Source organism: Coffea eugenioides, chromosome 9 (genome assembly GCF_003713205.1).
Source record: "Coffea eugenioides isolate CCC68of chromosome 9, Ceug_1.0, whole genome shotgun sequence".
Taxonomy (NCBI): Eukaryota; Viridiplantae; Streptophyta; class Magnoliopsida; order Gentianales; family Rubiaceae; genus Coffea; species Coffea eugenioides.
Genome location: NC_040043.1, coordinates 39,384,098 through 39,456,186, shown reverse-complemented (window position 1 = coordinate 39,456,186; position 72,089 = coordinate 39,384,098).

The following is a 72,089-nucleotide window of genomic DNA, read 5'->3' as shown; positions in this document are numbered from 1 at the left end:
ATACATGACGTTGGCAGAGTTTGCTTATAATAACAGTTATCAGGTTTCAATCCAAATGGCACCATATGAGGTGCTTTATGGTAGAAGGTGTCGATCCCCTATTCATTGGGATGAAGTAGGAGAGAAGAGGACTTTAGACCCGACAGCTATTCCATGGATCGAAAAAGCTTATGAGAAAGTTAAACTGGTTAAGGAGAGACGTCAAACTGCTCAAAGTGGGCAAAAGAGTTACGCAGATCACCGAAGAAAAGACTTAGAATTTGAAGTAGGAGACAAAATCTTTCTAAGAGTGAAACCTATGAAAGGAGGGGTAGTGTCCAAGAAGGGAAAGAAATTAAAGCCGAGGTACATTGGACCCTTTGAAGTTCTTAAACGAGTTGGAAAAGTGGCTTATCAGCTGGATTTACCTTCTAGCATGAGCAGGATTTATAATGTCTTCCACGTATCTATACTCAAGAAATATCATCCCGACCCAAGTCATGTGATTCAATTAGATGAAGTTGAAGTAGACGAGTCTTTGACCTATGAGGAGCGACCAGTTAAGATTTTGGACCGAGAATTTAAAGAATTGAGAAATAAGAAAATTGCCTTAGTCAAAGTTTTGTGGAGAAATCACGATGTCGAGGAGGCAACTTGGGAGGTAGCGAAGGACATGAAGGACCAATACCCAGAGTTATTCACTTGAACAGGTAAGAATTTTGAGGACAAAATTCTTTTAAGGGGGGAAAGATGTGAGGATCTCAAAATTTCATTAATTTTTGAAAATTAAAATCAAAATATTATTTAAATGTTGAAATTATTAAATAATATGTATTTATATTTAATAATGCGTATTTATATTAGTAATGATGTTTTCACTTATAAAAATGTTATATTTTAATTTACATGAATTTTTAAAAATTTATTTGACGGTTCGCGTTCGACTAAGCATTAGGGTAAATTTTTACGCACTGACGCGCAATGTAGCACTAAGTTGAAATGTAGGATATGTAGAGGTTATAAAAAAAATGTACAACTAAGTTGAGGATGTGTTAAATGGGTAATTCCTACCAGTAGATAAAATTCTCGCGCGTAAACGCGATTCAATTCAAAATTTTCCCACCGTTATTAGCATGCCCAAAAGTCAATTAGACTACTCCCTAGACTACCCCAATTTTCCTCCCATCTTGTCACCAGCTACCACCCTTTTCTTACCCCTCTAAACTTCCGCTCCTCTGCTGCAAGAAGAAGCAGAAACCGCTGCCTTCCAAGCTCCAACAGCCTCTCATCTTCAGCCACTCACACCCAGTCTTCAAGCTTCCATTTTTAGCTTCCACCTCCACTTCTTGCAGCTGTCCAGATCGAGCAAGAGGAAGGAGAGGATCGTTGTTGCTGCTGCTACTCTCGCTGCTCCTGCCGCTGCTACTACTGCTGGGTTGTTCGGACCAGGGTGAAGAAGAAAAACCAGCTTCCTATTTCTTCCTTCCACCAACCACAGAACCACCTCAAGCTCACCAAAAACCCCAGAACCCCAGCCCTCTTCATCTTCAGTCGCTGCTGTGCTGCTGCGGTGACTGGCCAGACCGAGAGGGAAACAGAGAGCAAGAGAGCCGGCTGATCCTCTATGGTTCTAGGAGCAACTTGAGGAACTAGACAATACATTTAGCTGGTAAACAACCCACTTGAAGGTAACAAACTCCAGCTTAGCACCTTAGCCAAAAATTTCAGATATTACAGCTTGTGGTTCATGAAATGTTAACTTGCGTTGGTGAAACTTGTTGGGTTGCTGAACCTCTAAGCTAATGATTGATGAAGCTAGAGGTGTTTTATGTGTTTATATGTGTGTTTTGTGGTGGGTAAATGTTTGGGAAATTTTAAGAATGAAAATGGAGAGCTGGCCGAAATGGGAAGGCAAAATTCCAGCTTGGTTACCGGTTGTTGTTTTGCAATTTTTACTTAGGTAATGAACTGGATTGCTTGTTGGGAGGTTAGACTAGTTAGTTGTGATTGTTATGGACTTAAAGCATGACTTATAAGTTGAAAATGGTTGAGCAAAAAGAGGAGAAAATTCTGCTCTGCTATAGCCGCACAAACAGGCTGACTTTCTTCCATTGTTACCCGAATTCTTGAGCTGGATTTTGTGAAGTTATTGGGCTATTTAAATCATGTATATGTTCACCTATATGTGTAGAGTAGTTTTGGTGAAAATGCAGCTTTGGTACAATGGGAAATTTCATTGAAAAATCAAAGAGAAAAATGCCCTTTGAGCTACCCGAAAATTCTGGAAATTTTCTAGATTTTGTCGAATTTTTGGGGGTTGATTTCGACAAATTTGTGAACTATTTGGGCTGTATACATGTTTACCAATATGTGTAGTATTGTTTGGGGGAAAATGTAGCTTTTGGATAGTTGAAAAGTTTTGGACAAATTGAAGAGGAAATGGACTGCTTGTATCGAATGCACTTGAAAATTTTCCCAGCTTTGCATGAGACATGTTGAATAATTTTCACGTTAACATGAACCCAATTTGACTTGTGTTTAGTTAAGGGGTGTGTATAGCTCCATTTGGGGACAAAATCTAGTAGAGTTTACGGTCAAAAGTGGGCCAAAATTTTATTCTTCACGAGGCTACCAAAACAGAAATTTTGTTTGAAATTAGAAATGATTTTGACGTTTGGATTTCATTTTGATTAAATGTGGACTAAATTGTCCCGAAAATGTTTTCTAGCATTAACCTTTGTTACTAGGTCCACTTCGAGTCAATAACCTTGAATTTTATTAGACCAAATGCCCTATTTTGAGAAATATGCCAAATCTGGAAATTTTCTTGAAAACTCAAGTTTTTGCCTTCATAAAAAAATCCTTGAACCAAGTTGGTCAATGGAATTTGGCAAACTTAAGGAGTTTCTATTTTATAGAAATTCCAACGACTAGTTTTAACTTGGTTATTGGAATATTTGACGAATTTAGCAAGTTTTTGGTTTTAAAGAAACCTCAAAATTTAATTTCACTCGAAATTTGTGGATTTCACTTTGAGAAAACGATTAATACTAGTTTGGGATTTTTGAGTGAAATTAAATGCTAGTTGACTCGAGTTAAATTCGCCAACTCAAAAGTGGAAATTTATGTGAATTATTTGTATGATTTTAGGAGTTGGTGAAGAGCACAATCTGGATCAAAGTTTGGAATTCTAGACTCTTCACTTGAGGTGAGTGTCTCTTGCATGAATCGTGTTTACCTGCTAGTTGAACTACTTGTTAAAAGTACTTGTTAGAGATATCATGAAATGTTATATGCTATGTGATTGTGTGAAATACCACAAGTACAAGTGTTGCAAGGTCGATTGGAGCGTGGTCTCGTTGACTAAATAAACCAAACGGATGCACGTACCACGCTCTATTAGAGTGGGAGGTACCTCTCTGCCGTCTTGGTAAAAGTGCTTGCAAAATTCGTGTTGGAGTCGGGCCCGAAAATAAGGGGGAAGTCGTTGCTAGGAGACAAGTAGAGTAGGAAATATTCTACATGGAGGTTAGGTAGTGAAAGTTGACGGAGTGTCAACGACTAAAAATTTCCTAATCAAGCGCGTGGACTTTGGCTCCTGAGAGCCCCGTATCCTTTTCTTGTCATGTTATTTCGATTTCCTAAATTGTTAATTGCTTAATTGTCCATTTGTACTTGTTAAATTGCTCTATGTGAATTGCATGTTTCGAGGCACCACTGAGCTATTGGCTCATCCATTCCAATTTGTTTTCCTTGACAGGTTCTAAATTGCATGAAGTCTTGGAGAACTAGAAAAGAAATGTTATATTTTGAATGCTCACTTTCGTATTTGTACTTTGGGAAAACTTTAGTATCTTTTGGATGACTTTTGTACTTTGGGAAAATGTGAATCCTGTGGTGCTTCTGTGCCCTGGATTAGGAATTTTAAATTGTAAATAAAGTTGAATTTAAGTATTTTAAGTTCGACATTTTCTTTGATACTTGAAATTGTACTTTTGGATAGAGTAAGTTGAATGGTACGGTTTGTTTAAGTACTTGGCTTATGCGAGAAGTAAAGTTTATTTACGAATTATATTTGATGATGTTAGATGATTGAGTGAGTGAGTCCCAGCGAGAGTTGGGCAGGCGACTCGCCGAACCCTCGGGTTTGCCTTAGGGGGAGGTGGGGCCGCCACAAACTTTATTAATAAACTAGTGAGAGTTTAGTACATTACATTCCATCTTTGATGTTATGTAGTAATAATTTTTTTTCTCTATTTTCGCAAATCCTATGCCAAGGGAAACATACTAGATTTTACCAGTATGACGCCCAGTTTTTGTTTTTCTGTATGTTTTTCTTTTCAATCCCATAGTGGTATAAAAATTACCACAAAACTTTTTAGTGATTAACTTTGATGTAATATTATGGATAATTTGTAGCTGTGACCATGGTACGTACCTGATTTAATTCCTGTAAAGTTGGAGACGAGACCTTAAAAAAGTGAACCCTTTTGCTGGGTTTTTGAAGGTTACAATTCTATTATCACTACACATATCTTCAAATATAAGAAATTTTTTTCTCTTAACATATTCACCTTATTTTTGTAGCAAAGCATGGCACTATATCAAGTTCGAGTTACTGCCTTCTTCTTGTCACACGAAGGCAATGTTGTAAGATCCAAGCATATGTTGAAATTTGCTTAGTTTCGGATAGGGATGGCAATGGGGGGCACCCGCCCCGCGGGGGGCTAATGGGGAGGGGGTTGGGGCGGGGACGGGGGGAATTTCTTTCCCCCCGCTTAGAAACGGGGCGGAGGGCGAGGGAGTGTACCCCCGTCCCACCATCCGCTTTAAAAAAATAAATATATAAAATATATATGTATATAATTATATATATAATATATAATTTAATTAGTTACAAACTTATGATAATGATATTATTAGTTATATGTATTATATAATGTCTATTAGTATATATAATATAGTTGATATTATTAATTATACTAATATTTAGATATGTGTACTAATTCAAATTATTAATTGGTTATACTAAATTTACTAATACATTTATATTAAATTCCTAATTACACTTAATACGATAACATTTTTTTCTTAAAAAAGCACAAGCACACTAATGAATTAGTGATTGTATTTGTGCCAAAAGTGAAAACTTAACTACTTTAGTTATATTTATTTCATCATGTTGGATTGTATTCAAATAATTTTTATTTGATTGTTTTTATAAGTTTCAATTGTAAAATTACAATGAATAATAATTTGATGATGTGTTGATATTTTAGTACTTGATTATTTGCTAAAATTTAATCATAATAAAATTATATAACAATTTGGGGCGGGGACGGGGCCGGGGGAGCGGGGGGAGTTTGTAGGCAGCGGGGCGGGGGATGGGGAGGGGTCCCCCGCCCCAACCCCGCCCCGTTGCCATCCCTAGTTTCGGGTAACTCCAAGATGTATTTAGTTAAACGTAGTATTGATATGAAATCTTATTATGATAGATGTAGTTATAAACTTATAATGCATAGTTAATACTAAATTTTGCTTTTGTCATGTTTTTTGGTATATTGCTATTTCTTACTCCTGTTAATTTCTATTTTAAGAATTCGAATGATGAACAACAAATACGATGTCATTTGGTCTCAATGATCTGGTACAAATTTGTATGCAACTTCTTTTCTTATACTTTGATCTTTTTTTTGTTGACGTTTGTACTGAGATAAGGCCCTAATTTTTTATGCTGATCAGGACTTCCAGAGGAAGATTTAAGGCTGCACAACTCGTAAGTTTGGAAAAAATAACAAGGTTCTGGATTATGGCAAGGATTGACCTAATACCCACGGTATTGTTCAAGTGCAGAAACTAACAACCTCATATTTTCCAAGTCTCTGTGTGCTTCGATACGATTGACAGATATAAAAGTACAGATGTGAACTCTATGCCCTCTATGCTCGAGGTCTGTTAACATTGTAATCCACCACGGTAAATCGTTTCTACCCAAAATCTTATTTGACTAGTCTCTAGAATGATACCTTTTTTGTTGATTCATTTGGAACTAATTCTTGGCTTTTTGATATTTATTGCATGCTGGTACGATTGTTACAAAAAAGAGATCAGCAGTGACTTGAAGGTTATTTGCGTTGTATTAACAGAGAGATATAACTAAAATTCAATATGTTTCTTTGGAAGCTCTGGGACGAACTCTATTTTGCATTCTTAAACTTGTATCATTTTCTCATTTTGCACTTTCAATATTACTTTTGGACACTTTGTATCTTAAAATTTTAATTTTAGACCTTTACACCTTAAATTCTCAAGTTTGTCTCATTTAAGCCTAATCAATAATTATGTTTGTAAAATTTTTGGGTTTGGTTATCTTGATTATTGATAGTAAATGTGCAGGAAATACTGCAAATTTTTGTTACTGATTGTAAATGTGTAGGAAATTTCTTATTGTAGGCTACGTATTCAATTCCCTACGAAGAAGGTGGTTCCAGTGACAAATACTTCATGTTTAGTTTCTATTTCTAGAATATGATTCTGACCCTCTCAAATTATTCCACAAAACAAGCAAAGTCGTTACATAATTTAACCTTTTACCAGTATATAAGCCTATCACGAGCAACATTCAACTCGAACCCGAAAAGCTTAGAGGATTTTGATATTGCAAGTCAAAAGGACCATCTCATTGTTCATTCGAGATGGTGAAGTCTTGCAATAAAATCCTTTTGCTTTGCATTGTCGCACTTTTGGTAAGTGCACCGTCTGCATATGCTGATAATTCAATCTCAAATGGTGCTATGAATGCAGATGGAACTCCGTGCAACGGACAGAACAAAGAAAATTGTAGACCAGGAAAACCAGTAAATGGCTACAATAGAGGCTGCAATCCCGGAGAGCATTGCCGAACTGGAAACCCATAAAATTGAAGGCTAAACTACGTTGGTTCCGGGAAGAATCATAGTCTTCCTATTATGGGAAGGATTGGGCTAATACCGTCTACAGTATTCAATGTTTAGTGATAAGTTAAAAGAGGCAGTCATAGTGGTAAATACACGTGGCTTTTTCCTCTTTACCAATTTTGTAATAAACAAGTGGTTATTTACTGTTGCAACTCGCATATTTCCAAGTTTCATCTTACACTTACGGATTATAGTTTCATCTTTGTTTTCCATGACTTGCAAGTTTTGATTCCTTCTTTATTGCATATGCGTGATAGGATTGAAAAATATGCATCTCCCCATTGCATGGAAACTTAGAAAATGAATTACTCGTGTTTAACATTGATGGAAAATCATCTTCTAAGTGTTAACATAACAAAAGATATTGGGTTGAGTGCTTTAAAATGGTCTTGTAATTATTTGGTTCTTACTTTTATGTTTAGCTCACTGCATTGTTGTTCAAATTATTTTGTCGACTCTTTCTTGTGAAACATGGCAAGTAGGGGTGTGAATCGAAATCGAAATCGGTAATACGGAAGTTTGAAATTGGAATTTTTCAAAATTTTGGTATCAGAATTTTTGACCGATTTCGATTTCGAATTCACCAATTCCGAATTCAATTCGAAATTCGGTAAATTCCGATTTCACCGAATTCATGAATATAAAAAATTATTATTATTATTATATAAATATTATATTACATATATATAAAAATATATTATATATATGTGTGAAAACGAAATTGAAATCGAAATAGGAATTTCGATTTCACCGAATTCATGAATATAAAAATTATTATTATAATATAAATGTTATATTATATATTATATATATATATATATATGAAAAACAGATTTGAAATCGAAATAGGAATTCCGAATTCCAATTTCGATTTCGATTTCGAATTGTGATTTCGAAATCGGAATTTCCGATTTGAAAAATCTCATTACCGAATTCGACCAATTCGAAATCGGATATTCCGATTTCCATTCCAAATTACTGAATTACCGATTTCAAAATTCCAAATTCAATTCGAATTCGGTCGGTAAATGATATTTTTTGACTTTGCACACCCCTAATGGCAAGCATGGGATAAGGCTTTCCAAGAGGCTTTATCACGAAATCTTTTTTCACTACAACTATCATTATAGGTTTTCAAACCAAATCTTTAATGGTATCTTATATTTCTTATTTATCTCCTTTTTTTGTTTCAATTCCTTCTTTTTTATGTTTGGGGGGAAAAAAGAAGTAATCAAAGGGTAAATTTGTTCATTTATTAGTTTAATTTTGACTTTTTCCTATTCACCATTAATTTTAACAAAAAAAACTCGTGGTGACACTTTAGCACAAATTATGAGAGGGTTGTATATAAGTTTTAAAATCATCGGAATTTAGGTGGTAAAATATCAAACTACAGGGGGTAAAAGTTATTTTACCCTGTGGACAGTGGTTGGCTTCAGTGTATTGTTTTAACTTTTATTAGCACAAAAAATTACGTGACGGAAGTAACGTTGGAATCTCACAAAACCAATCAATAAATCAAAGAAAGGACGAAGAACCTTTCGAGACAAAAAACGAAGGAGCAAACAGCCACAAACCTACCAGTCACAAGCAGAATTCTCAGAAACAATAAGTTGCAGAAGTGAAAATATAACAACAAAGTTTCGTGCCCTCAATTGTCTAATCACCCTTATGGATGGAGGATGGCAAAGTATTATGCTGGAGAGGAAATAATTTTATAACTCAAAAATCACAACTCTTTCAATAACAAAAGTCGGACTCAAGTCTTTAAATAGACACATAAAACCGTAACACCTATTCCAATACTAATTTTTAAACACAACCCAACTATATTTCCTAAACCAACTTTGACACAAATTCTAATCCAGTTACCAAATAACAAATCAACTTCTAAAACTATTAAAATCCTAAATAGCTTGGTTTAATTTTTTTGTCAACAACTTTCAGTGTCCATTTGTATCAGATTCTAGCAATTGCCAGTGATCGGTCATTAGGTGAGGCTGATAATGGAAATGAGCAATTCATTCAATAAGTGCGTAATAGTAAGCATAGAGTAATACATTTATGTGCACACATACCAATCTCGATGGTGATCAAGTGCAAAAATGAAATATAAAAGTGTGAATGTTAAATCAGTAAATATAAAGGAGGAGTGTGAAATATAAATATGAAGTTTAATTTATGTTGTATAGTGTATGCCATGATTGATTGTTTGACATTATTACTATACAAATTTTATTCTCCCATAATATTGCATGAGTTAAAATTGTGCTCAAGTAAGGTAGAGTATTTATAATGTTAGTTGTGATATGTGATATGTGATATGTGCTGTGATTAAATTATATGGCCTCCAATGACTTTTTAAATATATATCAAATACTCAATCAGTCGTATACATATGCACAGATTTCCTATTAACTGTGCATAAAGCTAATTTTAGATTGCCGAAATTGTAGTTGAGACATTCTTCACTCTATAGGTAGTCAGCCAACCTTTGCACTACTTAACTTTATTAATAAACTAGTGAGAGTTTAGTACATTACATTCCATCTTTGATGTTATGTAGTAATAATTTTTTTTCTCTATTTTCGCAAATCCTATGCCAAGGGAAACATACTAGATTTTACCAGTATGACGCCCAGTTTTTGTTTTTCTGTATGTTTTTCTTTTCAATCCCATAGTGGTATAAAAATTACCACAAAACTTTTTAGTGATTAACTTTGATGTAATATTATGGATAATTTGTAGCTGTGACCATGGTACGTACCTGATTTAATTCCTGTAAAGTTGGAGACGAGACCTTAAAAAAGTGAACCCTTTTGCTGGGTTTTTGAAGGTTACAATTCTATTATCACTACACATATCTTCAAATATAAGAAATTTTTTTCTCTTAACATATTCACCTTATTTTTGTAGCAAAGCATGGCACTATATCAAGTTCGAGTTACTGCCTTCTTCTTGTCACACGAAGGCAATGTTGTAAGATCCAAGCATATGTTGAAATTTGCTTAGTTTCGGATAGGGATGGCAATGGGGGGCACCCGCCCCGCGGGGGGCTAATGGGGAGGGGGTTGGGGCGGGGACGGGGGGAATTTCTTTCCCCCCGCTTAGAAACGGGGCGGAGGGCGAGGGAGTGTACCCCCGTCCCACCATCCGCTTTAAAAAAATAAATATATAAAATATATATGTATATAATTATATATATAATATATAATTTAATTAGTTACAAACTTATGATAATGATATTATTAGTTATATGTATTATATAATGTCTATTAGTATATATAATATAGTTGATATTATTAATTATACTAATATTTAGATATGTGTACTAATTCAAATTATTAATTGGTTATACTAAATTTACTAATACATTTATATTAAATTCCTAATTACACTTAATACGATAACATTTTTTTCTTAAAAAAGCACAAGCACACTAATGAATTAGTGATTGTATTTGTGCCAAAAGTGAAAACTTAACTACTTTAGTTATATTTATTTCATCATGTTGGATTGTATTCAAATAATTTTTATTTGATTGTTTTTATAAGTTTCAATTGTAAAATTACAATGAATAATAATTTGATGATGTGTTGATATTTTAGTACTTGATTATTTGCTAAAATTTAATCATAATAAAATTATATAACAATTTGGGGCGGGGACGGGGCCGGGGGAGCGGGGGGAGTTTGTAGGCAGCGGGGCGGGGGATGGGGAGGGGTCCCCCGCCCCAACCCCGCCCCGTTGCCATCCCTAGTTTCGGGTAACTCCAAGATGTATTTAGTTAAACGTAGTATTGATATGAAATCTTATTATGATAGATGTAGTTATAAACTTATAATGCATAGTTAATACTAAATTTTGCTTTTGTCATGTTTTTTGGTATATTGCTATTTCTTACTCCTGTTAATTTCTATTTTAAGAATTCGAATGATGAACAACAAATACGATGTCATTTGGTCTCAATGATCTGGTACAAATTTGTATGCAACTTCTTTTCTTATACTTTGATCTTTTTTTTGTTGACGTTTGTACTGAGATAAGGCCCTAATTTTTTATGCTGATCAGGACTTCCAGAGGAAGATTTAAGGCTGCACAACTCGTAAGTTTGGAAAAAATAACAAGGTTCTGGATTATGGCAAGGATTGACCTAATACCCACGGTATTGTTCAAGTGCAGAAACTAACAACCTCATATTTTCCAAGTCTCTGTGTGCTTCGATACGATTGACAGATATAAAAGTACAGATGTGAACTCTATGCCCTCTATGCTCGAGGTCTGTTAACATTGTAATCCACCACGGTAAATCGTTTCTACCCAAAATCTTATTTGACTAGTCTCTAGAATGATACCTTTTTTGTTGATTCATTTGGAACTAATTCTTGGCTTTTTGATATTTATTGCATGCTGGTACGATTGTTACAAAAAAGAGATCAGCAGTGACTTGAAGGTTATTTGCGTTGTATTAACAGAGAGATATAACTAAAATTCAATATGTTTCTTTGGAAGCTCTGGGACGAACTCTATTTTGCATTCTTAAACTTGTATCATTTTCTCATTTTGCACTTTCAATATTACTTTTGGACACTTTGTATCTTAAAATTTTAATTTTAGACCTTTACACCTTAAATTCTCAAGTTTGTCTCATTTAAGCCTAATCAATAATTATGTTTGTAAAATTTTTGGGTTTGGTTATCTTGATTATTGATAGTAAATGTGCAGGAAATACTGCAAATTTTTGTTACTGATTGTAAATGTGTAGGAAATTTCTTATTGTAGGCTACGTATTCAATTCCCTACGAAGAAGGTGGTTCCAGTGACAAATACTTCATGTTTAGTTTCTATTTCTAGAATATGATTCTGACCCTCTCAAATTATTCCACAAAACAAGCAAAGTCGTTACATAATTTAACCTTTTACCAGTATATAAGCCTATCACGAGCAACATTCAACTCGAACCCGAAAAGCTTAGAGGATTTTGATATTGCAAGTCAAAAGGACCATCTCATTGTTCATTCGAGATGGTGAAGTCTTGCAATAAAATCCTTTTGCTTTGCATTGTCGCACTTTTGGTAAGTGCACCGTCTGCATATGCTGATAATTCAATCTCAAATGGTGCTATGAATGCAGATGGAACTCCGTGCAACGGACAGAACAAAGAAAATTGTAGACCAGGAAAACCAGTAAATGGCTACAATAGAGGCTGCAATCCCGGAGAGCATTGCCGAACTGGAAACCCATAAAATTGAAGGCTAAACTACGTTGGTTCCGGGAAGAATCATAGTCTTCCTATTATGGGAAGGATTGGGCTAATACCGTCTACAGTATTCAATGTTTAGTGATAAGTTAAAAGAGGCAGTCATAGTGGTAAATACACGTGGCTTTTTCCTCTTTACCAATTTTGTAATAAACAAGTGGTTATTTACTGTTGCAACTCGCATATTTCCAAGTTTCATCTTACACTTACGGATTATAGTTTCATCTTTGTTTTCCATGACTTGCAAGTTTTGATTCCTTCTTTATTGCATATGCGTGATAGGATTGAAAAATATGCATCTCCCCATTGCATGGAAACTTAGAAAATGAATTACTCGTGTTTAACATTGATGGAAAATCATCTTCTAAGTGTTAACATAACAAAAGATATTGGGTTGAGTGCTTTAAAATGGTCTTGTAATTATTTGGTTCTTACTTTTATGTTTAGCTCACTGCATTGTTGTTCAAATTATTTTGTCGACTCTTTCTTGTGAAACATGGCAAGTAGGGGTGTGAATCGAAATCGAAATCGGTAATACGGAAGTTTGAAATTGGAATTTTTCAAAATTTTGGTATCAGAATTTTTGACCGATTTCGATTTCGAATTCACCAATTCCGAATTCAATTCGAAATTCGGTAAATTCCGATTTCACCGAATTCATGAATATAAAAAATTATTATTATTATTATATAAATATTATATTACATATATATAAAAATATATTATATATATGTGTGAAAACGAAATTGAAATCGAAATAGGAATTTCGATTTCACCGAATTCATGAATATAAAAATTATTATTATAATATAAATGTTATATTATATATTATATATATATATATATATGAAAAACAGATTTGAAATCGAAATAGGAATTCCGAATTCCAATTTCGATTTCGATTTCGAATTGTGATTTCGAAATCGGAATTTCCGATTTGAAAAATCTCATTACCGAATTCGACCAATTCGAAATCGGATATTCCGATTTCCATTCCAAATTACTGAATTACCGATTTCAAAATTCCAAATTCAATTCGAATTCGGTCGGTAAATGATATTTTTTGACTTTGCACACCCCTAATGGCAAGCATGGGATAAGGCTTTCCAAGAGGCTTTATCACGAAATCTTTTTTCACTACAACTATCATTATAGGTTTTCAAACCAAATCTTTAATGGTATCTTATATTTCTTATTTATCTCCTTTTTTTGTTTCAATTCCTTCTTTTTTATGTTTGGGGGGAAAAAAAGAAGTAATCAAAGGGTAAATTTGTTCATTTATTAGTTTAATTTTGACTTTTTCCTATTCACCATTAATTTTAACAAAAAAAACTCGTGGTGACACTTTAGCACAAATTATGAGAGGGTTGTATATAAGTTTTAAAATCATCGGAATTTAGGTGGTAAAATATCAAACTACAGGGGGTAAAAGTTATTTTACCCTGTGGACAGTGGTTGGCTTCAGTGTATTGTTTTAACTTTTATTAGCACAAAAAATTACGTGACGGAAGTAACGTTGGAATCTCACAAAACCAATCAATAAATCAAAGAAAGGACGAAGAACCTTTCGAGACAAAAAACGAAGGAGCAAACAGCCACAAACCTACCAGTCACAAGCAGAATTCTCAGAAACAATAAGTTGCAGAAGTGAAAATATAACAACAAAGTTTCGTGCCCTCAATTGTCTAATCACCCTTATGGATGGAGGATGGCAAAGTATTATGCTGGAGAGGAAATAATTTTATAACTCAAAAATCACAACTCTTTCAATAACAAAAGTCGGACTCAAGTCTTTAAATAGACACATAAAACCGTAACACCTATTCCAATACTAATTTTTAAACACAACCCAACTATATTTCCTAAACCAACTTTGACACAAATTCTAATCCAGTTACCAAATAACAAATCAACTTCTAAAACTATTAAAATCCTAAATAGCTTGGTTTAATTTTTTTGTCAACAACTTTCAGTGTCCATTTGTATCAGATTCTAGCAATTGCCAGTGATCGGTCATTAGGTGAGGCTGATAATGGAAATGAGCAATTCATTCAATAAGTGCGTAATAGTAAGCATAGAGTAATACATTTATGTGCACACATACCAATCTCGATGGTGATCAAGTGCAAAAATGAAATATAAAAGTGTGAATGTTAAATCAGTAAATATAAAGGAGGAGTGTGAAATATAAATATGAAGTTTAATTTATGTTGTATAGTGTATGCCATGATTGATTGTTTGACATTATTACTATACAAATTTTATTCTCCCATAATATTGCATGAGTTAAAATTGTGCTCAAGTAAGGTAGAGTATTTATAATGTTAGTTGTGATATGTGATATGTGATATGTGCTGTGATTAAATTATATGGCCTCCAATGACTTTTTAAATATATATCAAATACTCAATCAGTCGTATACATATGCACAGATTTCCTATTAACTGTGCATAAAGCTAATTTTAGATTGCCGAAATTGTAGTTGAGACATTCTTCACTCTATAGGTAGTCAGCCAACCTTTGCACTACTTAACTTTATTAATAAACTAGTGAGAGTTTAGTACATTACATTCCATCTTTGATGTTATGTAGTAATAATTTTTTTTCTCTATTTTCGCAAATCCTATGCCAAGGGAAACATACTAGATTTTACCAGTATGACGCCCAGTTTTTGTTTTTCTGTATGTTTTTCTTTTCAATCCCATAGTGGTATAAAAATTACCACAAAACTTTTTAGTGATTAACTTTGATGTAATATTATGGATAATTTGTAGCTGTGACCATGGTACGTACCTGATTTAATTCCTGTAAAGTTGGAGACGAGACCTTAAAAAAGTGAACCCTTTTGCTGGGTTTTTGAAGGTTACAATTCTATTATCACTACACATATCTTCAAATATAAGAAATTTTTTTCTCTTAACATATTCACCTTATTTTTGTAGCAAAGCATGGCACTATATCAAGTTCGAGTTACTGCCTTCTTCTTGTCACACGAAGGCAATGTTGTAAGATCCAAGCATATGTTGAAATTTGCTTAGTTTCGGATAGGGATGGCAATGGGGGGCACCCGCCCCGCGGGGGGCTAATGGGGAGGGGGTTGGGGCGGGGACGGGGGGAATTTCTTTCCCCCCGCTTAGAAACGGGGCGGAGGGCGAGGGAGTGTACCCCCGTCCCACCATCCGCTTTAAAAAAATAAATATATAAAATATATATGTATATAATTATATATATAATATATAATTTAATTAGTTACAAACTTATGATAATGATATTATTAGTTATATGTATTATATAATGTCTATTAGTATATATAATATAGTTGATATTATTAATTATACTAATATTTAGATATGTGTACTAATTCAAATTATTAATTGGTTATACTAAATTTACTAATACATTTATATTAAATTCCTAATTACACTTAATACGATAACATTTTTTTCTTAAAAAAGCACAAGCACACTAATGAATTAGTGATTGTATTTGTGCCAAAAGTGAAAACTTAACTACTTTAGTTATATTTATTTCATCATGTTGGATTGTATTCAAATAATTTTTATTTGATTGTTTTTATAAGTTTCAATTGTAAAATTACAATGAATAATAATTTGATGATGTGTTGATATTTTAGTACTTGATTATTTGCTAAAATTTAATCATAATAAAATTATATAACAATTTGGGGCGGGGACGGGGCCGGGGGAGCGGGGGGAGTTTGTAGGCAGCGGGGCGGGGGATGGGGAGGGGTCCCCCGCCCCAACCCCGCCCCGTTGCCATCCCTAGTTTCGGGTAACTCCAAGATGTATTTAGTTAAACGTAGTATTGATATGAAATCTTATTATGATAGATGTAGTTATAAACTTATAATGCATAGTTAATACTAAATTTTGCTTTTGTCATGTTTTTTGGTATATTGCTATTTCTTACTCCTGTTAATTTCTATTTTAAGAATTCGAATGATGAACAACAAATACGATGTCATTTGGTCTCAATGATCTGGTACAAATTTGTATGCAACTTCTTTTCTTATACTTTGATCTTTTTTTTGTTGACGTTTGTACTGAGATAAGGCCCTAATTTTTTATGCTGATCAGGACTTCCAGAGGAAGATTTAAGGCTGCACAACTCGTAAGTTTGGAAAAAATAACAAGGTTCTGGATTATGGCAAGGATTGACCTAATACCCACGGTATTGTTCAAGTGCAGAAACTAACAACCTCATATTTTCCAAGTCTCTGTGTGCTTCGATACGATTGACAGATATAAAAGTACAGATGTGAACTCTATGCCCTCTATGCTCGAGGTCTGTTAACATTGTAATCCACCACGGTAAATCGTTTCTACCCAAAATCTTATTTGACTAGTCTCTAGAATGATACCTTTTTTGTTGATTCATTTGGAACTAATTCTTGGCTTTTTGATATTTATTGCATGCTGGTACGATTGTTACAAAAAAGAGATCAGCAGTGACTTGAAGGTTATTTGCGTTGTATTAACAGAGAGATATAACTAAAATTCAATATGTTTCTTTGGAAGCTCTGGGACGAACTCTATTTTGCATTCTTAAACTTGTATCATTTTCTCATTTTGCACTTTCAATATTACTTTTGGACACTTTGTATCTTAAAATTTTAATTTTAGACCTTTACACCTTAAATTCTCAAGTTTGTCTCATTTAAGCCTAATCAATAATTATGTTTGTAAAATTTTTGGGTTTGGTTATCTTGATTATTGATAGTAAATGTGCAGGAAATACTGCAAATTTTTGTTACTGATTGTAAATGTGTAGGAAATTTCTTATTGTAGGCTACGTATTCAATTCCCTACGAAGAAGGTGGTTCCAGTGACAAATACTTCATGTTTAGTTTCTATTTCTAGAATATGATTCTGACCCTCTCAAATTATTCCACAAAACAAGCAAAGTCGTTACATAATTTAACCTTTTACCAGTATATAAGCCTATCACGAGCAACATTCAACTCGAACCCGAAAAGCTTAGAGGATTTTGATATTGCAAGTCAAAAGGACCATCTCATTGTTCATTCGAGATGGTGAAGTCTTGCAATAAAATCCTTTTGCTTTGCATTGTCGCACTTTTGGTAAGTGCACCGTCTGCATATGCTGATAATTCAATCTCAAATGGTGCTATGAATGCAGATGGAACTCCGTGCAACGGACAGAACAAAGAAAATTGTAGACCAGGAAAACCAGTAAATGGCTACAATAGAGGCTGCAATCCCGGAGAGCATTGCCGAACTGGAAACCCATAAAATTGAAGGCTAAACTACGTTGGTTCCGGGAAGAATCATAGTCTTCCTATTATGGGAAGGATTGGGCTAATACCGTCTACAGTATTCAATGTTTAGTGATAAGTTAAAAGAGGCAGTCATAGTGGTAAATACACGTGGCTTTTTCCTCTTTACCAATTTTGTAATAAACAAGTGGTTATTTACTGTTGCAACTCGCATATTTCCAAGTTTCATCTTACACTTACGGATTATAGTTTCATCTTTGTTTTCCATGACTTGCAAGTTTTGATTCCTTCTTTATTGCATATGCGTGATAGGATTGAAAAATATGCATCTCCCCATTGCATGGAAACTTAGAAAATGAATTACTCGTGTTTAACATTGATGGAAAATCATCTTCTAAGTGTTAACATAACAAAAGATATTGGGTTGAGTGCTTTAAAATGGTCTTGTAATTATTTGGTTCTTACTTTTATGTTTAGCTCACTGCATTGTTGTTCAAATTATTTTGTCGACTCTTTCTTGTGAAACATGGCAAGTAGGGGTGTGAATCGAAATCGAAATCGGTAATACGGAAGTTTGAAATTGGAATTTTTCAAAATTTTGGTATCAGAATTTTTGACCGATTTCGATTTCGAATTCACCAATTCCGAATTCAATTCGAAATTCGGTAAATTCCGATTTCACCGAATTCATGAATATAAAAAATTATTATTATTATTATATAAATATTATATTACATATATATAAAAATATATTATATATATGTGTGAAAACGAAATTGAAATCGAAATAGGAATTTCGATTTCACCGAATTCATGAATATAAAAATTATTATTATAATATAAATGTTATATTATATATTATATATATATATATATATGAAAAACAGATTTGAAATCGAAATAGGAATTCCGAATTCCAATTTCGATTTCGATTTCGAATTGTGATTTCGAAATCGGAATTTCCGATTTGAAAAATCTCATTACCGAATTCGACCAATTCGAAATCGGATATTCCGATTTCCATTCCAAATTACTGAATTACCGATTTCAAAATTCCAAATTCAATTCGAATTCGGTCGGTAAATGATATTTTTTGACTTTGCACACCCCTAATGGCAAGCATGGGATAAGGCTTTCCAAGAGGCTTTATCACGAAATCTTTTTTCACTACAACTATCATTATAGGTTTTCAAACCAAATCTTTAATGGTATCTTATATTTCTTATTTATCTCCTTTTTTTGTTTCAATTCCTTCTTTTTTATGTTTGGGGGGAAAAAAGAAGTAATCAAAGGGTAAATTTGTTCATTTATTAGTTTAATTTTGACTTTTTCCTATTCACCATTAATTTTAACAAAAAAAACTCGTGGTGACACTTTAGCACAAATTATGAGAGGGTTGTATATAAGTTTTAAAATCATCGGAATTTAGGTGGTAAAATATCAAACTACAGGGGGTAAAAGTTATTTTACCCTGTGGACAGTGGTTGGCTTCAGTGTATTGTTTTAACTTTTATTAGCACAAAAAATTACGTGACGGAAGTAACGTTGGAATCTCACAAAACCAATCAATAAATCAAAGAAAGGACGAAGAACCTTTCGAGACAAAAAACGAAGGAGCAAACAGCCACAAACCTACCAGTCACAAGCAGAATTCTCAGAAACAATAAGTTGCAGAAGTGAAAATATAACAACAAAGTTTCGTGCCCTCAATTGTCTAATCACCCTTATGGATGGAGGATGGCAAAGTATTATGCTGGAGAGGAAATAATTTTATAACTCAAAAATCACAACTCTTTCAATAACAAAAGTCGGACTCAAGTCTTTAAATAGACACATAAAACCGTAACACCTATTCCAATACTAATTTTTAAACACAACCCAACTATATTTCCTAAACCAACTTTGACACAAATTCTAATCCAGTTACCAAATAACAAATCAACTTCTAAAACTATTAAAATCCTAAATAGCTTGGTTTAATTTTTTTGTCAACAACTTTCAGTGTCCATTTGTATCAGATTCTAGCAATTGCCAGTGATCGGTCATTAGGTGAGGCTGATAATGGAAATGAGCAATTCATTCAATAAGTGCGTAATAGTAAGCATAGAGTAATACATTTATGTGCACACATACCAATCTCGATGGTGATCAAGTGCAAAAATGAAATATAAAAGTGTGAATGTTAAATCAGTAAATATAAAGGAGGAGTGTGAAATATAAATATGAAGTTTAATTTATGTTGTATAGTGTATGCCATGATTGATTGTTTGACATTATTACTATACAAATTTTATTCTCCCATAATATTGCATGAGTTAAAATTGTGCTCAAGTAAGGTAGAGTATTTATAATGTTAGTTGTGATATGTGATATGTGATATGTGCTGTGATTAAATTATATGGCCTCCAATGACTTTTTAAATATATATCAAATACTCAATCAGTCGTATACATATGCACAGATTTCCTATTAACTGTGCATAAAGCTAATTTTAGATTGCCGAAATTGTAGTTGAGACATTCTTCACTCTATAGGTAGTCAGCCAACCTTTGCACTACTTAACTTTATTAATAAACTAGTGAGAGTTTAGTACATTACATTCCATCTTTGATGTTATGTAGTAATAATTTTTTTTCTCTATTTTCGCAAATCCTATGCCAAGGGAAACATACTAGATTTTACCAGTATGACGCCCAGTTTTTGTTTTTCTGTATGTTTTTCTTTTCAATCCCATAGTGGTATAAAAATTACCACAAAACTTTTTAGTGATTAACTTTGATGTAATATTATGGATAATTTGTAGCTGTGACCATGGTACGTACCTGATTTAATTCCTGTAAAGTTGGAGACGAGACCTTAAAAAAGTGAACCCTTTTGCTGGGTTTTTGAAGGTTACAATTCTATTATCACTACACATATCTTCAAATATAAGAAATTTTTTTCTCTTAACATATTCACCTTATTTTTGTAGCAAAGCATGGCACTATATCAAGTTCGAGTTACTGCCTTCTTCTTGTCACACGAAGGCAATGTTGTAAGATCCAAGCATATGTTGAAATTTGCTTAGTTTCGGATAGGGATGGCAATGGGGGGCACCCGCCCCGCGGGGGGCTAATGGGGAGGGGGTTGGGGCGGGGACGGGGGGAATTTCTTTCCCCCCGCTTAGAAACGGGGCGGAGGGCGAGGGAGTGTACCCCCGTCCCACCATCCGCTTTAAAAAAATAAATATATAAAATATATATGTATATAATTATATATATAATATATAATTTAATTAGTTACAAACTTATGATAATGATATTATTAGTTATATGTATTATATAATGTCTATTAGTATATATAATATAGTTGATATTATTAATTATACTAATATTTAGATATGTGTACTAATTCAAATTATTAATTGGTTATACTAAATTTACTAATACATTTATATTAAATTCCTAATTACACTTAATACGATAACATTTTTTTCTTAAAAAAGCACAAGCACACTAATGAATTAGTGATTGTATTTGTGCCAAAAGTGAAAACTTAACTACTTTAGTTATATTTATTTCATCATGTTGGATTGTATTCAAATAATTTTTATTTGATTGTTTTTATAAGTTTCAATTGTAAAATTACAATGAATAATAATTTGATGATGTGTTGATATTTTAGTACTTGATTATTTGCTAAAATTTAATCATAATAAAATTATATAACAATTTGGGGCGGGGACGGGGCCGGGGGAGCGGGGGGAGTTTGTAGGCAGCGGGGCGGGGGATGGGGAGGGGTCCCCCGCCCCAACCCCGCCCCGTTGCCATCCCTAGTTTCGGGTAACTCCAAGATGTATTTAGTTAAACGTAGTATTGATATGAAATCTTATTATGATAGATGTAGTTATAAACTTATAATGCATAGTTAATACTAAATTTTGCTTTTGTCATGTTTTTTGGTATATTGCTATTTCTTACTCCTGTTAATTTCTATTTTAAGAATTCGAATGATGAACAACAAATACGATGTCATTTGGTCTCAATGATCTGGTACAAATTTGTATGCAACTTCTTTTCTTATACTTTGATCTTTTTTTTGTTGACGTTTGTACTGAGATAAGGCCCTAATTTTTTATGCTGATCAGGACTTCCAGAGGAAGATTTAAGGCTGCACAACTCGTAAGTTTGGAAAAAATAACAAGGTTCTGGATTATGGCAAGGATTGACCTAATACCCACGGTATTGTTCAAGTGCAGAAACTAACAACCTCATATTTTCCAAGTCTCTGTGTGCTTCGATACGATTGACAGATATAAAAGTACAGATGTGAACTCTATGCCCTCTATGCTCGAGGTCTGTTAACATTGTAATCCACCACGGTAAATCGTTTCTACCCAAAATCTTATTTGGCTAGTCTCTAGAATGATACCTTTTTTGTTGATTCATTTGGAACTAATTCTTGGCTTTTTGATATTTATTGCATGCTGGTACGATTGTTACAAAAAAGAGATCAGCAGTGACTTGAAGGTTATTTGCGTTGTATTAACAGAGAGATATAACTAAAATTCAATATGTTTCTTTGGAAGCTCTGGGACGAACTCTATTTTGCATTCTTAAACTTGTATCATTTTCTCATTTTGCACTTTCAATATTACTTTTGGACACTTTGTATCTTAAAATTTTAATTTTAGACCTTTACACCTTAAATTCTCAAGTTTGTCTCATTTAAGCCTAATCAATAATTATGTTTGTAAAATTTTTGGGTTTGGTTATCTTGATTATTGATAGTAAATGTGCAGGAAATACTGCAAATTTTTGTTACTGATTGTAAATGTGTAGGAAATTTCTTATTGTAGGCTACGTATTCAATTCCCTACGAAGAAGGTGGTTCCAGTGACAAATACTTCATGTTTAGTTTCTATTTCTAGAATATGATTCTGACCCTCTCAAATTATTCCACAAAACAAGCAAAGTCGTTACATAATTTAACCTTTTACCAGTATATAAGCCTATCACGAGCAACATTCAACTCGAACCCGAAAAGCTTAGAGGATTTTGATATTGCAAGTCAAAAGGACCATCTCATTGTTCATTCGAGATGGTGAAGTCTTGCAATAAAATCCTTTTGCTTTGCATTGTCGCACTTTTGGTAAGTGCACCGTCTGCATATGCTGATAATTCAATCTCAAATGGTGCTATGAATGCAGATGGAACTCCGTGCAACGGACAGAACAAAGAAAATTGTAGACCAGGAAAACCAGTAAATGGCTACAATAGAGGCTGCAATCCCGGAGAGCATTGCCGAACTGGAAACCCATAAAATTGAAGGCTAAACTACGTTGGTTCCGGGAAGAATCATAGTCTTCCTATTATGGGAAGGATTGGGCTAATACCGTCTACAGTATTCAATGTTTAGTGATAAGTTAAAAGAGGCAGTCATAGTGGTAAATACACGTGGCTTTTTCCTCTTTACCAATTTTGTAATAAACAAGTGGTTATTTACTGTTGCAACTCGCATATTTCCAAGTTTCATCTTACACTTACGGATTATAGTTTCATCTTTGTTTTCCATGACTTGCAAGTTTTGATTCCTTCTTTATTGCATATGCGTGATAGGATTGAAAAATATGCATCTCCCCATTGCATGGAAACTTAGAAAATGAATTACTCGTGTTTAACATTGATGGAAAATCATCTTCTAAGTGTTAACATAACAAAAGATATTGGGTTGAGTGCTTTAAAATGGTCTTGTAATTATTTGGTTCTTACTTTTATGTTTAGCTCACTGCATTGTTGTTCAAATTATTTTGTCGACTCTTTCTTGTGAAACATGGCAAGTAGGGGTGTGAATCGAAATCGAAATCGGTAATACGGAAGTTTGAAATTGGAATTTTTCAAAATTTTGGTATCAGAATTTTTGACCGATTTCGATTTCGAATTCACCAATTCCGAATTCAATTCGAAATTCGGTAAATTCCGATTTCACCGAATTCATGAATATAAAAAATTATTATTATTATTATATAAATATTATATTACATATATATAAAAATATATTATATATATGTGTGAAAACGAAATTGAAATCGAAATAGGAATTTCGATTTCACCGAATTCATGAATATAAAAATTATTATTATAATATAAATGTTATATTATATATTATATATATATATATATATGAAAAACAGATTTGAAATCGAAATAGGAATTCCGAATTCCAATTTCGATTTCGATTTCGAATTGTGATTTCGAAATCGGAATTTCCGATTTGAAAAATCTCATTACCGAATTCGACCAATTCGAAATCGGATATTCCGATTTCCATTCCAAATTACTGAATTACCGATTTCAAAATTCCAAATTCAATTCGAATTCGGTCGGTAAATGATATTTTTTGACTTTGCACACCCCTAATGGCAAGCATGGGATAAGGCTTTCCAAGAGGCTTTATCACGAAATCTTTTTTCACTACAACTATCATTATAGGTTTTCAAACCAAATCTTTAATGGTATCTTATATTTCTTATTTATCTCCTTTTTTTGTTTCAATTCCTTCTTTTTTATGTTTGGGGGGAAAAAAGAAGTAATCAAAGGGTAAATTTGTTCATTTATTAGTTTAATTTTGACTTTTTCCTATTCACCATTAATTTTAACAAAAAAAACTCGTGGTGACACTTTAGCACAAATTATGAGAGGGTTGTATATAAGTTTTAAAATCATCGGAATTTAGGTGGTAAAATATCAAACTACAGGGGGTAAAAGTTATTTTACCCTGTGGACAGTGGTTGGCTTCAGTGTATTGTTTTAACTTTTATTAGCACAAAAAATTACGTGACGGAAGTAACGTTGGAATCTCACAAAACCAATCAATAAATCAAAGAAAGGACGAAGAACCTTTCGAGACAAAAAACGAAGGAGCAAACAGCCACAAACCTACCAGTCACAAGCAGAATTCTCAGAAACAATAAGTTGCAGAAGTGAAAATATAACAACAAAGTTTCGTGCCCTCAATTGTCTAATCACCCTTATGGATGGAGGATGGCAAAGTATTATGCTGGAGAGGAAATAATTTTATAACTCAAAAATCACAACTCTTTCAATAACAAAAGTCGGACTCAAGTCTTTAAATAGACACATAAAACCGTAACACCTATTCCAATACTAATTTTTAAACACAACCCAACTATATTTCCTAAACCAACTTTGACACAAATTCTAATCCAGTTACCAAATAACAAATCAACTTCTAAAACTATTAAAATCCTAAATAGCTTGGTTTAATTTTTTTGTCAACAACTTTCAGTGTCCATTTGTATCAGATTCTAGCAATTGCCAGTGATCGGTCATTAGGTGAGGCTGATAATGGAAATGAGCAATTCATTCAATAAGTGCGTAATAGTAAGCATAGAGTAATACATTTATGTGCACACATACCAATCTCGATGGTGATCAAGTGCAAAAATGAAATATAAAAGTGTGAATGTTAAATCAGTAAATATAAAGGAGGAGTGTGAAATATAAATATGAAGTTTAATTTATGTTGTATAGTGTATGCCATGATTGATTGTTTGACATTATTACTATACAAATTTTATTCTCCCATAATATTGCATGAGTTAAAATTGTGCTCAAGTAAGGTAGAGTATTTATAATGTTAGTTGTGATATGTGATATGTGATATGTGCTGTGATTAAATTATATGGCCTCCAATGACTTTTTAAATATATATCAAATACTCAATCAGTCGTATACATATGCACAGATTTCCTATTAACTGTGCATAAAGCTAATTTTAGATTGCCGAAATTGTAGTTGAGACATTCTTCACTCTATAGGTAGTCAGCCAACCTTTGCACTACTTAACTTTATTAATAAACTAGTGAGAGTTTAGTACATTACATTCCATCTTTGATGTTATGTAGTAATAATTTTTTTTCTCTATTTTCGCAAATCCTATGCCAAGGGAAACATACTAGATTTTACCAGTATGACGCCCAGTTTTTGTTTTTCTGTATGTTTTTCTTTTCAATCCCATAGTGGTATAAAAATTACCACAAAACTTTTTAGTGATTAACTTTGATGTAATATTATGGATAATTTGTAGCTGTGACCATGGTACGTACCTGATTTAATTCCTGTAAAGTTGGAGACGAGACCTTAAAAAAGTGAACCCTTTTGCTGGGTTTTTGAAGGTTACAATTCTATTATCACTACACATATCTTCAAATATAAGAAATTTTTTTCTCTTAACATATTCACCTTATTTTTGTAGCAAAGCATGGCACTATATCAAGTTCGAGTTACTGCCTTCTTCTTGTCACACGAAGGCAATGTTGTAAGATCCAAGCATATGTTGAAATTTGCTTAGTTTCGGATAGGGATGGCAATGGGGGGCACCCGCCCCGCGGGGGGCTAATGGGGAGGGGGTTGGGGCGGGGACGGGGGGAATTTCTTTCCCCCCGCTTAGAAACGGGGCGGAGGGCGAGGGAGTGTACCCCCGTCCCACCATCCGCTTTAAAAAAATAAATATATAAAATATATATGTATATAATTATATATATAATATATAATTTAATTAGTTACAAACTTATGATAATGATATTATTAGTTATATGTATTATATAATGTCTATTAGTATATATAATATAGTTGATATTATTAATTATACTAATATTTAGATATGTGTACTAATTCAAATTATTAATTGGTTATACTAAATTTACTAATACATTTATATTAAATTCCTAATTACACTTAATACGATAACAAAAGTCGGACTCAAGTCTTTAAATAGACACATAAAACCGTAACACCTATTCCAATACTAATTTTTAAACACAACCCAACTATATTTCCTAAACCAACTTTGACACAAATTCTAATCCAGTTACCAAATAACAAATCAACTTCTAAAACTATTAAAATCCTAAATAGCTTGGTTTAATTTTTTTTTCAACAACTTTCAGTGTCCATTTGTATCAGATTCTAGCAATTGCCAGTGATCGGTCATTTGGTGAGGCTGATAATGGAAATGAGCAATTCATTCAATAAGTGCGTTATAGTAAGCTTAGAGTAATACATTTATGTGCACACATACCAATCTCGATGGTGATCAAGTGCAAAAATGAAATATAAAAGTGTGAATGTTAAATCTGTAAATATAAAGGAGGAGTGTGAAAAATAATTATGAAGTTTAATTGATGTTGTATTGTGTATGTGAGAACCCGAAAATTTTCACATTTTCTAAGCAATATTTTATTTCCTTGCCTATATTTTATACTGTCCTTTAAAATATTGAAATTTCTATGTACTTTATAAGTAAATACAGTTTTAAAATTATTTTCCTTGTATGAGTTAGTGTACGTTAAATTTGAAACGCATTATCGATGTGAGGACTGGTAAAATTCCTTATATTTTTCTTAAAATACCCTTTTATTTGGAAATTAGTACTTTATAATGGCCCTACTACCCAATCACCCCACAATCAGTGCAAATGAATATAGAATTAAGGGTTTTTCCTTTTCATTTTCAAGTTAGTGCGAATTAGGATTTTTACGCCTATCCGTCGTGTGACCATTTGGTACGAAGTGTGGATCAAATTTGGTGATTAAGAGTGAGTTTTAGATGATATTAAGTGTGTGATTAGAAGTGGTAATAATAAATTAGTGAATTACAAGTTAAAATCCTAGTATATGCGATTTAAGGAAAAACGAGTTGAACCGACGGGTACCGTTCACTACCGATTGAACACCCCACTTGACTACCAATTTCTTATCATAAAATATCCTTGATAGTAATACAAAATATCAGCTCTTAAACCAGCTCAAGTCAGCCGAAATTGTAGACCAAAATAAGGGAGAAAAGGAAAAAAATTTGACTTCCAATCCAAGGGTGACATTTGTCCACTTTGACCCAAATCAATTCCTATCCTTTTAACCTTCTTGAAGCTTCAATTGCACTTTATTTCAGCCTCCATTTCTGCCATATGAACCGTAAGAAAGAGAGGGAAAAGCCAAGAGAAGGAAACCATAATCCATCTTGAGTTTGATCCATTTAAGTGAGAAAACAAGAAATCTAAACCGATTAATCAATAGTTTGAGAGCTTGGGAAGCTTAAGGAACCAAAAATTTTAAGGAGTAGTGGAGGATCACTCTTGCAAGGCCTTGTCTTGAGGTATAGTGGCTGATCACCCTTTCCTTTCCATTAATCATGATTGAGTTGGGTATTAATGTTAGAATTGTGCTTGTGATGCTTGTTTGAAATGGTTTTGATGATTGGAGGGATGAATTTTGAGTTAGGGTTTTGATTTATTCACTTATAATTCTTGTTGGTTAGGTGTTATATGGTGTATATATATGGTATCTAATCTTGTAAAGGAGAAAGTAGTGGTGGTTTTAAGGCAAAAATGTGAATTATAGCTTGATGTAGCAAAATTCCAGATTTTTGGAAATTGAAGCTTCAGTTCTGTCCGGTTCTAGTTCCCTATGTTAGAGGTCGAATTAGCCCTAGAATAAAACATTAAAGTTGTAGAGAATGATGTTTTATAGTTTCCTACAAAATTTCAACTCAATCGAAGCAACGTAGCCTGTGAAAAGACCGAAATACCCCTGACTACCATAGGTTTAGTCCAATGGACAGTTTTGACATTTCATCAATCTGATCGTGTCTTTTCACCTTGATACATACTGAGTTAGTATTTAGCCAAAACAGGAAAGTTGTAGTGCTATGTCTTAGCTTTTCAACGCCCCTGGAATCATCTCGTTTGGACTTCGGTAGCCTGAATTATTGTCGTTTACGCATAAAGCGGTCAACAAGCCCGAATGTGAGATGCTGGTTCTATTATTTGAGATTTTGACTTAGATACACTACAAACTGGATTGAGTGGTCTTCATCAAAGTTGTAGGCCTTTGTCTTAGCTTCGAAACGGTATAAATTTCACCCCAATCCGATAGGCGTAGCTTCGGTTGTGTTCGTTACGCAAAATAACGTCAAATCTGTCTTTTGTTTCTTGACTCAACCTTCATTTCCGCACATGCTCCTAGCTTGATTTTGTACTTGTATGACTTGGAGCCTATGGAATGGCTATTGAAATGAGATGATTTTGTTTATGACTTTTGGTTTGATTGAGGAAAAGAATGAAGCCATAAATGGCTGAAAAATAGGTAAATACAAAGGGCGTGCTGCCCAAATTTATGCTCGAGAACTAGGTCGATATACTTGCGACTTGAGTAAGGCTTGAGAGAGAATACCACGCGAACCATCTAGGGTATTTACGTTTTCTTTGCCATTTCGACTCAAATAACGATTTTAAAGTTTTACAAGTGAGTCTAAGTTTACAAATATTTTACTTATGTCCTTTGGTTTCAATGTACTCTTTTCACTACCAAAACCATATTTATACTTTGTACTAGTACGTATTCGACTTTTCTTTAACTCACTTACATCTTTGATGGTTGAAGCATAATGTGTTCGTTTGATTATATTAGGATACCTTGGTGATTGAGGGTGTATCCGGAAGAAAACTTTGGACGTTATTTTGCTTAAATAGGTGAATGTTCCTTGTTGCTATATTTTCTTTGACTTCATGGCTTGTTGTTTGTAAAGATCGAACACAACCTAAGAGGGGGGGTGAATTAGGTTTTCTAAAACCAGCTAAGATATAGGTCTCTCTTTTTCAAGCCTACCCTTCTTTTCTCAAAGACCACTCAATGGATCAGTTTACAAGAAAGCACAAGTGTTCGTGAGATGAAGAGGTGAACAGTTTATATAGTAAAGCTATAAACGAAAGTAGAGAAACAAACCAGGCTTCAAACTCCACTTGAGTTTGAACAACACTTTATATAACAAGCTACTTCAAGTTCAACAATCTTGCAACCAATTTCTTGTGTACAACGGAAGGATCACTTCCTTCTTGCCCCAAACCTCACTTGGTCAAGCAAGGAAGTTTTACAAACACTCGGATAACTCTCACAATGCTACACTATTGAAGAAGCTGTGTCACACTTGAAAAGCTACAAGAAAATTGCACAAGCTAAGAATACAAATGTTCCTTTAGAGTATTCTAACACTTGAATCACTCACGATTTGATGTAGACTTAATGTGCAAAGTTATTCTGAGGTGGTTGACTTTGTTCTTTTTATAGGAGACCAAAAAATTCTTCAATTAATGCTGTCAACGGATAGAAGGCATCTGAAGAGTCAACTAGCTGTTGGTGCTATCGGACGTCCGATAGTCAGTTTTTATGCGTCCGAGCGAGATCAGTGAGTTCGAGAAATTTTCTTGAACCTCTTAGGACGTCCGATCCCCTCTCACCATGCGTCCGAGGGTAAGATGCAGACTTGGAGGTTCCTCTTCAATTCCTTCGGACGGCCGATGCATCCAATGTGTTGCGTCCGAAGTGCAGCAACGCTTGTCGGACGTCCGATGCTCAGGTGTTGAGCGTCCGATCGTGATCAGTAATCGTAGAAGCCCTGGCTTGTCTTCTTCGGACGTCCGAGTCTGAGTTCTTCATACGTCCGAAGTTACTCAATGGATGTCGGACGTCCGATACTCTCCTTTTGTGCGTCCGATATCTTCCTCAGCACTTTTCACCTTTTTTGATCTTCTTTTTGCTCTAAGTCCTCAGACCTGTTTAGTGTCATTTCTGAAAAGAGTCTCTACAAAAAGTATTAGTAACATCCGTTTGTTTTGTAATCATCAAAAGATATGAATTGAGATAAACAATCTCCCCCTTTTTGATGATGACAAAACACTTGGATAGAGCGAAAAGAAAAGTAGAAATACGAGCTGGGATTACAACTCCCCCTAACGAAGTGTATGAGTATACGAAAAGAAACGGAACTCCCCCTAAAACTGACTCCCCCTAACTAATTTCTTTACACCATCAGTGCTAATCCATTTCTCCCTCTTTTTGTCATCACAAAAGCAGGTATGCCATGTCTGATCAATTTTGATACCAGCAACATCAGATAACATCAGCACGATCCATCAGAAAGCAACAAAAAATTTGACAACAAAGATTTTTCAATCAGATAATATCATCAAAATCCATTCATGTCAGCACAATCCGGAATCATCAGAAACATTCATTCATAACAAACACATCCATTCACATCAGATAACATTAGAAACACTCAGTCATAGCATCTATAAACAGTAGAAAACATCCAGTTGTACAGACCAGAAGTACAACTCTTAGTACAAAAATTTTGCATACGAAAAGTTTTGCAGTGTAAAAGATGAACTATAGTTCTAAAAATAAAGTGCAGTGACCTAGCAGTGCCTAGATAGTGATTTTAGATGATCCAGGCCTCCTCCTGATCAGACGAAACTGTTTAGGAGCCACTTCTTCCTCAGTTTCTTCATCGTCTTCTTCATATGTCTCCTCAGTAGCTGGAGCCTTGCCTTTATCCTTGGGCTGAGAGCTGGAAGTTGGTGTGGCCTCAGTACCAGTAGTTGGCCCTGTGGGCTCAGGTCTTGGCTCTTTCTGATGAGCATTTTCATTATTTTCAGGTATTGGAGGCACAAGAAGGTTTCTTTTTTCAATAAAAGAAGATTGTTGGGTAGGGGTCATGGTCATCATGAGACCATCTTCAATAAGCATAACATGCTGTTTGAGGTCTTCAAGCAAGGAGATGACCTCAGAATTGGAAGAGAGGGACTTGCTGGCAGACTTTCTAGGATGAATGGTGAAAGGAGAGACATAGTCTGACTGATCACGAGGAGTCTTAGGAGTGACAGGGGTTTCATGAAAGTTTTTCCTTCTAGACTCAGCCACAGTCTCCTTATAGCACCAATGGCCATCAAAAAATCTTAAGTTCTTTCTTTCAAAATAAGCTTTTGAGAAAACTGTTGAAGCACTGTCTTTGGGTGATTTTTCAGAAAAAGGTATTTTAAAATGGGCAAAGATAAGGGTCAGAAATTTGCCATAAGAGAGCTTCCTACGACTGTCAGTGCTAATTTTGAGCAGAAACTTGCACATCACAAATCCAAAGTTAATGCGGATTTTTTCAACAAAATAGTAGAAAAGATAGAGTTCCATTTTGTTTGCATCTGTTCTGTGACCATCAGTTGGCACCAACAGATTTGAAATGATGGTGAAGATGATCAGATTCTGAGGACTGAGATCATCTAATCTTGCCTCAGCAGGAGTATTGAAGTGGGTTTGAAAATAGGTCATGAGTTTAGCATTGTAAAAATGATGGTAGGCAGAAGGAAATTCCTCATACGAAAAGAAACTTGCAATTTTTCCTTTGTAACCATCTTCAATTTTTGTTTTCAAAATGAAATTTACAATGTCAGGTGTTAATGTGATGTTCACAGAGCTGACCCTAGAGATGAGTTCTATGTGTGAGTTACCCTTTCTAAGATTAGCAAAGAATTGATAAAGCATGTCAGGGTAAAATGTATTAGGAATGGTCAGAAGATGAACCCATTTTTGGAATTCAAACAGCTTAATAACAGGTTCAAGATCAAGCTTACGAAATTCATAGGGAAGGATGAGCCTTTGGGTGATGAACCCTTTTTGAGAGACCAACTCAAATCTGTCTCTGGCTTCATCATCAATGAATTTTGGGAGAGGAGTGGGTTCTATTACCGGCTGAGATAATGGATCCTTCGCAGAACGTTTCCTTTTCGAGGTTTGTGTGGCAGATGACCCAATATTTTGAGCCTCAGTCCTTGTCCTTGGAGATTTCTTGGTGAAGGGTTCAGGTGTTTGCTGATTCTCAGCAATGTTTCTTTCATTCTGCTGATCATCAGAGGGATCAGCAGATTCTGATGATCAGCAGATTGCTTTTTCTTGGATTAGGGAGTGCTCTTCCTTTTTGCAGTTCTTTTTCTTTTACCAGATGACCTTGTGACAGTTTAATCATCCTGTGTAGCCCGTTCTGGTTCCTCATTTCCACCAACTGTGTTTTCTTTAGAGTTTTGCTCTTCCATCTGCTCATCAGATGGTTCAGCAGTTGGAGAAACCCTTTTTCTTTGGGCAGTTTGCTTCACTTTACCACCACGGGTCACAATCTTCTTTTTAGGTGCTTTGGTAGACGGTTTCACAAATTTAATGTTCTCATCTCTAAGTCTAAAAGACCGTCCGGCACTAGTAGATCCTCCTCTGATTCTAACCATGATGCAATGTGGATGTGTTTTTGATGCAGAACGTGGTGTATAGAGGAAGAATGCAGTATGAGCAAACGAGAATGCACTGAAATGCCGCAAGGTTAGGGTATCGCATGTGAATTAGGAACTATGGGGTAGTTGGGGGTTAGGAGTGATTTTTATGGGTGGTTAACGGGCAATAGAGGTGTAATGGCGTTGGTTGAGTCAATTTCTTGGAACTTGATTTGAGGAGAGAGGAATTTGAATTTTAAATATGAGAGGAAACTGAAAGGTTGCGTCCGAGACCGTGGAGGAAAATGAACTGAGGAAGATGGGTAACTGCCTTATAAGGCACAATTTTTTGAGTGTCGGACGTCCGAACGAAGTGAAGCGTCCGACACAATCGTCCGAACCAGTGCTTTTTTGAAACGGGACGAAAAACACTGTCGGACGTCCGTTCCAATTCATCGGACGTCCGATAAAGATTGACTAGAAACAAAACTTAGAATATTTTTTCTGAAACGCCCAGTTTTGTTCTCAAGAACACAAATTGATCCAGTGGAAGAGCTTTTGTGAGAATATTAGCGATTTGATCTTTAGAACAAACAAACTGAACACAGATTACCCCCTTGGAGACAAGATCGCGAATGTAATGATGCTTTATATCTATGTGCTTAGTCCTAGAGTGTTGAATGGGATTTTTTGTCAGATTAATTGCACTAGTGTTGTCACAGTACATAGGTACACATTCATATACTAAACCAAAATCATTCAATGTGTTTTTCATCCATAACAATTGAGCACAACAAGCACCAGTAGCAACATATTCAGCTTCAGTAGTGGACAATAAGATAGCATTTTATTTTTTACTAAACCAAGATACTAAGTATTTTCCAAGAAAGTTGCATATACCAGTAGTACTTTTTCTATCTATTTTACAACCACCGAAGTCAGCATCAGAAAATCCACATAAAGGAAGTTCATGACATTTTGGATACCACAAGCCAAAGTTTAAGATTCCTTTAAGATATCTAAGAATTCTTTTTACCGCATTCAAGTGTGATTCTTTTGGACAGGATTGAAATCGAGCACATAAGCATACAGCAAACACGATATCAGGCATACTGGCAGTTAAATAAAGTAAACTTCCAATCATACCTCTATACTTCTTTTCCTCAACTTTTGTACCTTCTTCATCTTTGTCAAGTTTGGTAGATGTGCACATAGGTGTTCCAACAGGCTTTGAGTTCTCCATTCCGAATTTTTTCAGCAGCTCCTTGGTGTATTTTGTTTGATTTATAAACGTTCCATCTCGAGTTTGAACCACTTGTAGTCCAAGGAAGAAGTTTAATTCTCCCATCATGCTCATTTCAAATTCTTTTTGCATGATGTTGGAAAAGTCCTTGCACAAGCTCTCATTAGTAGCACCAAATATGATATCATCCACATATATTTGCACAATTAAAAGATCTCGTGAGCTTTATTTTGTGAAAAGTGTAGTATCTACAATGCCCATTTTAAAATCATTTTCAATCAAAAACCCACTCAAACGTTCATACCATGCTCTAGGAGCTTGTTTTAATCCGTATAAAACTTTTGAGAGTTTAAAAACATGATCTGGATAAGATTCATTTTCAAAACCAGGAGGTTGGTCAACATAGACTTCTTGATCTATAAAGCCATTTAAGAAGGTACTTTAACATCCATTTGAAATAATTTAAAATTCTTGAAACATGCAAATGCTAGAAACATTCTAATGGACTCCAGCCTAGTTACAGGTGCAAAGGACTCATCAAAGTCTATTCCCTCTTCTTGAGTGTATCCCTTAGCCACCAGTCTGGCCTTATTTCTAGCAACCTCCCCTTTATCATTCATTTTGTTTCTAAAAATCTACTTTGTGCCAATGATATGATGGTCTTGTGGTCTAGCAACCAGGGTCCAAACCTTGTTTCTTTCAAATTGGATTAACTCTTCTTCCATAGCTAAAATCCAGTGCTCATCATTCAATGCATCAACAACATTTTTAGGTTCAAAGTGTGATACTAAAGCAAGATTATCTACTAGGTGTCTAGAGGAACGAGTTCTGACCTTTTCAGATGGATCACCAATTATAAGCTCCTTGGGATGGTTCTGGACAAATTTTTAGGTTCTTGGAAGATCATTAGGAGTAGTGGTATCTCTATCATTCACTTCTCCAGTTGGACTGTCTTGAGTATCAGCATTCTTTAAATCAATTTCTGGTGAAGCAGAGCCATGATCATTGATTGCTAACTTCTTTAATTCTTCTTGTACACTTGTATCATCATCTTCACCACAACTCATAGAAATGTCACCATTAGATTCATCAAAAGTAATGTGTATCGCCTCCTCTATAACCAGTGTTCTACGAATATAGACTCTGAAACCTCTTTTGTTTTCACAATATCCCAAGAAAATTCCCTCATCAGATTTCTTGTCAAACTTTTCAAGATGTTCCTTGATGTTTAAAATGAAACATTTACAACCAAAGACTTTAAAGTAACCAACAACAGGCTTTTTGTCAAACATGAGCTCATAGGAAGTTTTGTTCAAAATTGGTCTTAAGAGAACTCTGTTCATGGTATAACAGGCTGTGTTTATGGTTTCAACCCAAAAATACTTTGATAAATTGCATTCACTAAGCATGATTCTAGCAGTCTCTTGGAGAGTTCTATTTTTTCTTTCTACAACTCTATTTTGTTGGGGGACTCTAGCAATAGAGAATTCATGTGTAATGCCATTGTTATCACAAAAATCTGAAAAGCCACAAAAACGAAATTCAGTGCCATTATCACTTCTAATTTTGATAATTTTCAAGCCAATCAAATTCTGAACTTTAGTAAACAGTGATACGAAGTTCTTGAAAACATCATTTTTATGTGCAAGAAACATCACCCATGTATATCTGGAATAATCATCAACAACAACAAAATAAAATCTCTTACCACCAAGGTTTGTAGTTTGTGTAGGACCAAACAGATCAAGGTGTAAAAGTTCTAGTGGTTTTGAAGTAGAAACACATTTCTTGGGTTTAAAAGATACCTTGACATGTTTTTCAAATTGGCAAGCATCACATATCCGGTCCTTTTCAAATCTGATTTTTGGGAGACCTCTAACAAGATCCTTTTTAGAAATTTCTTTTAGCAAATCCATATTGAAGTGACAAACCCTTTTATGCCATAACCATGGGTCCTCATTTGCTACTTTGAGACATTTGAGATAGGAGGAATCAATTTTTTCAAGAACAACTACATAGATATCATTAACTCTTTTTCCTTTGAAAACAGTGTTGAATTTTGAGTCAAATATGAGACATTCAAGCTTCTTGAACAATACAAACAGATTCCTATCACACAATTGGCTAACACTTAATAAATTGTAACTCAGATTGTCAAAAAGAAGGACATTGTGGATAAAGGTTTGACCATTCTTACCAACATCACCAATACCAACAGTTTTGGCTTTGTTATCATCTCCAAACGTTACCTTTCCACTTGCTTTTGGCTTGAGTTTAACGAATTGTGATGCATCACCAGTCATATGTCTTGAACATCCACTATCAATGAACCATTTTGACTCTTTAGCAATGTTATCCAGGTTCACCTACACACAAACCCACAAGATAATACTTGGTACCCTTTACATGTTGGGTCCTTGAGAGTTAGCATTATGTCTAACCATCCACATGCATCTCATGCCATTTCTCATGTTTTTCTTAACATAACAATTGCTATTCATGTGACCAAATTGACAGCAGAAACTGCACATAGTTGATAAATCACTCGAGTGAACAGGTTTTATAAATCTGACTGGCCTTTTCCTATAGACAGTAAACTCATTTGCTCGATAATTTAACCTATTCTGATGAATATCAAAGTGAGATCTTGTGCTACTTCTTTGAAAGAGGCTTTGTTTCTGATGTTGGAGTAACTGACCAAGATCATTCATTCTTCTTTTCAAGCAGTTTTGTTCCTTTTTGAGAATGTCACAGAGGTTTGTCCTTTTGTCAAGTTCAGTATGTAAATCAAATTCAATCTTTTTCAGGTTATCATTTTCATTTTTCAAATGTTTGTTTTGTCGCCAAAGGTTTGCATTGTTTTGAATCAAAAAATTAATTTTCTGTTTTAGTTCTTTGTTTCTGATATAAGATTCTTTCAAATTGTTGTGCATCTTTTCCAAAAATGAATAACATCATCATCAGATTCATTGTCACTATCAGTTTGGGAACTACAAGCAGTTACCTCATCATCACTAATGGCCATGAAAGCCACTTGAGCAGATTCCTCTTCTTCCTCAACTTCACCTTCTGAGTTGCAATCATTCCAGGTGATCTGGAAATTGTTGAACTTTGGTTTTCGTTCAACCTTGTTCTCCTTCTTTTTATTCATTGGACACTCATTTGCATAGTGTCCTGGTTGGCCACATTCGAAACACTTATCAGTCTGCTTCTTGTTGAACTCCAGTTTCCCTTTGTTTCTGAAGTCATTAGACTGATTTGGGAAGGAATTGCTGGATCCACCTTTCCTGAATCTTCTCTTGTTGAGTATTCTTTTGAAATCTCGTGTGATGAGTGCAATATCACTGTCATCACCTTCCAAATCATTTCCATCCTATGAGGCTGTTTCATCTTCGTCTTATGACGCTTTCAGAGCAATACTCTTTCTTACCTTGGTGTCTTCTTCATCCTGCATCTTAGATTTAAGATTCAGTTCGTAAGAAGTTAGAGAGTTAATCAGAGATTCAATGGGTAAAGTATTCAGATCCTTGGCTTCCTCAATGGCAGTCACTTTACTTTTCCAGTCCTTTGATAGAGCATTCAGGATTTTTCTGTTCTTCTCACCTAGAGAGTACTCCTTCTCAAGCACCTCTAAATTCTTGATCAGATCATTAAATCTACAATACATTTTGTCAATGTTTTCATGAGGCTCCATCTTAAAAGATTCATACTTAGTGACCAGAATGAATTTCTTTTGCTCTGTCACATTCTCGCTTCCCTCATGGATCTCTCTAAGTTTATTCCAAATTTCTTTTGCAGATCTGCAGCCTTTGACTCTAATGGACTCATTTGAGTCTAATGCACTGTATAGAACATTCATAGCCTTGGCATTTAGAGTGAGATAAGGTCTATTTTCAGCAGTCAACTCACTTCTTATTTTTTTGTCTCGGCCTATGAGTAGTTTCATCAACAATAGTCGCGTCATATGGACCTTCACTAGCAATAAACCACAACTCAATATCAATGGATTGTAAGAATATAATCATCCTTTCCTTCCAGTTCACATAGTTTGATCCATTGAACATTGGAGGTCTAGTGACAGATTGTCCCTCAAAGAACATGGCATTGTTGGTTGTCATATTTACTCCCAAGCCGATTGAGCTTAATCTCTAGAAGACCAATCTCTGATACCAATTGTAAAGATCGAAGACAACCTAAGAGGGGGATGAATTAGGTTTTCTAAAACCAGCTAAGATATAGATCTCTCTTTTTCAAGCCTACCCTTCTTTTCTCAAAGACCACTTAATGGATCAGTTTACAAGAAAGCACAGGTGTTCGTGAGATGAAGAGGTGAACAGTTTATATAGTAAAGCTATAAACGAAAGTAGAGAAACAAACCAGACTTCAAACTCCACTTGAGTTTGAATAACACTTTATATAACAATTTACTTCAAGTTCAACAATTTTGCAACCAATTTCTTGTGTACAAGGGAAGGATCACTTCCTTCTTGCCCCAAACCTCACTTGGTCAAGCAAGGAACTTTTACAAACACTCGGATAACTCTCACAATGCTACACTATTGAAGAAGCTGTGTCACACTTGAAAAGTTATAAGAAAATTGCACAAGTTATGAATACAAATGTTCCTTTAGAATATTCTAATACTTGAATCACTCACGATTTGATGTAGACTTAATGTGTAAAGTTATTCTGAGGTGGTTGACTTTGTTCTTTTTATAGGAGACCAAAATATTTTTAAATTAATGCTGTCAACGGATAGAAGGCATCTGAAGAGTCAACTAGCCGTTGGTGCTGTCGGACGTCCGATGGTCAGTTTTTATGCGTCCGAGCGAGGTCAGTGAGTTCGAGAAATTTTCTTGAACCTCTTAGGACGTCCGATCCCCTCTCACCATGCGTCCGAGGGTAAGATGCAGACTTGGAGGTTCCTCTTCAATTCCTTCGGACGGCCGATGCATCCAATGTGTTGCGTCCGAAGTGCAGCAACGCTTGTCGGACGTCCGATGCTCAGGTGTTGAGCGTCCGATCGTGATCAGTAATCGTAGAAGCCCTGGCTTGTCTTCTTCGGACGTCCGAGTCTGAGTTCTTCATACGTCCAAAGTTACTCAATGGATGTCGGACGTCCGATACTCTCCTTTTGTGCGTCCGACATCTTCCTCAGCACTTTTCACCTTTTTTGATCTTCTTTGTGCTCTAAGTCCTCAGACCTGTTTAGTGTCATTTCTGAAAAGAGTCTCTACAAAAAGTATTAGTAACATCCATTTATTTTGTAATCATCAAAAGATATGAATTGAGATAAACATTGTTATTGTTTGGTAATGTGTTAATTGCTCTTAATGATTGCCAAAACGATTTTTCTAGGCGAGTGTGTACTTTATCGCACTCGACCTAAATGATTGTGAAATTTTCAATGATTGAACGATTATATGCGCATGTATGTAAGCCTTTTGGCTGAATTGGGCCCTGTCCTTCGTTACCGATCGATTCGAGCCAAAAGCAGATTCGGTCGGGCAATATGGTGACCCTGGGTAAATTTGGTATACTCGAGTATTACCTTGAATTCTGGTGGAGCCTGACCAACGTCCAGGAAGGGGGTGACCGAAATGAATGAACGAATGAGGGTTTTACTTACAAAAATACATTTTCAAATGATTGGAGGAATAAGGGGAAATGACAGGAGAACGAATGAACGAACGAACGAATGAATGACTTCCTGTGAGCCCGTATCCTTTTAATAAATATATTTATCTCATTATATTGTACATGTATCTTGAATTATTGGTGATATGTAGTGAATGCATTGGATTTATTGTTTGCCTATGTGTTCGGAACCTCACTGAGTTTTTAGCTCACCCCTTTAGTTTTATTTTTCCTTAACAGGGGGATGCAAGCAAGGACGAGAGCCCAGTGTAGGTTAGCCTAGTCTAGTTTTTTTTGGTTTGTAGTGGTTCTCGCCCTTATGCTTGGCACGGGCTGGATGTGTGGTGAATTGAGAACCTTTGTATATTCGATGTTTGTACTCCCTTTTGAGATAGTAATGTACATAAGTTTTGCTTTAAGTTTTGGATCGCCGTTATATTTATTCTTGTGGGTTTATTCTGGTTTTGTTTAAGGGTTGAAGTGAACGACTTAAATCCCGGCGAGAGCTCGGCAGGCGGTCCGCCGAACCCTTTGGTTCGCCTTAGGGGGAGGTGGGGCTGTCACAGTTGGTATCAGAGCTTGCTTCACGTGGTCTCTGCGCGGAGTGAGTCTGGGCTGAGTGGTGAATAAGTATGAAGGACTAAGTGCTCGTTCGAGCATAAGCTATGAATTGTGGCTGTTATAGGCCTTAAATTTTCTTGTGATATTTGAGAACCATAGATAGGTACGTCTGGTAGGCATTTCGATTGTAGATGGTTTACTCTTGGGACTGGCCAACTCGAGATGTGAATTATCTTATTTCGGATTCTCGTGCCTGAGTACTCCAGAGTTGAGGCGATGCTAGCTACTAGGTACTTGAGACTTGTATTTTGAAAACATGAATAGGCTTTGTCTGGTTAGAATGAGTATAAGAGGTCTGTGGACATCTAGTGAATAGAAAGTGACGTGAGAGACCAGACGGGATTATTTTAATTGGGACTGGGACGATATACCCCCTTTTCTTTTGATTTGTCCTTATACCGTTACTCCTTGTCCTTGTTTGTGGTATGTTAACATCTACACATGTACCATTGACCGCATTTGATTATTTGTTTAATGTGATACGTCTCCTTGATATATGGTGTGTTATGTGTGTGTATGTCTTTTTATGTATTTGGTGTGCCAGAATTTAATTATTCTAGTCAACTCACTGCATTTATTCACTACATTACTTTTTGGGGAAAAGAAAATAAAAGAGAGAGAAAAAAAATATATGGAGGGGAGACGTGGTCGTGGACGTAGTCGAAACCATGGAACTAAGCGGGCCCCGGAACCAAGAGAAGAAAGGGAAACGTCAGCCGAGCAAGAGCAAGGACCGAGAGTTGCGAATGGAGACCAAATGGCGACGATAATGCAACAAATGACGGATATCTTGGCAAGACTGGTGGATCAACAAAGCCAAATACCCATAAACCAAACCCGGAACCTTGAGATGGGTGAGGATAAGGCTCTTGAAAGGTTCCAGAAGTTTGCTCCTCCAAAATTTCTTGGAGGGCCCGATCCGGACGTAGCTGAACAATGGGTAGAAACCATGGTTAACATCTTCACAGCTCTAAACTACACTGAGCAAAGGCAAGAGAATTTTGCAGTGTTCCAATTTGAAGGATCGGCCCGAGCGTGGTGGAACGTTATTAAAGCAAAATGGGAAAAAGAACAGATTACATGGACATGAACAAATTTCATACGAGAATTTAACGAGAAGTACCTCCCACCTCTAGTCCAAGAAAGGAGAGAGGAGGAATTTATTGGATTGCGTCAGGGAACTCAAACTGTGGCCGAATATGAAACGAAATTTACGAAACTATCCAAGTTTGCTTCCGAATTGGTAGCCACAGAACGGCGAAGAGTAAGGCGGTTCATACAGGGATTAAATTTGGAAATCTAGGAAGCCTTAGCGGTAGTGCAAGTGAATACATTTACGGAGGCTCTTGAGAAGGTTCAAATAATTGAGGAGGCAAAAGCACAGGTAAAAACCTCCCAAACTCGGAAAATGGGTGCATCGGATAGTATAGTGGGTGAATTAAATGAAACGATAGCACCTCTTAAAGTGCAGAAAGTGAACCCATTACTCTGCCCACCATGGACCTTAGGAGCAGTAGATGAAAGGTCTACGAAAAGGAGTTAGATCGGATCCAAGGAAATTTCCCGAGAAGGTCAAACGGTAGCTCCCCGATTGGTCTGTGGATACTGTGGAAAGGCCAATCACACTGAAGGCAATTGTTGGAGGAATGGGCGGAAATGTTTGATCTGTGGAAGCGGTGATCATCAAGTTAGCAACTGTCCGCGGAGACAGCCACGTGAAGGTAGTATTCAGCAATCGGATGGAGCCAAATCGAAACGAGCGAATGAAAGAGGGAATCGAACAAAAGTACCGGTAAGGGTATATGCCTTAGACAACCAACAAGCTCCTGAGCCATTTGAAGGTAAAACTTTCGAGGACGAAACTTCTTAAGGGGGAGAGAGTGTGAGAACCCGAAAATTTTCACATTTTCTAAGCAATATTTTATTTCCTTGCCTATATTTTATACTGTCCTTTAAAATATTAAAATTTCTATGTACTTTATAAGTAAATACAGTTTTAAAATTATTTTCCTTGTATGAGTTAGTATACGTTAAATTTGAAACGCATTATCGATGTGAGAACCGGTAAAATTCCTTATATTTTTCTTAAAATACCCTTTTATTTGGAAATTATTACTTTATAATGGCCCTACTACCCAATCACCCCACAATAAGTGCAAATGAATATAGAATTAAGGGTTTTTCCTTTTCGTTTTCAAGTTAGTGCGAATTAGGATTTTTACGCCTATCCGTGGTGTGACTATCCGGTACGAAGTGTGGATCAAATTTGGTGATTAAGAGTGAGTTTTAGATGATATTAAGTGTGTGATTAGAAGTGGTAATAATAAGTTAGTGAATTACAAGTTAAAATCCTAGTATACGCGATTTAAGGAAAAACAGGTTGAACCGACGGGTACCGTTCACTACCGATTGAACACCCCACTTGACTACCACTTTCTTATCATAAAATATCCTTGATGGTAATATAAAATATCAGCCCTTAAACCAGCTCAAGTCAGCCGAAATTGTAGACCAAAATAAGGGAGAAAAGGAAAAAAATTTGACTTCCAATCCAAGGGTGACATTTGTCCACTTTGACCCAAATCAATTCCTATCCTTTTAACCTTCTTGAAGCTTCAATTGCACTTTATTTCAGCCTCCATTTCTGCCATATGAACCGTGAGAAAGAGAGGGAAAAGCCAAGAGAAAGAAACCATAATCCATCTTGAGTTTGATCCACTTAAGTGAGAAAACAAGAAATCTAAACCGATTAATCAATAGTTTGAGAGCTTGGGAAGCTTAAGGAACCAAAAATTTCAAGGAGTAGTGGAGGATCACTCTTGCAAGGCCTTGTCTTGAGGTATAGTGGCTGATCACCCTTTCTTTTCCATTAATCATGATTGAGTTGGGTATTAATGTTAGAATTGTGCTTGTGATGCTTGTTTGAAATGGTTTTGATGATTGGAGGGATGAATTTTGAGTTAGGGTTTCGATTTATTGTGACGCCCCTACTTCTCCCTAAGGCGAACCAAAGGGGATCCGCGGGACGCTTGCCCAACTCTCGCCAGGATTCAAGCAGTTTCCGTCCAAGCTTAATATAATACTAGACGTTACGATTAAATATCATAAATACAATCAGTGCGTAAGCATTCAAGCTTATCAATATTCAACATCTGCCCAATCATTACATCGGGACCTCGAAATACATCAATATTCAAAATATACATCAATCACAAGTCTAGCCCCAAAGTGCAACGGAAACCCTAAAACAAGAGTACGCCAAGAGGGGTTTCTCCAACATTTCTCCAAGTCCAATCCTGTTAAGGAAAACAAATCTACAGGGTGAGCAAAACGCTCGTGAGGCCAAGAACGCACATGCAAGCACGTAGTCCAGATAACAGTCCCCAAATAATAGTCCAAGAGATAATTACAAGTAATTAATAAAGCCAGTGAAAGTAAGCAGAACAATTCAAGGATATAGTAGCTCTCAGGAGCTAAGTTCCACTTGCTTTGCCAGTTCATTCGTATATCTTCCCGCGATGACTCTCCGTCAACCGGGTTGATATTTCCAAACCGTAGATCACCACTTACTTCTCATCCGTCCACCCTACACCACTTCGGGCCCGCACGACATTTATAAGGCTATACTCCACGAGTATGCCAAGCAAGATCTCTCAAATAGATCAACCTTATCATGTGATTCTCATGGCTCACCAAGGTTCCCGACCAAGCCCATGCCGGCTTGAGTTCCAAGGTCGGCCTATGAGTTTGGGCGTCCCCCATGTATCATGTAAGTGTCGAGGAGATTCACTCCAACGACGTATGCAGTCATAGCATACCATGTCATGTAATAAAGCATTCGACAGGTTTAAACATGTATTTTAGGTCATGTAAACCAGGTAAACCATGTTAAGCATGAGTCATTTGTTTCAAATGAGAACGAGTGCGATAAAGTACACACTTGACTCCATTTTTCAAAACCAAGTAGGCTAAGTATTTAATCAGGTAAGCCAAGCATGAATCAAGTCCATAGAGTTCAAGTAGTTATACACTTGACACTCACCGAGCAAATCAGGAAGAAATATTTTCTGGAAGTTTAAGTGTTCACTGTAGGATCCTCTTGAAGGTTCTCGAGTGCACCTGAGCAAATAATAGTGAAGCATCACTCATATATCCCAATTATCAAGGAAGATTGTACACTAGTACAATCTAAGAAAATTTCATGAAATCGAACTTCAATTACTCGTAAATCGAGGTTCAACCAGAGTTTCTTAAAGTACAAGAGCGATCGATTTTTCATTTTGGAAAATCAAGTATAAAACGTCCAAGTAATATCGAAGGAATAAGGAGTATTTGAAAACTCCCTTCCTTTGGAATTCGGAAAATTTTCAGTTTTGATACGATATTTTGAAAAATAGTATCTCACATTCTACATGTCAAAAATTGGAAAACTTGGTACCGTTGAAAACCTCTTTGAAAGTACTAAAAGTTCTTAGAAAACACTTTTCCATGATTCTAAATGGAAGGTATTCAAAAATGAGCTTAAAGTTGCTGTTTCAGAGTACTTAAGGTTGTGTTGAGGTTGGTTTTTCGCTAACTTTGGAAATTCGGAAAAATTCATATGTTGTGAGCTAGCCTCTAAAATTTGTAACTCAATTAGAGTTGCAAGTAAGGTTTATAACAGAAACAGCGGATCAAGAATCGGAGTTTCGAGCACCGAGATACGGTAGCTTGAAGTTTGGGCAAAATTCAAAACTGGTGAACAAATTTCCAGATTTGAGCTTCCAACTTTGGGACTTTAGTTAGGTATCGAAATGAACTTGGATTGGTAAAAAATTTGGTAGTATAATACTCCTATATAAGGAGTATCTATCTATCAAATTTCATGGAAAAATACCTTCGGGAAGGTAGTCAATCAAACAACCAAAGTTTCGAAAATCCTAAGACAAAACTGCCTTGAGCCTTTTGTTTTCCATTCCAAACATTTGGTCAAGGAAAAATTCCTCAAACATGGCTCATTAGTTTAGGCAAAGCCTAAGGAACATTCATGACATATTTCATAAGTGTTTAGCACCAAAATATTCAGTTAGCAAGTCTACACCAAGCCTTGCATCAAATCTGTCCAAAAGTGAGGGTTTTCAAGAGCAGGGTAGGTTCCGTATTTTGATCATAAATCACTCAACTTAACTCAGAATTGGACATGGTTTATGGCGTTGGAAAATACATTCATAGATTTATAATTTCATAGAAGAAATCATTTTGAATTTCGGCACAGAACTAGCTTGAATTTGAGCCACAAGTTGCAGCCTCAGCATTTACTTCAGGAAAACAGAGAAACAGAACAGTTGACTTTAAATGGTTGGTTCAGCTCACACACATGGAACCAGAATGTGAATTTTATACCTTCGGAAAGGTGGTAATGTCTAGTTTCAAATGCAGCTGACGGTACTCGATTTCGACGTCGGAGCACAAAGTTATGGCCAAAACACGAAAAATGGTCAGAGCATTACGGAAACAGTTCCAAATTTACTAGCTTTGTGAAATCGATTTATTTGACCAACCAAAACTCAATATTTTTCAATGAAATTTTATACACCAACTATAAAACATATAAACATCATATATGAGTCATTACAACCTCAAAATTCTGCAGAAATAGATACGTTCAAAGCAGGGGCAGAATTGAAACTTTTCACCCCTTGCTCTTCTTGAAATTTATACTAATAATACACCCTTAATCTACCATTTTGAGCACTAAACCAACATTAAATTCATCATCAATCATCACATCAGCCATCAAGACAAGGGTGGAAGTTCATAGAGCCCACCTTCCAAATTTTCCAACAACAACAACAACCCATATGAATACAAGAGCTTAAAGGTGTTAAACAACCTCTATAAACCAATATTAGAGTGTTGGATCGTTACCTACTTTAGTTGAAAACCAAGGCAAAATTTTCGGTCCTTAGAAGCCCCAAGAAAATCGTGGAAAACTCCTCCTTTTGTTAGCTAGATGAACTCTCCAAGTGACAAGCTAGGTGGTCTTCAATTTTGGTGTGAATCTATGAAGGTTTGGTGCAAGAATTGAAGATGAAAAATGGCAACTTTGTGTTGTATTTCCAGCTGATGGTTCGGCCAAGAGAGAGACTAGGAGAGAGAGTGTTTGGTCCAATTTTAGCTTCCTAAAGAAGATACAATGTGTGGTGCAAAAATCTCCCCAAAGTCAACTCTCAATAGTACGCGTAGGGCGCGTTTGGGCTCGATTTTTCTCTCGCATTTGTTTCACTAGTGCACTAAATCTCTAATGCACTTATATTCATATAAATATTATTCACTCTTAATTATCCCAAAATAATGGTCTAAAGTTCATCAATTAAGCGCACGCGTGAAAACGCGTATTTCCAATTTAGGCGCGATAAAATGAAACCTTCAAGAAATTCTTATAACGATCGTACCACTAATTATCACTTGAGTACTTAAACCTAAAATTACCTATTTTAAGACCATTGTACATGTCTCCAATTTTCCGAGCTTATTGTACTCTCAATCGGGTAAAATTTCCAAGCACTATTCACTGTTCTCACTAAACGCGTTCCCGAAAATTAATTTTTGAAACAAGTCATTTTAAAAATATAATGAAACTATATTTCCACGTAATTAGGTTCAATAAGTCTAGAAAATAATACTCGGAATAAATGAACAAGTAAATAATTAAATAAGGTCAAAATAGGGTTTTAATAGGAGTTTTACGAGTCCTCACATGAGTCGAGTATTAACTCCTCAAATCTCCAATAAATTTGTATCCATGCGTCTTTTGGAAAACTATCCACGCGTGAGTAGTATATGCTCACTTAGAACTTATTCACCTTTAATTCTCGATTAACTTTTCTTAATCTGCTATTGTCCGTTCTTAATTTCCCCAGGATAATCATACTCTCGAATATAATATCACCTTGAAACACCCGTGTTCATTATTTCTCACCTAAACAATCCTCCGAAAATTGAAGTTGTTAACGGGGCGTTTTAAAATCATAATGAAGACGTTATTCCATACGAATGGATTTAAAATGGTCGTAATAAATTATTTGGGGAAAACAGGTGGATAAATACTTAATTAAACCATTAATATTCGATAAAAATAAGAACTTTTTTTTTCAGGTCCTCACATTTATTCACTTATTATTCTTGTTGGTTAGGTGTTATATGGTGTATATATATGGTATCTAATATTGTAAAGTAGAAAGTAGTGGTGGTTTTAAGGTAAAAATGTGAATTATAGCTTGATGTAGCAAAATTCCAGATTTCTGGAAATTGAAGCTTCAGTTCTGCCCGGTTCTAGTTCCCTATGTTAGAGGTCGAATTAGGCTTAGTATAAAACATGAAAGTTGTATAGAATGATGTTTTATAGTTTCTTACAAAATTTCAGCTCAATCGGAGCAACGTAGCCTGTGAAAAGACCGAAATACCCCTGACTACCATAGGTTTAGTCCAATGGACAGTTTTGACATTTCATCAATCTGATCGTGTCTTTTCACCTTGATACATACTGAAATAGCATTTAGCCAAAACACAAAAGTTGTAGTTCTATGTCTTAGCTTTCCAACGCCCCTGGAATCACCTCGTTTGGACTTCGGTAGCCTGAATTATTGTCGTTTATGCATAAGGCGGTCAACAAGCCCGAATGTGAGATGCTGGTTCTGTTATTTGAGATTTTTAATTAGATACACTACAAAATGGACTGATTAGTCTTCATCAAAATTGTAGGCCTTTGTCTTAGCTTCGAAACGGTATAAATTTCACCCCAATCCAATAAGCGTAGCTTCGGTTGTGTCCGTTACACAAAACAACGTCAAATCTGTCTTTTGTTTCTTGACTCAACCTTCATTTTCGCACATGCTCCTAGCTTGATTTTGTACTTGTATGACTTGGAACCTATGGAATGGCTATTGAAATGAGATGATTTTGTATATGACTTTTGGTTTGATTGAGGAAAAGAATGAAGCAATAAATGACTGAAAAATAGGTAAATACAAAGGGCGTGCTGCCCAAATTTACGCTCGAGAACTAGGTCGATATACTTGCGACTTGAGTAAGGCTTGAGAGCGAATACCACACGAACCATCTAGGGTATTTACGTTTTCTTTGCCACTTTGACTCAAATAGCGATTTTAAAGTTTTACAAGTGAGTCTAAATTTATAAATATTTTACTTATGTCCTTTGGTTTTGTAAGGCCCGAAGACAACCTAAGAAGAGAGGAATGTTGATTAGAAATAAGAGTGTATATAAGCAATGATAATTTTATTAAACAAAAGGAATAAGATAGAGTATCAAACCGATTGTCTACCAAGCTTTCCTCAAACTTGAAGACCAATCACCAAGATGAGCACCTTCTCTTTGATGAAAAATAATCAACTCAATATACAATGGAGGGATCACTTCCTCCTTGCCCCAAGTCTCACTTAGTCAAGTTAGGAAGTTTTACTATCACTCAGATAACCCTCAACAAAGCTACACTATTGAAAATTTCAACACAAGAGAAGTGCATACACGAACTTCACACTACTTGGAGAACAAATCTTGCTTAGGAGACTATTTTGTAGCTAAAATATCTCTTGAGATCTTGTAAACAAAGTGTGCAAAAGTCTCTTTCTGGTTCAGAATCGTTTGTATTTGAAGGGGACCAAAAATGGGCTTCATTAATGCTTCCAACAGATAGAAGACAGATGAAGAGTCAGCTAGCCGTTGAGGCTGTCGGACGTCCGACAGCTTAATCATCGTCCGATCCCATCGTCCGAAAATCACCAAGTTGTCGTTCGGACGTCCGATGGGATATTATCGTCCGAAATCTTCTACGTCCGAACGTCGTCCAGAGAGTCATCAAAACTTTACAAAATTTTTCGGACGTCCAACGCGATCGATGTGCGTCCGAATAGTGCGTCCGATCCTCCCGGACGTCCGATGCTTCCTTACGAGCGTCCGACAGAGTTTCCTTCTTGATGTTCTTCATCCTTTCGGACGTTCAACAGTTTCGTTTCGGACGTCCGACATGAGTGCCCTGTTTTTGCTTCTTCTTTTGATTGATTTTCTTTCCTTGACACCTTTGTACCTGATTCTCTAAAAAACAAAACACTTATATTTGAAGAGAATTAGATAAACATTTTAAAGTGCTTTGTGATCATCAAAATCAAGAATAACATTCTCCCCCTTTTTGATGATGACAAAACAATGGTTTGAAATGAAATTTGATGATTACAAATAGGCTCCCCCTTTCTCATTTGACAAAAGCTCCCCCTTACTTAGTCAATCGTAGAACAAAAATTGAAAAACTCCCCCTTACTTGGCTACTTCACAGATTTATTCAATCATCAAAAAATAGTTAAGCAACCAAAATTGAAAAACTCCCCCTCACTTGGCTACTTCACAAATTTATTCAATCATCCAGCAACCAACATTTTACCAACTGTCCAGCCAATTTTACCAACATATCTCTTCATATCTCTCCCCCTTTTTGTCATCACAAAAGTCAAAGGGTAAAGAGACATTTCAAGAACCAGTATCATGAAAAAGAACTAAACATTCTTAACAAAATATCACAACCATTACATCCACATATCCAATTTTGAACATTACAAGCACCAGAATCAAAGAAACAAAATAAAAACAAAAAACAAAAAAAAATCCGAGGCAACCATCTAACATCCAGCAAATAGAAAACAGTCAAACAGAATGCAAATGATCCTAATAGGGCTAGTGATCCCAAATGGTAAACTAAGTGGATCCAGGCGTCCTTCGAGTAAGCAGATACTGAGAGAGATCCTCCTCCTCAGTGTCTTCATCATCTTCAGCATATTTACTAACTGGTTTCTTGTCTTTGTCAGATGTGGAAGGATCATGATGTGCCACGGGAGTAGAGGTGAGGTCGATGGGAACAGGATTCATAGAGCGAGTAGGAGCTGATGAACTTGGATCATTAGAGCGTGGCTCTTTGCCATGAGGAACTTTCTCAACCACAGGTGGGGGAAAGAGAAGATTCTTATTATCCAGGAAGTCTGCTTGTTGCTCAGATGACATGGTGAGCATGAGACCAAGTTCAAGAAGTAGAATATGTTGTTTAAAATCTCGAAGGAGCTCAACCACTTCAGAATTTGAAGAAGAAGATGTCTTAGTGGCAGTCTTCCTAGGATGAATAGAAGTCAGTGCAACAGAGGATGAAGTGTGAAGGGGATCATGTGCAGGCTTAGATCTAGGTTCATTAGACGTGGCCCCCTTATAAGCCCACATATTATCCCTAAAGACAAGATTCTTGCGCTCAAAATAAGCCTTAGTAAAGGCAGAAGAAAACGTTTCTTTAGAACAAACACCAAGGATGGGTACTTTGTAAAACTCAAAAATTTTCTGAAGAAATTTTCCATAAGACAGTTTTCTACGAGAATCAGTGGTAAAGCGAAGAAAAAACTTGCACATGACAAAGCCAAAGTCAATGCGAATTTTTTCTCGAAAACATTAAAAAAGATACAGCTCCATTTTATTGGCATCTGTCCTATGACCATCGGTAGGCACAAGCAAATTTAAAATGATTGAGAAAGCAATGAGATTCACAGGAACAAGGTCATTTAGTTTTGCATCAGCAGGGGCAGAAAACTTCTTTTGAAAATAAGACAACATCTTAGCACTATCAAAGTGATTATCAGTAGTGGGATGCTCTTCATAAGAAAAGAAATTGATAATTTTACTTTTGCATCCTGGTTCAACAGCAGTGTTTAAAACAGCATTCACAATCTCAGGATCAAACACTAAATCTACCCCATTTACCCTGGACATAATTTCAGTGTGGTCAGTGCCTTTCTTAAGATTGGCAAAGAATTGATATAGCATTTCAGGGTAATAAACGTTAGGCATGGAAATGATATGTGACCATTTCTGGAATTCAAATAGACGCAGAATGGATTCTAAACCTATTTTGCGAAATTCAGAGGGATTTATGGTACGTTGAGGAATGAAACCTTTTTGGGATATCCAGGAGTGTTTTTCTTTGGCAGCATCATCAAAGAATGGGGAGACAGTGGTTGATTTGGAGGGCGGTTGAGAAGAAGTTCTTTGTCCGGATTCTGGCTTAGCGGAAGGCTGTGAAATTTGAGCTTTTACTGCCCCCTTTTTGACACGTTTGGATGATCTTTTGGCCCTAGGACAATCAGCATCTTTATCCCTGAGTGTGTGTTTGCGTCCGGCAGTCACCTTTCCTCCTCTTAGTTTCACCATTGTGTGAAATGCGTGAGATGTATGATGCTAATGATGCACACAGTAGTATGGGAGTGAATCACACAAGAATTTTGGGATAAACGAGCCTTGAAGATGATTGAACAGAATGGCTATGAGAAAATAGGGTTTTGAGGGAAATTTGGGAACTGTCGAAATGTAATGAGATTTGGTGAAAGGATCAGGAAAATGAACTCGCAATGATCCAGAAAGGTTTCTGGTTGAGTCAATTTTGAAATAAGTGCTTCAGAATAGCAGGAATTGAGAGTGAAAGGGAAGGCAATTTTCGTCCGAGTGAGAAGAGAAGAAGAAGAGTTTGAAGCAAATGAGGAGGGAAGTTACTTTAAAAAGTGTACCGTTGCACTGTCAGACGGCCGAACGAAGTCTTGCGTCCGACAGTTTCGTCCGAACAGGTGCTTTCTGGGAAAACAGCTGAAGAACATTATCGGACGTCCGTTCATCTGCTTTCGGACGTCCGAAAGCTTAGAACAGAAAAAATTTTAAGATGATTTTTCGATTATCCCTAATTTTGATTTTAGATGAATGAATTGATCCAGTGACAAAGCTTTTGTAAAAATATCAGCAATTTGATCTTTAGAACAAACATAATTCACACAAACTTCACCTGTTTGAACAAGATCGCGAATAAAGTGGTGCTTTATATCTATATGTTTTGTCCTAGAATGCTGAATTGGATTTTTGGTCAAATTGATAGCACTAGTATTATCACAGAATATAGGCATGCAGTCATATAACAATCCAAAATCATTCAAGGTATGCTTCATCCATAAAAGTTGAGCACAACATGCACTAGTGGTAATATATTCCGCTTCGGTTGTAGACAAAGAGATTGCATTTTGTTTTTTGCTAAACCAAGAAACTAAGCAATTACCAAGAAAGTGACAAGTTCCACTAGTACTTTTCTGTCCACACGACAACCACCAAAATCCGCATCCGAATATCCATATAGAGCAAATTCACAAGATCTAGCATACCAAAGACCATAGTCTAATGTACCTTTCAAATACCTAAAAATCCTTTTAACAGCGTTCAAATGTGATTCTTTTGGACAAGATTGGAATCTAGCACACAAGTAAACAACAAACATAATATCGGGTCTACTTGCGGTTAAATAGAGTAGGCTTTCAATCATACCTCTATAGTGCTTTTCATCCACATGTTTATCTTCTTCATCTTTGTCAAGTTTTGTAGAAGTGCACATTGGAGTTCCAACTTGTTTTGAGTCCTCCATGCCAAATCTTTTCAGCAATTCCTTGGTGTATTTTGCTTGATTTATAAAAATTCCCTCTAGTGCTTGATGTATTTGAAGTCCAAGGAAGAAATTTAATTCTCCCATCATACTCATTTCAAATTCACTTTGCATAATGGTGGAAAAATCCTTGCATAGATACTCATTAGTAGCACCAAAAATAATATCATCTACATATATTTGCACAATAAGAAGATCATTTAACACTTGCTTAGTAAAAAGTGTGGTGTCCACAATACCTCTTTTGAAACCATTTTCAATCAAGAAACCACTTAATCTTTCATACCAAGCTCTTGGAGTTTGTTTTAGTCCATATAATGCTTTTGAGAGTTTAAACACATGACTTAGAAATTTTATATTTTCAAAACCGGGGGGTTGATCCACATATATTTCTTGATCAATAAAACCATTTAAGAAGGCACTTTTAACATCCATTTGAAACAATTTGAAACCTTTGAAGCAAGCAAAAGCAAAAAGCATTCTAATTGATTCTAATCTTGCTACGGGAGCAAATGTTTCATCAAAATCAATTCCCTCTTCTTGTGCATATCCTTTAGCAACTAATCTAGCTTTATTTCTTACAACTATACCTTTATCATCCAACTTATTTCTAAATATCCACTTCGTGCCAATGATAGGTTGATTTTGAGGTCTATCAACAAGTGTCCAAGCCTTATTTCTCTCAAATTGATTAAGTTCCTCTTGCATTGGCAAAATCCAGTTTTCATTCTTTAAGGCATCATTTATATTTTTAGGTTCAAAAAGAGAGACTAAAGCAAAATTGTCTAACAATATCTTAGATGAGGAACGAGTCTTTACCTTCTTGAATGGATCACCAATTATCAGCTCTCTTGGATGATTTTGGCTAAATTTCCAAGCTTTGGGAAGGTCTTTGAATGAATCATTATCCTTGTCTTCATCCTCCTTTTCTTGATCTTCATGAGCTTCATCCTCCATTTCCTTTGTTTCCGGTTTAGAGGTTCCTTCATCTCCAATTGTTAGCTTTTTCATTCCTTCACGAACACCTACATCATCATCCTCACTGGAACTTTTGGAATTATCATCATTAGTTTCATCAAATGTTATGTGTATAGATTCTTCTATCACAAGAGTTCTTCTATTAAAGATTCTATATCCTCTTTTATTCTCACAGTACCCCAAAAATATTCCTTCATCAGATTTTTTGTCAAACTTACCAAGATGTTCCTTTAAATTCAAAATAAAATATTTACAACCAAAAACTTTGAAATATCCAACCGTAGGTTTCTTATCAAAAATCAGTTCATAAGATGTTTTATTCAAAATAGGTCTCAATAGGATTCTATTCATCACATAACATGCGGTGTTTACCGCTTCAGCCCAAAAATATTTTGGCAAATTACATTCACTCAACATAGTTCTAGCAGCCTCTTGGAGTGTCCTATTTTTCCTTTCTACAACACCATTTTGCTGTGGAGTCCTTGCAATAGAAAACTCATGTGTTATGCCATTATGATCACAAAATTTTGGAAAATCACAAAACTTGAATTCCGTCCCATTATCACTTCTAATCCTAACAATTTTTAAACCAAGTAGATTTTGCACTTTAGCAAATAATGAAGTAAAATTCTTGAAAGCATCATCTTTATGAGCAAGGAATATCACCCAAGTATATCTAGAATAATCATCAACAATCACAAAATAATATCTCTTACCTCCCAAACTAGTAATTTGAGTAGGATCAAATAAATCAAGATGCAAGAGTTCCAAAGGTTTAGAAATAGATACACACCTCTTTGGTTTAAAGGAAATCTTTGTTTGCTTCCCAAATTGACATGCATCACAAATTTTGTCCTTTTCAAAACTGATTTTTGGCAAGCCCCTAACCAGCTCCTTTTTCGAGATTTTCTTTAGTAATTCCATGTTAAAATGACAAAGTCTCCTATGCCACAACCAAAGATCTTCATTTGAGGCTTTAAGACATTGGAAACTAGATTAATCAAGTTTATCAAGAACAACAATATAAATATCGTTAAACCTCTTACCTTTGAACACAACATTATATTTAGAGTCAAGAACAATGCATTCATGCTTTTTGAACAACACATTCAAGTCTTTATCACATAATTGACTAACACTAAGCAAGTTATAACCTAAATTATCAACTAAGAGCACATTATGAACAAAAGTTTCACCATCCTTACCAACATCACCTATTCCAATTGTCTTAGCTTTCACGTCATCACCAAATGTCACATTTCCACTTGATTTTGATTTTAGCTTTATGAACAAAGAAGGATCACCGGTCATATGCCTTGAACAGCCACTGTCAATGAATCATTTGGACTTGTTTGAGCATTTTCCCTGAAAGAGAGAGTGTTTGGTACCCTTTAACTTTTGGGTCCACAATAGTTAGAATTGTGTCTAACTAACCACATGCATCTCATTCCTCTGTTCAGATTTCTTTTCACATAACAATCTCCTTTCAAATGCCCTCTTTGACAACAAAAATTACACATAATAGAAGAGTTTTTAACATGTAATGATTTGATAAATCTCAATCCACTCCTTCGATATGTTGTAAAACCATGTGCATTTCTGTTGTGTGCTAATGTTCTTTCATGAGCAGTAAGAAAGGTGGTTGACATGTTCTTTTTGAGATAATCTTGTTTTCTAACTTTTAAAGTCTCATCCAAATTGTCCATCCTTTTATTCAGATCATAATGTCTTTTCTTCAGCATTTCACAAACACTTGTCTTTCTATCAAGTTCATTTTGAACATCAAATCCGGCTCTTACAAGGCACTCATTGTCAGCCTTTAGTTGTTTATTTTGTTGAAAAAGACTTGCATTATTTTGAATGAGAAAGATAATTTTCTGTTTTAGCTGCTTGTTTTTATCATAAGATTCCTTCAAGGCATTATGCAATTTTTCAACAAAGCATTCAAGATCATCATCATCTTCATCATCACTTTCAGATTGAGAGTGTATGGAAGTTACCTCATTATCTCCAATAGCCATGAAGGCCATTTGAGCTGATTCTTCTTCTTCTTCAACTTCGCCTTCGGAGTTACATTCATTCCATGTAATCTGGAAGTTGTTGAACCTTGGCTTTCGATCAGCTTTTCCATCTTTCTTTTTCTTCAGGGAGCATTCGTTTGCGTAGTGTCCAGACTGTCCACATTCATAGCATTTGTCCAATTGTTTCTTGTTGAATTCTTATTTTCCTTTGTTCCTTGCGATTGGAGACTGATTCTGGAATTGATTGCTAGGTCCTCCCCTTCTAAACTTCCTTTTATTCAAGATTCTCTTGAAACTTTTTGTAATGAGAGCAAGATCGTTGTCATCACCATCCGAGTCTTCATCATCCAACAGAGCTGGATCATCTTCACCTTGAGCTGCCTTTAGAGCTATGTTTCTCTTTGCTCTCGCGTCCTCTTCCTCCTGCACTTTAGTTTTCAACTTCAACTCATAGGAGGTTAGTGAGTTAATGAGAGATTCAATAGGCACAGAATTCAAATCCTTAGCCTCCTCTATTGCAGTCACTTTACTTTCCCATTCTTTGCCCAACGCATTGAAAATTTTCCTATTTTTCTCTCCCAAGGTGTACTCTTTGCCCAACACCTCGAGATCTTTGATCAAGTCATTGAACCTGCAATACATTTTGTCAATATTCTCAAGGGGTTCTATTTTAAATCATTCATACTTTGTGACAAAGATAGATTTTTTATGTTCTCTCACGTTATCACTACCCTCATGAATTTCTCTTAGCTTATCCCACATTTCTTTGGCAGATTTACATCTTTTTACTCTAATTGATTCATTTAAGTCTAAGGCACTATAAAGAACATTCATGACTTTGGCATTCAATGTGAGATTGGTTCTATCTTGAGCATTCAACTCAACTCTTGTTTTTGGCCGAAACAAACCTGTATCTGCATCAAGAACGTTAGCATCATACGGTCCTTCATTCACAATAAACCATAGCTCAATATCAATGGATTGCAAAAAGATAATCATTCTTTCTTTCCAACTAGCATAATTGGAACCAGTAAACATGGGAGGCCTAGTGACAGATTGCCCCTCAACAAACATGGCATGATTGGTTGTCATCTTTACTCCAAACCGCTTGAGCTTAATCTCTAGGAGACCAAACTCTGATACCAATTGTAAGGCCCAAAGACAACCTAAGAGGGGGGTGAATTAGGTTGATTAAAAATACTTTATTGAGTTTATGCACTTTTTCTTTAATAAAAATTTACCTTCTTTTCTAGTAGTGATCAGCCAAGTAAATTTAAAGAAGAGAGGAATGTTGATTAGAAATAAGAGTGTATATAAGCAATGATAATTTTATTAAACAAAAGGAATAAGATAGAGTATCAAACCGATTGTCTACCAAACTTTCCTCAAACTTGAAAACCAATCACCAAGATGAGCACCTTCTCTTTGATGAAAAATAATCAACTCAATGTACAATGGAGGGATCACTTCCTCCTTGCCCCAAGCCTCACTTAGTCAAGTTAGGAAGTTTTACTATCACTCAGATAACCCTCAACAAAGCTACACTATTGAAAATTTCAAACACAAGAGAAGTGCATACACGAATTTCACACTGCTTGGAGAACAAATCTTGCTTAGGAGACTATTTTCTAGCTAAAATATCTCTTGAGATCTTGTAAACAAAGTGAGCAAAAATCTCTTTGTGGTTCATAATCGTTTGTATTTGAAGGGGGCCAAAAATGGGTTTCATTAATGCTTCCAACGGATAGAAGGCAGATGAAGAGTCAGCTAGCCGTTGGGGCTGTCGAACGTCCAACAGCTTAATCATCGTCCGATCCCATCGTCCGAAAATCACCAAGTTGTCGTTCGGACGTCCGATGGGATATTATCGTCCGAAAGCTTCTACGTCCGAACATCGTCCAGAGAGTCATCAAAACTTTGCGAAATTTTTCGGACGTCCAACGCGATCGATATGCGTCCGAAGAGTGCGTCCGATCCTCCCGGACGTCCGATGCTTCCTCACGAGCGTCCGACAGAGTTTCCTTCTTGATGTTCTTCATCCTTTCGGACGTCCGACAGTTTCGTTTCGGACGTCCGACATGAGTGCCCTGTTTTTGCTTCTTCTTTTGATTAATTTTCTTTCCTTGACACCTTTGTACCTGATTCTCTAAAAAGCAAAACACTTATATTTGAAGAGAATTAGATAAACATTTCAAAGTGCTTTGTGATCATCAAAATCAAGAATAACAGGTTTCAATGTACTCTTTTCACTACCAAAATCATATTTATACTTTGTACTAGTACGTATTCGACTTTTCTTTGACTCACTTACATCTTCGATGGTTGAAGCATAATGTGTTCGTTTGATTATATTAGGATACCTTGGTGATTGAGGGTGTATCCGGAAGGAAACTTTGGACGTTATTTTGCTTAAATAGGTGAGTGTTCCTTGTTGCTATATTTTCCTTAATTTCATGGCTTGTTGTTATTGTTTGGTAATGTGTTAATTGCTCTTAATGATTGTCAAAACGAGTTTTCTAGGCGAGTGTGTACTTTATCGCACTCGACCTAAATGATTGTGAAATTTTCAATGATTGAACGATTATATGCGCATGTATGTAAGCCTTTTGGCTGAACTGGGCCCTGCCCTTCGTTACCGATCGACTCGAGCCAGAAGCAGACTCGATCGGGCAATATGGTGACCCTGGGTGAATTTGGTATACTCGAGTATTACCTTGAATTCTGGTGGAGTCTGGCCAACGTCCAGGAAGGGGGTGAACGAAATGAATGAACGAACGAGGGTTTTACTTATAAAAATACATTTTCAAATGATTGGAGGAATAAGGGGAAATGACAGGAGAACGAATGAACGAACGAATGAATGGCTCCCTGTGAGCCCGTATCCTTTTAATGAATGTGTTTATCGCTTTATATTGTACATGTATCTTGAATTATTGGTGATATGTAGTGAATGCATTGGATTTATTGTTTGTCTATGTGTTCGGAACCTCACTGAGCTTTTAACTCACCCTTTTAGTTTTGTTTTCCTTAACAGGGGGATGCAAGCAAGGACGAGAGTCCAGTTTAGGTTAGCCTAGTCTAGCTTTTTTGGTTTGTAGTGGCTCTCGCCCTAGTGCTTGGCACGGGTTGGATGTGTGGTGAATTGAGAACCTTTGTATATTCGATATTTGTACTCCCTTTTGAGATAGTAATGTACATAAGTTTTGCTTGAAGTTTTGGATCGTCGTTATATTTATTCTTGTGGGTTTATTCTGGTTTTGTTTAAGGACTGAAGTGAACGACTGAATCCCGGCGAGTGTTGGGCAGGCGGTCCGCCGAACCCTTTGGTTCGCCTTAGGGGGAGGTGGGGCAGTCACAGTGTATGCCATGATTGATTGTTTGATATTATTACTATACAAATTTTATTCTCCCATAATATTGCATGCGTTAAAATTGTGCTCAAGTAAGGTAGAGTATTTATAAAGTTAGTTGTGATATGTGATATGTGATATGTGTTGTGATTAAATTACATGGCCTCCAATGACTTTTTAAATATATAGCAAATACGCAATCAGTCGTATACATATGCACAGATTTCATATTAACTGTGCATAAAGCTAATTTTAGATTGCCGAAATTGTAGTTGAGACATTCTTCACTCTATAAGTAGTCAGCCAACCTTTGCACTACTTAAATTTATTAATAAACTAGCGAGAGTTTAGTGCATTACATTCCATCTTTGATGTTATGTAGTAATAATTTTTTTTCTCTATTTTCGCAAATCCTATGCCAAGGGAAACATACTAGATTTTACCAGTATGACGCCCACTTTTTGTTTTTCTGTATGTTTTTCATTTCAATCCCATAGTGGTATAGAAATTACCACAAAACTTTTTAGTGATTAACTTTGATGTAATATTATGGATAATTTGTAGCTGTGACCATGGTACGTACCTGATTTAATTCCTGTAAAGTTGGAGACGAGACCTTAAAATAGTGAACCCTTTTGCTGGGTTTTTGAAGGTTACAATTCTATTATCACTACACATATCTTCAAATATAAGAAATTTTTTTCACTTAACATATTTACCTTATTTTTGTAGCAAAGCATGACACTATATCAAGTTCGAGTTACTGCCTTCTTCTTGTCACACGAAGGCAATGTTGTAAGATCCAAGCATATGTTGAAATTTCCTTAGTTTCGAATATGGATGGCAATGGGGGGCACCCGCCCCGTGGGGGGCTAATGGGGAAGCGGTTGGGGCGGGGATGGGGGGAATTTCTTTCCCCCCGCTTAGAAAAGGGGCGGAGGGCGGGGGTACACTCCCCCGCCCCACCATCCGCTTTAAAAAAATAAATATATAAAATATATATGTATATAATTATATATAATATATAATTTAATTAGTTACAAACTTATGATAATGATATTATTAGTTATATGTATTATATAATGTCTATTAGTATATATAATATAGTTGATATTATTAATTATACTAATAATTAGATATGTGTACTAATACAAATTATTAGTTGGTTATACTAAATTTACTAATACATTTATACTAAATCCCTAATTACACTTAATATGATAACATTTTTTTCTTAAAAAAGCACAAGCACAATAATGAATTAGTGATTGTATTTGTGCCAAAAGTGAAAACTTGACTACTTTAGTTATATTTATTTCATCATGTTGGATTGTATTCAAATAATTTTTATTTGATTGTTTTTACAATTTTCAATTGTAAAATTACAATGAATAATAATTTGATAATGTGTTGATATTTTAGTACTTGATTATTTGCTAAAATTTAATCATAATAAAATTATATAATAATTTTTTATTAGCCCCTCGGGGGCGCCCGCGAGGGAAGCGGGGCGGGGCGGGGACGGGGCCGGGAGAGCGGGGGACGGGGGCGGGGGGAGTTTGTAGGCAGCGGGGTGGGGGATGGGGAGAGGGGTCCCCCGCCCCAACCCCGCCCCGTTGCCATCCCTAGTTTCGGGTAACTCCAAGATGTATTTAGTTAAACGTAGTATTGATATGAAATCTTATTATGATAGATGTAGTTATAAACTTATAATGCATAGTTAATACTAAATTTTCTTTTGTCATGTTTTTTGGTATATTGCTATTTCTTACTCTTGTTAATTTCTATTTTAACAATTCGAATGATGAACAACAAATACGATGTCATTTGGTCTCAATGATCTGGTACAAATTTGTATGCAACTTCTTTTCTTATACTTTGATTTTTTTTTTGTTGACGTTTGTACTGAGATAAGGCCCTAATTTTTGTTGCTGATTAGGACCTCCAGAGGAAGATTTAAGGCTGCACTACTCGTATGTTTGGAAAAAATAACAAGGTTCTGGATTATGGCAAGGATTGATCTAATACCCACGGCATTGCTCAAGTGCAGAAACTAACAACCTCATATTTTCCAAATCTCTGTGTGCTTCGATACGATTGACAGATATAAAAGTACAGATGTGAACTCTATGCCCTCTATGCTTGAGGTCTGTTAACATCGTAATCCACCACGGTAAATCGTTTCTACCCAAAATCTTATTTTACTAGTCTCTAGAATGATACCTTTTTTGTTGATTCATTTGGAACTAATTCTTGGCTTTTTGATACTTATTGCATGCTGGTACGATTGTTACAGAAAAGAGATCAACAGTGACTTGAAGGTTATTTGCGTTGTATTAACAGAGAGATATAACTAAAATTCAATATGTTTCTTTGAAAGCTCTGGGACGAACTCTATTTTGCATTCTTAAACTTGTATCATTTTCTCATTTTGCACATTCAATATTACTTTTGGACACTTTGTATCTTAAAATTTTAAATTTAGACCTTTACACCTTAAATTCTCAAGTTTGTCTCATTTAAGTCTAATCAATAATTATGTTTGTAAAATTTTTCGGTTTGGTTATCTTGATTATTGATAGTAAATGTGCAGGAAATACTGTAAATTTTTGTTATTGATTGTAAATGTGTAGGAAATTTTTAATTGTAGGCTACGTATTCAATTCCCTACGAAGAAGGTGGTTCCAGTGACAAATACTTCATGTTTAGTTTCTATTTCTAGAATATGATTCTGACCCTCTCAAATTATTCCACAAAACAAGCAAAGTCGTTACATAATTTAACCTTTTACCAGTATATAAGCCTATCGCGAGCAACATTCAACTCGAACCCGAAAAGCTTAGAGGATTTTGATATTGCAAGTCAAAAGGACCATCTCATTGTTCATTCGAGATGGTGAAGTCTTGCAATAAAATCCTTTTGCTTTGCATTGTCGCACTTTTGGTAAGTGCACCGTCTGCATATGCTGATAATTCAATCTCAAATGGTGCTATGAATGCAGATGGAACTCCGTGCAACGGACAAAACAAAGAAAATTGTAGACCAGGAAAACCAGTAAATGGCTACAATAGAGGCTGCAATCCCGGAGAGCATTGCCGAACTGGAAACCCATAAAATTGAAGGCTAAACTACGTTGGTTCCGGGAAGAATCATAGTCTTCCTATTATGGGAAGGATTGGGCTAATACCGTCTACATTATTCAATGTTTAGTGATAAGTTAAAAGAGGCAGTCATAGTGGTAAATACACGTGGCTTTTTCCTCATTACCAATTTTGTAATAAACAAGTGGTTATTTACTGTTGCAACTTGCATATTTCCAAGTTTCATCTTACACTTACGGATTATAGTTTCATCTTTGTTTTCCATGACTTGCAAGTTTTGATTCCTTCTTTATTGCATATGCGTGATAGGATTGAAAAATATGCATCTCCCCATTGCATGGAAACTTAGAAAATGAATTACTCGTGTTTAACAGTGATGGAAAATCATCTTCTAAGTGTTAACATAACAAAAGATATTGGGTTGAGTGCTTTAAAATGGTCTTGTAATTATTTGGTTCTTACTTTTATGTTTAGCTCACTGCATTGTTGTTCAAATTATTTTGTCGACTCTTTCTTGTGAAACATGGCAAGTAGGGGTGTGAATCGAAATCGAAATCGGTAATTCAGAACTTTGAAATCGGAATTTTTTGGAATTTTGGTATCAGAATTTTCTACCGATTTCAATTTTGAATTCACCAATTCCGATTTCACCGAATTCATGAATATAAAAATTATTATTATTATTATTATATAAATATTATATTACATATATATAAAAAAAATATTATATATATGTGTGAAAACGAAATTGAAATCGAAATAGGAATTTCGATTTCACCGAATTCATGAATATAAAAATTATTATTATAACATAAATGTTATATTATATATATATATGAAAAATAGATTTGAAATCGAAATAGGAATTCTGAATTCCAATTTCGATTTCGATTTCGAATTGTGATTTCGAAATCAGAATTTCCGATTTGAAAAATCTCATTACCGAATTCGACCAATTCGAAATCGGATATTCCAATTTCCAGTCAAAATTACTGAATTACCGATTTCGAAATTCCAAATTCAATTCGAATTCGGTCGGTAAATGAAATTTTTCGACTTTGCACACCCCTAATGGCAAGCATGGGATAAGGCTTTCCAAAAGGCTTTATTACGAAATCTTTTTTCACTACAACTATCATTCTAGGTTTTCAAACCAAATCTTTAATGGTATCTTATATTTCTTATTTATCTCTTTTTTTTGTTTCAATTCCTTCTTTTTTATGTTTGGGAGGAAAAAAGAAGTAATCAAAGGGTAAATTTGTTCATTTATTAGTTTAATTTTGACTTTCCCCTATTCACCATTAATTATAACAAAAAAACTCGTGGTGACACTTTAACCCAAATTATGAGAGGGATCATCGGAATTTATGTGGTAAAATATCAAACTACAGGGGGTAAAAGGTCGGACTCAAAAATCACAACTCTTTCAATAACAAAAGTCGGACTCAAGTCTTTAAATAGACACATAAAACCGTAACACCTATTCCAATACTAATTTTTAAATACAACCCAACTATATTTCCTAAACCAACTTTGACACAAATTCTAATCCAGTTACCAAATAACAAATCAACTTCTAAAACTATTAAATTCCTAAATAGCTTGGTTTAATTTTTTTTGTCAACAACTTTCAGTGTCCATTTGTATCAGATTCTAACAATTGCCAGTGATCGGTCATTAGGTAAGGCTGATAATGGAAATGAGCAATTCATACAATAAGTGTGTAATAGTAAGCATAGAGTAATACATTGATGTGCACAAATACCAATCTCGATGGTGATCAAGTGCAAAAATGAAATATAAAAGTGTGAATGTTAAATTATTAAATATAAAGGAGCAGTGCGAAAAATAATTGTGAAGTTTAATTTATGTCGTATAGTGTATGCCATGATTGATTGTTTGATATTATTACTATACAAATTCTATTCTCCCATAATATTGCATGAGTTAAAATTGTGCTCAAGTAAGGTAGAGTATTTATAAAGTTAGTTGTGATATGTGATATGTGATATGTGCTGTGATTAAATTACATGGTCTCCAATGACATTTTAAATATATAGCAAATACGCAATCAGTCGTATACATATGCACAGATTTCATATTAACTGTGCATAAAGCTAATTTTAGATTGCCGAAATTGTAGTTGAGACATTCTTCACTCTATAAGTAGTCAGCCAACCTTTGCACTACTTAAATTTATTAATAAACTAGTGAGAGTTTAGTGCATTACATTCCATCTTTGATGTTATGTAGTAATAATTTTTTTTGGGTTAAAAACAAAAAAGCCCTCTGTGATAAACCTAATACACAGAAAAGCCCCCCATGGTTTCAAAATATACAACACGACCCCTCATGCTTTGAACTAAATTGTAAAGGTGACGGAATCCGTTAAACTTAACGGAAATGACATATTGGAACCTAAAAAAAAATTTTATACCTAATTTTTATCAAATATACCTATTCTACCCCTTAACTCTCAATTCTCTCTACTTAGAAAATAAAATAAATGATTTTTTGAGCTGTTTTTTTGTTGAATTATATCAGGGTATTTTGGTCATTTTGACCATTTCCGTTAAGTTTAACGGATTCCGTCACCTTTACAATTTAGTTCAAAGCATGAGGGGTCGTGTTGTATATTTTGAAACCATGGGGGGCTTTTCTGTGTATTAGGTTTATCACAGGGGGCTTTTTTGTTTTTTACCCATTTTTTTTCTCTATTTTCGCAAATCCTATGCCAAGGGAAACATACTAGATTTTACCAGTATGACGCCCACTTTTTGTTTTTCTGTATGTTTTTCTTTTCAATCCCATAGTGGTATAGAAATTACCACAAAACTTTTTAGTGATTAACTTTGATGTAATATTATGGATAATTTGTAGCTGTGACCATGGTACGTACCTGATTTAATTCCTGTAAAGTTGGAGACGAGACCTTAAAATAGTGAACCCTTTTGCTGGGTTTTTGAAGGTTACAATTCTATTATCACTACACATATCTTCAAATATAAGAAATTTTTTTCTCTTAACATATTTACCTTATTTTTGTAGCAAAGCATGGCACTATATCAAGTTCGAGTTACTGCCTTCTTCTTGTCACACGAAGGCAATGTTGTAAGATCCAAGCATATGTTGAAATTTGCTTAGTTTCGGGTAACTCCAAGATGTATTTAGTTAAACGTAGTATTGATATGAAATCTTATTATGATAGATGTAGTTATAAACTTATAATGCATAGTTAATACTAAATTTTGCTTTTGTCATGTTTTTTGGTATATTGCTATTTCTTACTCCTGTTAATTTCTATTTTAACAATTCGAATGATGAACAACAAATACGATGTCATTTGGTCTCAATGATCTGGTACAAATTTGTATGCAACTTCTTTTCTTATACTTTGATTTTTTTTGTTGACGTTTGTACTGAGATAAGGCCCTAATTTTTGTTGCTGTTCAGGACCTCCAGAGGAAGATTTAAGGCTGCACTACTCGTATGTTTGGAAAAAATAACAAGGTTCTGGATTATGGCAAGGATTGATCTAATACCCACGGCATTGTTCAAGTGCAGAAACTAACAACCTCATATTTTCCAAATCTCTGTGTGCTTCGATACGATTGACAGACATAAAAGTACAGATGTGAACTCTATGCCCTCTATGCTTGAGGTCTGTTAACATCGTAATCCACCACGGTAAATCGTTTCTACCCAAAATCTTATTTGACTAGTCTCTAGAATGATACCTTTTCTGTTGATTCATTTGGGACTATTTCTTGGCTTTTTGATATTTATTGCATGCTGGTACGATTGTTACAAAAAAGAGATCAACAGTGACTTGAAGGTTATTTGTGTTGTATTAACAGAGAGATATAACTAAAATTCAATATGTTTCTTTGAAAGCTCTGGGACGAACTCTATTTTGCATTCTTAAACTTGTATCATTTTCTCAGTTTGCACTTTCAATATTATTTTTGGACACTTTGTATCTTAAACTTTTAATTTTAGACCTGTACACCTTAAATTCTCAAGTTCGTCTCATTTAAGTCTAATCAATAATTATGTTTGTAAAATTTTTGGGTTTGGTTATCTTGATTATTGATAGTAAATGTGCAGGAAATTTCTAATTGTAGGCTACGTATTCAATTCCCTACGAAGGATGTGGTTCAGTGACAAATACTTCATGTTTAGTTTCTATTTCTAGGATGTGATTCTGACCCTGTCAAATTATTCCACAAAACAAGCAAAGTCGTTACATAATTTAACCTTTTACCACTATATAAGCCTATCATGGCAACATTCAACTCGAACCCGAAAAGCTTAGAGGATTTTGATATTGCAAGTCAAAAAGACCATCTCATTGTTGTGACGACCCCACTTCCCTCAAGGGCGAACTCCAGAGGTTAGTGGACCGCCTTCCTAACTCTCGCCAGGACTCACTCACTAAAATTAATTTCAGAGATAACATTAACTCCAAAGTAAGAACGAAACTCCCCAATAGATATTACATGCCATCCAACTTCACAAAAAACTCCATACTTATGTATACGACTAAGCGAAATGAAATGCAAGTAGTTCAATCACTTCTCTAAGTATAAATAGGATTGCAATTACTTAAAATAAGGACTACAACTTTTGAATTCCTTATTCTTTGGATAGCAAATCAATAACGCTAAAACTCTTCAATATAACATCTACATGCTACCAATCATTCGAATATACAAACCAAAAAATAGACCAAAAGATAAGAACCTGTAAACTAATACCATAATACAGTGCCGTCCAAATACAAGATTAAGATTTCCTATTACAACTAGCACTATTCTTGTCCTTGTCATCCCCGTACCCTGTTAAGGAAAACAAATGAAGGGATGAGCTAAAAGCTCAGTGTGGTTCCAAGAGAACAACAAGCAATTAGGCATTTTAGCATTCATATGATAGCATGATCACATTTTCCATAAAGAACATAACATCCAGACAACTCATTTAACCATGTACAGCCGATAACGCATGCATATAAAAGGATACAGTCTGTTCTTGGGAACAGGTTTCGTGACAACTTGTTCAGAATCTGTTGACACTCCGTCAACCATTGAATCATAACAAGTCCAGTAGATCATCACTTAACTCCAACCTCCATCCACCAATCAACCCCCTACCGGGTCCGAACTCCAAACATAAACAGTGGTGGTAATACTCGGATATACCAATTAGTCGAGAAGATAACACTCCACTCGACAAAACAGTAGACCCAGGGTTCGTTATCTAATCGATCAGGCCCTTGCCGACTTGACTCGATTAACTAGCCTATGGGGTTTAGGATCCAGGCCGTTACTTTCAACTCATGTTCATGAATCTCAATTCACTTGTAAACAATTCACTTATAGTAGTAAAACAGGGATTTCGTCAAGTTAGGTCGAGTGTGATAAAGTACACACTCACCTATGTAATAACAAGTCAATTCAAGTAACAAGTCATATACAGGTCATATTTGCGCAACAAGTAGCATAGAACTTGCAGTTGGAACACTCACTAGTTCAAGCAAAAATAGCGTCAAAAGTTTCCTCCTGGATTGCCCCCTTGATCAGACAAGCCCTAAGAATAACCAAGTGAACAGAATTCATAATTTAGACTCGACTATGAGTCGTATACCTCTCCAAGTTAATTTTTTTTTTCAAAACCCAACATACACAGCCATATTTAGAATGCAAATCAAGGAAAAATTTAAGTATATTCTAGGGCAAAAACTCAAGTAGGGTTTTGAAGCGTATGAGAGCATTTTGGACTCAAGAAACATGAATAACCAACAAGTTCCTTATTCGCTTCATGGCGGGAAATTTTCCAGCGGTGAACCAATGAAAGAAACAAGGTTTTCTCAAGTTAAGTCAACGAGGTTGTGTCCAAAAGACTTTCAAACTAAAGACGTTGAGGCTAAAAGGTAGCAAGGTGCAAAACTGCCCTCCAAATCAGAATTTTTTCGCAGCCATGAAACAAGTACAATCATGAGGTTTTCACCTCCCAATCTTCATAGTTTTCACTCAAATTCACGCACAAAAGGCTCCTCCAAAGTTTGGAACAAGTTTTGGCCAAAACCAATTACTAAAAGGTTAGAAAAACAACAATGTAATAGGCTGCACTTTCCATCGACAAACAAGCACAATTTTAGCCAGCAATTTGGAAGAAAATCCCAATGAAACCCTTCCATTTCAACCAAAATGCAATACATAAGCAAAGCTTAAAGGTTCGCTAAGCATATTAGGTAAGTACATCATCAAATCAGTCCAAAATCAAGGTAGTAAGCTGCCCCAAAATTTGGACAGCATAACCCCTGTTTTATCCTATATTTCCTCTCCAAATTCAATACAAAATTTCATGGCCAAACCATCCAAATCAAGACACAAATGATAGGCTATACAAGCTACTAGTTTCAAACCATAAAGCCACCAAAAATAGACAAGTATTCAACTCACATGTCTTCATACCAAGGCTGGCCATCAAGCAAAAGTTCAACTCTACAAGCTGAAATTTCCATAAGCAAACTAATAGAACATGTACAAGCTAGAAAAATCACATGACATGGCTAACATTTATATTAAACATGATATTAACATATTAACACTCATTTTCCTCAACTAAAACTGGAAATTTATCGCTTGGGACATGAAACATGTAAAAGTGAAGTTTTCACCTCTCAACCTTTCATTTTCTACTTCAATTCACTACTCATACCAAAATTAATGTCTAATCATATGTTTAAGACATTAACAAGATGATTTCACCACAAAAATCCAATTGTAAAGCTAAACAAAATCACTATCTCTTTCGGTCAGCCTTGAGTAGAATTCCAGCTATGAAAACAGTGAAATAAATGGAGTTTAAACCACTTAAGGTCCATGGTTTTGGTTCATTTCCAACACATACTTGTAGTTTAAAGTCTTATATGGTATTTTGAGCAAATTGAGCTTAAAATCATCTTGAAAATTTAGCAATCAAGGCTGAAATTCCAGCAAGCATTATTTCTTTGGGAAAATCATAACTTGAGTTATAAATGTCAAAAACTTATACAACTTGGCAGATTTAAAACTAGACTTGAAATACTAATAATCTTTGAAAAACACCTCAAGGAGATTCAGTTCATAAATTAGTCCAAATTGAGGCACAATTTACTACAACATCCTAGTTTTTATTTGTGCAGGGCGCATTTTTCAGTCAACTTGGGCAATTTTCTGGTGCATATGTAAAACGAACCACAGCTCTAATTTTATACCGTTAGAAAGATATATGAGTCTAGTTTCAAACGCAATTGACGGCACTCAATTTCGATTTTTTTACACTAAATTATGATCATTTTACTAAAACTGCCCAGGGGTGACTGTCACCCGAAATTCAACCTTTCACTTGAGTTATTCCAACTTTATTGCTACCAATAACTCACATCTAGGCCAGCCATTTGCTACCAAATTCAAAGACAACATGCTATATATCATACTAAACAAGAAATATAACATTTAGAGCATGACTTCCTAGGGAAAACTCCTCAAAATTTCGCAATAAGAGGCTGTAAAATAAGCTCCTGTCTCCCTTAGTTTCAAACAGATTTCAGCAAGGTTTCTTCCAACAATTAGTCTTTCTTGCTTCTATCCCAACAAATACCACATACATGTCTAGATAAAAGAGGTAAATGGTACATGAAGTGAGTTCTTCGCCATAACCAGCAAAATTTTGCAGTTAAAGCTGCAACTTTTCAGCTTTACTCCATCAGCCTTCAAGCATCAACATAACCAGAAAATTTTTAGCAAAGTTCCTTCAAAATCCAACACTAACCTCACTTAGATTCAAGTAAAACAATACGTGCATGTCATAAAAATAAAGATAGGAGGTATATTAAGTACATCTAGACAAAATCCAGCAAAACTTTAAAGAAAAGAACCGAAAATAGCAGCTTTGTCCTCTTGGTCTTTAAGCAGCAATTTATCCAGAAATTTTTGGCTTTGGATGAACTTTTCTCCAACTAAACTTCTCTTTTCTCAGTTCTAATTCATTCTAAGACATTATTAACCAAAGGTAGTAGGAAAATAAAGAAGAACTTAGCAACTACCTCCCTTTTTCATTCACGGTTCATGGCTGGAATAATGGAGACAGAATGCTCTTTCCTCCCTCAGCTCCTCAAGGTTGAATCACACCAAGAAAATAGAGCTTCCTCACTCTTTCCTTCCTCTCTAACTCTCTTTCCCTCGACTTCAACTGATACGGAGATGAACCAGAAAATTCTCTCAACTTTTCTCTCTCGGTTGGAGTAGAAGATAGGAGACCAGCCTTGCCCTCTTTCTTTCTTGGCTGAAGTGGGACAACCAAGAGGAATGTTTTGGTTCTCTCTCTCGGTTCCAACATGAAGTGAAGAAAGGGGAAATTGGCTGTCGGTTAAGCTGAATAGAAACAAGAAGGAATGGAAGCTGTTTTGACTTGGTCAAATATGTTTGGTCATAATTTGTGGCTTGAGCAAATCATCCCTCTCTTTCTCTCGGTTGAAGGCTGGTCTAGGGAGTTCTTGGTCAAGATATTTTTGAGTCACAAGAGTTTTAGTCAAAACTTTATATGACAAATGGACAAATGGCACAATTACAAATTAAGTCTATTCCCTTATCAATAATTCACCTTAACATCTATCTCTCATCTCATTAACTCTTAATATCTTGTAGCACAATAACCCTTTTGTACAAATTTCCCTCTAGTTCACAAAATTTATCGCACCTACCTCCCTAGATGGACTAATTGGTTTATCACCCCAAGAAAACCAACATGCAACAAATTGAATGAGGCAATATAAGAAAAATCAAGATTCAACCGTTAGATTGACCAAAGATTCAAGGCAATTAGATTAGAATACAATATATATATAAATTCTAAGAAATATAAAATATAAATATAATTTTTGGATTCTCACAATTGTTCATTCGAGATGGTGAAGTCTTGCAATAAAATCCTTTTGCTTTGCATTGTTGCGCTTTTGGTAAGTGCACCGTCTTCATACGCTGATAATTCAATCTCAAATGGTGCTATGAATGCAGATGGAACTCCGTGCAACGGACAAAACAAAGAAAATTGTAGACCAGGAAAACCAGTAAATGGCGACAATAGAGGCTGCAATCCTGAAGAGCATTGCCGAACTGGAAACCCATAAAATTGAAGGCTAAACTACGTTGGTTCCGGGAAGAATCATAGTCTTCCTATTATGGGAAGGATTGGGCTAATACCATCTGCAGTATTCTATGTTTAGTGATAAGTTAAAAGAGGCGGTCATAGTGGTAAATACACATGGCTTTTTCCTCTTTACCAATTTTGTAATAAACGAGTGGTTATTTACTGTTGCAACTTGCACATTTCCAAGTTTCATCTTACACTTACGGATTATAGTTTCATCTTTGTTTTCCATGACTTGCAAGTTTTGATTCCTTCTTTATTGCATATGCATGATAGGATTGAAAAATATGCATCTCACCATTGCATGGAAACTTAGAAAATGAATTACTCGTGTTTAACATGGATGGAAAATCATCTTCTAAGTGTTAACATAACAAAAGATATTGGGTTGAGTGCTTTAAAATGGTCTTGTAATTATTTGGTTCTTACTTTTATGTTTAGCTCACTGCATTATTGTTCAAATTATTTTGTCGGCACTTTCTAGTGAAACATGGCAAGCATGGGATAAGGCTTTCCAAGAGGCTTTATTACGAAATATTTTTTCACTACAACTATCATTATAAGTTTTCAAACCAAATCTTTAATGGTATCTTATATTTCTTATTTATCTTTTTTTTTTGTTTCAATTTCTTCTCTTTTATGTTTGGGGGGAAAAAAAGAAGTAATCATAGGGTAAATTTGTTCATTTATTAGTTTAATTTTAACTTTTCCCTATTCACCATTAATTTTAACAAAAAAACTCGTGGTGACACTTTAACCCAAATTATGAGAGGGTTATATATAAATTTTAAATTCATCAAAATTTATGTGGTAAAATATCAAACTACAGGGGGTAAAAGGTATTTTACCCTGTGGACAGTGGTTGGCTTCAATGTATTGTTTTAACTTTTATTAGC